Source organism: Hemiscyllium ocellatum (genome assembly GCF_020745735.1).
Source record: "Hemiscyllium ocellatum isolate sHemOce1 chromosome 40 unlocalized genomic scaffold, sHemOce1.pat.X.cur. SUPER_40_unloc_4, whole genome shotgun sequence".
In the NCBI taxonomy this organism is placed as follows: domain Eukaryota; kingdom Metazoa; phylum Chordata; class Chondrichthyes; order Orectolobiformes; family Hemiscylliidae; genus Hemiscyllium; species Hemiscyllium ocellatum.
This window is the reverse complement of record NW_026867532.1, coordinates 559,489-623,595: the sequence shown is the minus strand read 5'-3', so window position 1 is coordinate 623,595 and position 64,107 is coordinate 559,489. Positions and strand designations below refer to the sequence as shown.

Genomic DNA, 64,107 nt, shown 5'->3' with positions numbered 1-64,107 from the left:
GTGGGGCGTAGGGGGAGTGGGGCGTTGGGGGATGGGGCGTAGAGGGAGTGGGGCGTAGGGGGAGTGGGGCGTTTGGGGATGGGGCGTAGGGGGAGTGGGGTGTAGGGGGAGTGGGGTGTAGGGGGAGTGGGGCGTAGAGGGAGTGGGGTGTAGGGGGAGTGGGGTGTAGGGGGAGTGGGGTGTAGAGGGAATGGGGTGTAGGGGGAGTGGGGTGTAGAGGGAGTGGGGTGTAGGGGGAGTGGGGTGTAGAGGGAGTGGGGTGTAGAGGGAGTGGGGTGTAGGTGGAGTGGGGTGTAGGGGGAGTGGGGTGTAGGGGGAGTGGGGTGTAGGGGGAGTGGGGTGTAGAGGGAATGGGGTGTAGGGGGAGTGGGGTGTAGGGGGAGTGGGGTGTAGAGGGAGTGCGGTGTAGGGGGAGGGGGGTGTAGAGGGAGTGGGGTGTAGGGGGATGGGGGTGTAGAGGGAATGCGTTGTAGGGGGAGTGGGGTGTAGAGGGAGTCGGGTGTAGAGGGAGTGGCATGTAGGGGGAGTGGGGTGTAGAGGGAGTGGGGTGTAGGGTGAGTGGGGTGTAGAGGGAGTGGGGTGTAGGGGGAGTGGGGTGTAGGGGGAGTGGGGTGTAGAGGGAATGGGGTGTAGGGGGAGTGGGGTGTAGGGGGAGTGGGGTGTAGAGGGAGTGGGGTGTAGGGGGAGTGGGGTGTAGAGGGAGTGGGGTGTAGGAGGAGGGGGGTGTAGAGGGAATGGGGTGTAGGGGGAGTGGGGTGTAGAGGGAGTCGGGTGTAGAGGGAGTGGGATGTAGGGGGAGTGGGGTGTAGGGGGAGTGGGGTGTAGAGGGAGTCGGGTGTAGAGGGAGTGGGATGTAGGGGGAGTGGGGTGTAGGGGGAGTGGGGTGTAGAGGGAGTCGGGTGTAGAGGGAGTGGGATGTAGGGGGAGTGGGGTGTAGGGGGAGTGGGGTGTAGAGGGAGTGGGGTGTAGGGGGAGTGGGATGTAGAGGGAGTGGGGTGTAGAGGGAGTGGCGCGTAGGGGGAGTGGGGTGTAGGGGGAGTGGGCTGTAGAGGGAGTGGGGTGTAGGGGGAGTGGGGCGTAGGGGGAGTGGGGCGTTGGGGGATGGGGCGTAGAGGGAGTGGGGCGTAGGGGGAGTGGGGCGTTTGGGGATGGGGCGTAGGGGGAGTGGGGTGTAGGGGGAGTGGGGTGTAGGGGGAGTGGGGCGTAGGGGATGGGGCGTAGGGGGAGTGGGGTGTAGAGGGAGTGGGGTGTAGAGGGAGTGGGGTGTAGGGGGAGTGGGGCGTTGAGGGAGTGGGGTGTAGGGGGAGTGGGGCGTAGGGGGAGTGGGGTGTAGGGGGAGTGGGGTGTAGGGGGAGTGGGGCGTAGGGGGAGTGCGGTGCAGGGGGAGTGGGGTGTAGGGGGAGTGGGGTGTAGAGGGAGTGGGGCGTAGGGGGAGTGCGGTGTAGGGAGAGTGGGGCGTAGGGGGAGTGGGGCGTAGGGGGAGTGGGGCGTAGAGGGATTGGGCGTAGGGGGAGTGGGGTGTAGGGGGAGTGGGGCGTAGGGGGAGTGCGGTGCAGGGGGAGTGGGGTGTAGGGGGAGTGGGGTGTAGAGGGAGTGGGGCGTAGGGGGAGTGCGGTGTAGGGAGAGTGGGGCGTAGGGGGTGTGGGGTGTAGAGGGAGTGGGGTGTAGAGGGAGTGGCGCGTAGGGGGAGTGGGGCGTAGGGGGAGTGGGGTGTAGGGGGAGTGGGGTGTAGGGGGAGTGGGGTGTAGGGGAGTGGGGTGTAGAGGGAGTGGGGTGTAGAGGGAGTGGCGCGTAGGGGGAGTGGGGCGTTGGGGGAGTGGGGCGTAGGGGGAGTGGGGCGTAGTGGGAGTGGGGCGTAGGGGGAGTGGGGTGTAGGGGGAGTGGGGTGTAGGGGGTGTGGGGTGTAGAGGGAGTGGGGTGTAGAGGGAGTGGCGCGTAGGGGGAGTGGGGCATAGGGGGAGTGGGGTGTAGGGGGAGTGGGGTGTAGGGGGAGTGGGGTGTAGAGGGAGTGGGGTGTAGAGGGAGTGGGGTGTAAGGGGAGTGGGGTGTAGGGGGAGTGGGGCGTAGGGGGAGTGGGGTGTAGAGGGAGTGGGGTGTAGGGGGAGTGGGGTCTAGGGGGAGTGGGGCGTAGGGGGAGTGGGGTGTAGGGGGAGTGGGGTGTAGGGGGAGTGGGGTGTAGAGGGAGTGGCACGTAGGGGGAGTGGGGTGTAGGGGGAGTGGGGTGTAGGGGGAGTGGGGTGTAGAGGGAGTGGGGTGTAGGGGGAGTGGGGTGTAGGGGGAGTGGGGTGTAGAGGGAGTGGGGTGTAGAGGGAGTGGCGCGTAGGGGGAGTGGGGTGTAGGGGGAGTGGGGTGTAGAGAGAGTGGGGTGTAGGGGGAGTGGGGTGTAGGGGGAGTGGGGCGTAGGGGGAGTGGGGCGTAGAGGAAGTGGGGTGTAGGGGGAGTGGGGTGTAGGGGGAGTGGGGTGTAAGGGGAGTGGGGCGTTGGGGGAGTGGGGTGTAGAGGGAGTGGGGTGTAGGGGGAGTGGGGTGTAGGGGGAGTGGGGTGTAGAGGGAGTGGGGTGTAGAGGGAGTGGCGCGTAGGGGGAGTGGGGTGTAGGGAGAGTGGGGCGTAGGGGGAGTGGGGCGTAGGGGGAGTGGGGCGTAGAGGGATTGGGCGTAGGGGGAGTGGGGTGTAGGGGGAGTGGGGCGTAGGGGGAGTGGGGTGTAGAGAGAGTGGGGTGTAGGGGGAGTGGGGTGTAGGCGGAGTGGGGTGTAGGGGGAGTGGGGTGTAGAGGGAGTGGGGTGTAGAGGGAGTGGGGTGTAGGGGGAGTGGGGTGTAGAGGGAGTGGGGTGTAGAGGGAGTGGCGCGTAGGGGGAGTGGGGTGTAAGGGGAGTGGGGTGTAGGGGGAGTGGGGTGTAGGCGGAGTGGGGTGTAGGGGGAGTGGGGTGTAGAGGGAGTGGGGTGTAGAGGGAGTGGGGTGTAGGGGGAGTGGGGTGTAGAGGGAGTGGGGCGTAGAGGGAGTGGGGTGTAGGGGGAGTGGGGTGTAGGGGGAGTGGGGTGTAAGGGGAGTGGGGTGTAGGGGGAGTGGGGTGTAGGGGGAGTGGGGTGTAGGGGGAGTGGGGTGTAGAGGGAGTGGGGCGTAGAGGGAGTGGGGTGTAGGGGGAGTGGGGTGTAGGGGGAGTGGGGTGTAGGGGGAGTGGGGTGTAGAGGGAGTGGGGTGTAGGGGGAGTGGGGTGTAGGGGGAGTGGGGCGTAGGGGGAGTGGGGTGTAGGGGGAGTGGGGTGTAGGGGGAGTGGGGCGTAGGGGGAGTGGGGTGTAGGGGGAGTGGGGTGTAGGGGGAGTGGGGTGTAAGGGGAGTGGGGTGTAGGGGGAGTGGGGTGTAGAGGGAGTGGGGCGTAGGGGGAGTGGGGTGTAAGGGGAGTGGGGTGTAGGGGGAGTGGGGTGTAGGGGGAGTGGGGCGTAGGGGGAGTGGGGTGTAAGGGGAGTGGGGTGTAGAGGGAGTGGGGCGTAGGGGGAGTGGGGTGTAAGGGGAGTGGGGTGTAGGGGGAGTGGGGTGTAAGGGGAGTGGGGTGTAGAGGGAGTGGGGTGTAAGGGGAGTGGGGTGTAGAGGGAGTGGGGCGTAGGGGGAGTGGGGTGTAAGGGGAGTGGGGTGTAAGGGGAGTGGGGTGTAGGGGGAGTGGGGTGTAAGGGGAGTGGGGTGTAGGGGGAGTGGGGCGTAGGGGGAGTGGGGTGTAAGGGGAGTGGGGTGTAGAGGGAGTGGGGCGTAGGGGGAGTGGGGTGTAAGGGGAGTGGGGTGTAAGGGGAGTGGGGTGTAGGGGGAGTGGGGTGTAAGGGGAGTGGGGTGTAGAGGGAGTGGGGTGTAGAGGGAGTGGGGTGTAGGGGGAGTGGGGCGTAGGGGGAGTGGGGTGTAGGGGGAGTGGGGTGTAGAGGGAGTGGGGTGTAGGGGGAGTGGGGTGTAGGGGGAGTGGGGTGTAGAGGGAGTGGGGTGTAGAGGGAGTGGGGTGTAGGGGGGGGTTTGAGGGGCTGAATCTGTCAGCCGTGACCTTTAACCCCACGGCGACCCTCCCTGACTGACCTCTGCCCCCTCCATCCCCTCCAGGTCTTTGGCCAACTCCCCAAATTCCAAGATGGCGACTTCGAGCTGTTCCAGTCCAACGCCATTCTCCGGCACCTGGCCCGGCAACACGGTGAGTACCTCACTGCACACACACCGGGCCTACCGCCGGCCGGGCCTAACGCCGGCCGGGCCTACCGCCGGCCGGGCCTACCGCCGACCGGGCCTACCGCCGGCCAGGCCTACCGCTGGCCGTGCCTGGCCTTGACCTCCCGCCCCACGCTGCCCGCCAGTGGCGTGTTCCCCCCCCCACACACACAACTACCTGACTGGCCGCATCCTGAGGCCTACTTGTCTGGCCGGAGTTTGAGGCTTGGCGGCCTGGTTGAAATCCGTGGCGTTCTGAACTGACCTCGGCCTGAGGCCTCCACAACTTGCCAGAGTCTGTAGCCTTCCTGCCTGTCTGGACCCCGAAGTCGACCCGCTGGCAGGAACCGGTGATCCCCCTTTTGCCTGGCCTGACCTTCACACCCCACCCCCTGACTTACCTACCCACTGTCTGCAGCCTGAGGCCTACACTGTTTGCAGCCTGAGGCCTACCCACTGACTGCAGCCTCAGGCCTACACACTGTCTACAGCCTGAGGCCTACACTCTTTGCAGCCTGAGGCCTTCACTGTCTGCAGCCTGAGGTCTACCCACTGACTGCAGCCTCAGGCCTACACACTGTCTACAGCCTGAGGCCTACACTGTTTGCAGCCTGAGGCCTACACTGTCTGCAGCCTGAGGTCTACCCACTGACTGCAGCCTCAGGCCCACACACTGTCTACAGCCTGAGGCCTACACTGTCTACAGCCTGAGGACTACACACTGTCTACAGCCTGAGGCCTACACTGTTTGCAGCCTGAGGTCTACCCACTGACTGCAGCCTGAGGCCTACACTGTCTGCAGCCTGAGGTCTACCCACTTGTTAAAGCCTGCGGCTTTACACTTGGATGAAGCCAGAATGGAGCCTGTTCCCTGTTCCCTAACTGTTTGGAGCATGAGGCCTACCCGACATGGGGGAGGGGGAGGGGGTGTGGAGCATGCTGCTTTCGCCTGTGCTGTTATCGTGAACCCTGCCCACTCACTCAAACCTCCAACTTGCTCAGCTGCTCGAGCCTGAGGCCTACCTGACTTTCCGGGAAGGTGTGGTGGCCCAAAGCTCGGGTTTTAACCACTTGAGTTTCAAAAACTGAGGCCTACCCAACTGGGCTTGAGCTCACAGTCAACCTACCTTGCTGGAGATACAGGCCTGTCCAACTCCATGAAACCTGAGGCCTACCTAGCTGGCTACAGCCTGTGGTTCTTCCTGGTCTACTTTAGCCTGAGGCCTACCTGACTGCCTCAAAAATCCATGGCCAACCCATCAGCTGAGGCCTACTGCTTGGCTGGACTCTGTAACCCTCCCACCAACTGCAGCCTGAGGGTATGCAGACCGGCTGGAACCTGAATTCGACCAAACGGGCCGAAGCCTGAGGCCTACTGGAGCCTCAGGTTGACCAGTCGAGGCCGAATCCTGAGGCCCGTCGGCCCGGCTGAGCCTGAGGCCTCCCTGGTCGACCGATCCCGACGCCGCGGCCTTGCCGCTGGGTCAGGGCCTGAGCTGTGGGCCATCTGTGGCGGTCCCTGATCTGAGCTGGCACACCCCCTGGGGGTGGGCCCTGCAGGGGCAGGGGTGTCAACTAATTTAATCGCTCTCCACTTCAAGGCCTGTACGGGGTGGACAACAAGGAGGCCGCGCTGATCGACATGGCGAACGACGGAGTCGAGGATCTGCGCTTTAAATACGGAACACTCATCTACAAAGACTACGTGAGGCACTCCCGACGGCTGCGTCGACGTTTCCGCCGCGGTTCACTGCAGGCTGTGGGCGAGGCCTGTCAGGAAGGATAGAGCGGCCTTTGGGGGAGGGCGTTGGGGGAGGGGAGGGGCGATGCAGGGGGCCGGCTCCAGAGGGGGGGTCCGAGTTAAAGATGCTCCCCGGCGTCCCTTCCGCAGGCACAGGAGTCTCTGCCTCGGTTCCGAGCGGCTGCCCCACAAAGGCCGGGCCGAAGGGCCTGTGTCCACACGGTGTGAATCTGACAAGCCCCCCCCCCCCCCCCCCCACCTCGGAGTGGCGAGTGTCGCGCTGGAAGGGGGGGGGAGGGGGTCGTTGTGTGTGAGTGGAGTTCACTCCGGCAACAGGAAGGGAAACACACGGACTAAACCAATCCCACAGGCTGTAAAACCAGCAGCTAGGCCTCTGCTGTTCCTGCCAACATCCCCCCCCACCCACCCCGTCTCTCTCTCTCTCCCTCTCTCTCCCTGTCTCACTCTCTCACTCTCTCTGTCTCTCTCTCTCTCTCTCCCCCTGTCTCTCCCTGTCTCTCCCTGTCTCTCTCCCTCTCTCTCTCTCCCCCTCTCCCTGTCTGTCTCTCTCCCTCTCCCTGTCTCTCTCTCTCTCTCTCTCCCTCTCTCCCTGTCTGTCTCTCTCCCTCTCCCTGTCTCTCTCTCCCTCTCCCTGTCTCTCTCTCTCTCTCTCTCCCCCTCTCCCTGTCTGTCTCTCTCCCTCTCCCTGTCTCTCTCTCTCTCTCTCTCCCTCTCTCCCTGTCTCTCTCCCTCTCCCTGTCTCTCTCTCTCTCTCTCTGTCTCTCTCTGTCTGTCTGTCTCTCTCTCTCTCCCTCTGTCTCTCTCTCTCTCTCTCTCTCTCTCTGTCCCCCTCTCTCTCTCTCCCTGTCTCTCCCTCTCTCCCTCTCTCTCTCTCCCCCCCCTTGCTGAATCCGGGACACGGGTGATTAATTCCGTTTCCCCCTCCCCCTGGGCGGCTAGGCCTTTAACGCTGTGGTGACTGGCCGTTTAGATGTTGACTCCACCGTAGATCTCACCCAAGGACACGGGGAAAACATCCCACGTTTTGACCCCTCTCTGAGACAGCCCGAGTGAATTGTGAACAGCAGATTTCCCACCTTAGGGGCCGAGGTTTCTATAAAACATTGAGTTGAATTTATTGTCCCGAGACACAGTGAAAAGTTTTGCCTTGCGAGCGATCCCGGCCGCTCACAGAGTTAAGGAGCATAGCTCAGTAACTAACAGGGAAACAGCGGCTAAAACACACCCACAGGGACAGGCGGATGTGAGTCCGTTCAGTATTCTCACACCAGGAGGGTAGGAACTGCCCTGAAACCGGCTGGTGGCTGTGTCCAGGCCTCTGTCCCTTCTCCCCCGATGGTAGAGGTTGGAGAAAGGCCTTCCCAGGGAGGGATGGATCTGGGAGAACGCTGCCGGCCTGTCCCTGACAGCAGGGCCTGGGAGATGGATTCGATCGATGGGAATTTGGCCGTGCTAAATTGTCCCATTGTGTTCAGGGATGTGTAGGTTAGGGTGGATTAGCCATGCTAAATTGTCCCATAGTGTTCAGGGATGTGTAGGTTAGGGTGGATTGGCCGTGCTAAATTGTCCCATAGTGTTCAGGGATGTGTAGGTTAGGGTGGATTGGCCGTGCTAAATTGTCCCACAGTGTTCAGGGATGTGTAGGTTAGGGTGGATTGGCCGTGCTAAATTGTCCCACAGTGTTCAGGGATGTGTAGGTTAGGGTGGATTGGCCGTGCTAAATTGTCCCATAGTGTTCAGGGATGTGTAGGTTAGGGTGGATTGGCCGTGCCAAATTGTCCCACAGTGTTCAGAGATGTGTAGGTTAGGGTGGATTGGCCGTGCTAAATTGTCCCATAGTGCTCAGGGACGTGTAGGTTAGGGTGGATTGGCCGTGCTAAATTGTCCCATTGTGTTCAGGGATGTGCAGGTTAGGGTGGATTGGCCGTGCTAAATTGTCCCACAGTGTTCAGGGATGTGTAGCTTAGTGTGGATTGGCCGTGCTAAATTGTCCCATAGTGTTCAGGGATGTGCAGGTTAGGGTGGATTGGCCGTGCTAAATTGTCCCATAGTGTTCATGGATGTGTAGGTTAGGGTGGATTGGCCGTGCTAACTTGTCCCACAGTGTTCAGGGATGTGTAGGTTCGGGTGGATTAGTGAGGTGGAAATGTAGGATAATAGTGTCGGGGGAATGGATCTGGGTGGGTTAGTCTTCGGTGGGTCAGCGTGGGCCTGTTAGGCTGAAGGGCTTGTTTCCACACTGGAGGCATTCTATGTCCCCTCTCTGAAGCCCCCCACACCCTTCTGGTCGTGTGGTGGTCAGAAACCCCCACAGTATTGCAACTGACACCTCGAGAAAGTGAGGAGGGCGAATGCTGGAGATCAAGAGTCGCGAGTGTGGTGCTGGAAAAGCACAGCATCCGAGCAACAGGGGAATCGACCTGTGGGGCATGAGCCCTTCATCGGGGGGGGGAACTGAGAGATAAATGGGAGGGGTGTGGGAATCCGGGGGTGCGAGGTTAGCTGGGTAGGTAGGTGGAGGTGGTGGGTGAAGGGTCAGAGAGCAGATGGTTGGGGAGGAAGATGGTCAGTGATGAGGGGCTTTTGCCCGAAACGCCGATTCTCCTGCTCCTCGGATGCTGCCTGACCTGCTGTGCTTTTCCAGCGCCAACATGGTTTCACTCTCACTAAAGTTCCTGCAGCATAACTTGCCTATCCTAACACTCAGAGAGGCAAGCATGCCATAAGCCTTTTTTGACTAGGCCTCATGCTAAGCGCAGGAGGTCAGCTCACCCTGAAGTGTCATGGACGCTGCAGAAGGAGCAGGCCCAGTGAAGGGGTAATACAGAAATAAATACCCCTGGTCCTGACTGCAGGAGGGCCGAGTCAATTGGCCTGTGCGGTCAAGGGGTACCCCGCAGAGAGCGTCCCATTCAGGAGCTGAGGACTCCCAGGATGGGTCTGAACAGCTCAATGGGGTGAGGCCTGAAGGGAGGAGTGAGCAATGAATCCTGGGTCAGACCAAGGCCCGAAGCCTGGGACAGAGGAGGGGGAAGGGGGTAAAGAAGATTGAACAAGGAGGAAGAGAGGGACAACGTGAAGGTGCGCCTTCAGCACTGACCCTCCCACAGTGCGGCCCTCCCTCAGCACTGACCCTCCGACAGTGCGGCCCTCCCTCAGCACTGACCCTCCGACAGTGCGGCCCTCCCTCAGCGCTGACCCTCCGACAGTGCGGCGCTTCCTCAGCACTGACCCTCCCACAGTGCGGCCCTCCCTCAGCATTGACCCTCCCACAGTGCGGCCCTCCCTCAGCACTGACCCTCCGACAGTGCGGCCCTCCCTCAGCACTGACCCTCCGACAGTGCGGCCCTCCCTCAGCACTGACCCTCCGACAGTGCGGCCCTCCCTCAGCTTTGAGCCGCGTAGTTTTGAGGGACTGATGTAACTTTCTTCCTTGTCTGTCTGTCGCAGGAAACTGGTAAAGAAGCTTTTATCAAAAGTCTCCCGACGGAACTGAAATGCTTTGAGAATATTCTGAAGAAAAATAACGGAGGGAAGAACTTCCTCGTGGGGAACAAGGTCTGAATCTCCAAATAACACACTCACCTGAAGCTGGATCTAACCCCGTGCTGTCCCTGTCCCTGGGAGTGTTTGATGGGGGGACAGTGTAGAGGGAGTTTACTCTGTATCTAACCCCGTGCTGTCCCTGTCCTGGGAGTGTTTGATGGGGGACAGTGTAGAGGGAGCTTTACTCTGTATCTAACCCCGTGCTGTCACTGTCCTGGGAGTGTTTGATGGGGGAACAGTGTAGAGGGAGCTTTACTCTGTATCTAACCCCGTGCTGTCCCTGTCCCTGGGAGTGTTTGATGGGGGGACAGTGTAGAGGGAGTTTACTCTGTATCTAACCCCGTGCTGTCCCTGTCCTGGGAGTGTTTGATGGGGGACAGTGTAGAGGGAGCTTTACTCTGTATCTAACCCCGTGCTGTCACTGTCCTGGGAGTGTTTGATGGGGGAACAGTGTAGAGGGAGCTTTACTCTGTATCTAACCCCGTGCTGTCCCTGTCCCTGGGAGTGTTTGATGGGGGGACAGTGTAGAGAGAGTTTACTCTGTATCTAACCCGTGCTGTCCCTGTCCTGGGAGTGTTTGATGGGGGACAGTGTAGAGGGAGCTTTACTCTGTATCTAACCCCGTGCTGTCACTGTCCTGGGAGTGTTTGATGGGGGGACAGTGTAGAGGGAGCTTTACTCTGTATCTAACCCCATGCTGTCCCTGTCTCTGAGAGTGTTTGATGGGGGACAGTGTAGAGGGAGCTTTACTCTGTATCTAACCCCATGCTGTCCCTGTCCCTGAGAGTGTTTGATGGGGGACAGTGTAGAGGGAGCTTTACTCTGTATCTAACCCCGTGCTGTCCCTGTCCTGGGAGTGTTTGATGAGGACAGTGTAGAGGGAGCTTTACTCTGTATCTAACCCCGTGCTGTCCCTGTCCTGGGAGTGTTTGATGAGGACAGTGTAGAGGGAGCTTTACTCTGTATCTAACCCCGTGCTGTCCCTGTCCCTGGGAGTGTTTGATGCTGTGTCTAACTCTCTCTCTCTCTCTCTCTCTCCCTCTCCGTGTAGATCTCCTTTGCTGACTACAACCTGGTCGATGTGCTGTCTAACCTCGAGGTGCTCTCTCCGGGTTGTCTGGAGGGTACTCCCGTACTCAAGGCCTACCATGACCGGGTGATCTCCAGGCCTAAACTCAAGGCTTTCCTGGAATCCGACGCCCACAAGAAGCTTCCCATCAATGGGAACGGGAAGCAGTGAGTCTGGGTGGAGCGATTCTCCCCTGGAGAGTGCTGTGGCCCTTCGGAGTTAGGCTTGGCTCGGCCTACCACGGCCTAGCTGCCTCTCGCCCACTTCCTGCTTCTCAGTTCGCAATGTTGTCATCTCCCTGATTGTTCTGGCAACGGAATAAATTACTGGAAACCTTTCTCCCCTTTCCTGTGTCATTTTTAATATTTTTCTCCCGGCTACCATTATCAATTTCCCTTCCCCACCCCAACCCCTCGCAATGTTCCTCCTCCATCTCTCCTCAGTGTCACTGGGGTCTCGACGTCATAGCAACCTGCTCCATGGTTACTGTTACACCATCTATCTGTGTGTGTGTGTGTGTGTCGGGGGGTGTGTGGGTCTGTGTGAGTGGGTGTGTCTGAGTCTGTGTGTGTGTGTGTGTGTGAGAGTGTAGGGTGTCTGAGTCTGAGTCTGTGTGGGTGTGTGTGTGTGTGTAGGGTGTCTGAGTCTGTGTGTGTGTGTGTGTAGGGTGTCTGAGTCTGTGTGTGTGTGTGTCTGTGTGTGTGTAGGGTGTCTGAGTGTGTGTGTGTGTGTGAGAGTCAGTGTGTGTGAGTGAGTCAGTGTGTGTCTGTATGTGTGAGTCAGTGTGTGTGTGTGTATGTGTGTGTGTGAGTCAGTGTGTGTGTGTGTGTGTGTGTCAGTGTGTGTGTGTGAGTCCGTGTGTGTGTGTGTGAGTCCGTGTGTGTCTGTGAGTGTGTGTGTGTGTGTGTGTGTCAGTGTGTGTGAGTCAGTGTGTCTGTGAGTGTGTGTGAGTCTGTGTGTGTGTGTCTGTGAGTCTGTGTGTGTGTGTGTGTGTGTGTGAGTCAGTGTGTGTGAGTGTGTGTGTGAGTGTGTGTCTGACCATTCTCTCTGACTGGCCCGCTCTGGTGTAGGGGGGCAGGGGCTGAGTTAAGAAGCATTGATCTTCCGGCTGGAGGGGAGCGGGAAAGCGGGGAGAGACACGATCCCACAGCACCAGGGCACGCTGAAACATTCCATCACCTCACCAAAGACTTTCCCCTTTCCAGCCTCTGTGCTCCACAAACTTCCCAGGAGGCACAGGACACTTGGCACAGAGGTGACCAAGTCTCTCTGCGACCAGTTAAGAGCAACTGTGAGGGGACACAGCGTTAAACTGAGGGGTGATAGATACAGGGCAGATGTCAGAGGGGGTTTCTTCACTCAGAGAGTAGGAGGGGCTGAGGATCGCACTGCCCGGAATGGACTCGCCAACTTTAAGGGCACTTAAATGGGCATTGGGTAGGCACAGGACGAGAATGGAATAGTGTAGGTTAGATGGGCTTCATTTTGGATTCACAGACGCATCAGACCTAGGAGTGGAAGTAAGGCCATTCGGCCCAGCGAGCCCACTCCGCCATTCAATCACGGCTAATGGGCATTCAACTCCACTTACCCGCATTCTCCCCGTAGCCCTTAATGCCTCATGACATCAACACTATGTCAATAGTGGCTGGCCAATCCACCCTAACCTACACATCCCTGAACACTGTGGGACAATTTAGCACGGCCAATCCACCCTAACCTGCACATCCCTGAACACTGTGGGACAATTTAGCACGGCCAATCCACCCTAACCTACACATCCCTGAACACTGTGGGACAATTTAGCACGGGCAATCCACCCTAACCTACACATCCCTGAACACTGTGGGACAATTTAGCACGGCCAATCCACCCTAACCTACACATCCCTGAACACTGTGGGACAATTTAGCACGGCCAATCCACCCGAACCTACACATCCCTGAACACTTTGGGACAATTTAGCACGGCCAATCCACCCAAACCTACACATCCCTGAACACTGTGGGACAATTTAGCGCGGTCAATCCACCCAAACCTACACATCCCTGAACACTATGGGACAATTTAGCACGGCCAATCCACCCTAACCTACACATCCCTGAACACTATGGGACAATTTAGCACGGCCAATCCACCCTAACCTACACATCCCTGAACACTATGGGACAATTTAGCACGGCCAATCCACCCTAACCTACACATCCCTGAACACTATGGGACAGTTTAGCACGGCCAATCCCCCCTAACCTACACACCCCTGAACACTATGGGACAGTTTAGCACGGCCAATCCCCCCTAACCTACACACCCCTGAACACTGTGGGACAATTTAGCACGGCCAATCCACACTAACCTATACATCCCTGAACACTGTGGGACAATTTAGCACGGCCAATCCACTCTAACCTACACATCCCTGAACACTGTGGGACAATTTAGCACGGCCAATCCACCCTAACCTACACATCCCTGAACACTGTGGGACAATTTAGCACGGCCAATCCACCCTAACCTACACATCCCTGAACACTGTGGGACAATTTAGCACGGCCAATCCACCCTAACCTACACATCCCTGAAAACTATGGGACAATTTAGCACGGCCAATCCACCCTAACCTGCACATCCCTGAACACTGTGGGACGATTTAGCACGGCCAATCCACCCTAACCTACACATCCCTGAACACTATGGGACAATTTAGCACGGCCAATCCACCCTAACCTACATATCCCTGAACACTGTGGGACAATTTAGCACGTCCAATCCACCCTAACCTGCACATCCCTGAACACTGTGGGACGATTTAGCACGGCCAATCCACCCTAACCTACACATCCCTGAACGCTATGGGACAATTTAGCACGGCCAATCCACCCTAACCTGCACATCCCTGAACACTGTGGGACGATTTAGCACGGCCAATCCACCCTAACCTACACATCCCTGAACACTATGGGACAATTTAGCACGGCCAATCCACCCTAACCTACATATCCCTGAACACTGTGGGACAATTTAGCACGTCCAATCCACCCTAACCTGCACATCCCTGAACACTGTGGGACGATTTAGCACGGCCAATCCACCCTAACCTACACATCCCTGAACGCTATGGGACAATTTAGCACGGCCAATCCACCCTAACCTACACATCCCTGAACGCTATGGGACAATTTAGCACGTCCAATCCACCCTAACCTACACATCCCTGAACACTGTGGGACAATTTAGCACGACCAATCCACCCTGACCTACACATCCCTGAACGCTATGGGACAATTTAGCACGGCCAATCCACCCTAACCTACACATCCCTGAACGCTATGGGACAATTTAGCACGGCCAATCCACCCTAACCTACACATCCCTGAACACTATGGGACAATTTAGCACGGCCAATCCCCCCTAACCTACACATCCCTGAACACTATGGGACAATTTAGCACGGCCAATCCACCCTAACCTACACATCCCTGAACGCTATGGGACAATTTAGCACGGCCAATCCACCCTGACCTACACATCCCTGAACACTGTGGGACAATTTAGCACGGCCAATCCACCCTAACCTACACATCCCTGAACGCTATGGGACAATTTAGCACGGCCAATCCACCCTAACCTACACATCCCTGAACGCTATGGGACAATTTAGCACGGCCAATCCACCCTAACCTGCACATCCCTGAACACTATGGGACAATTTAGCACGGCCAATCCACCCTAACCTACATATCCCTGAACACTGTGGGACAATTTAGCACGTCCAATCCACCCTAACCTGCACATCCCTGAACACTGTGGGACGATTTAGCACGGCCAATCCACCCTAACCTACACATCCCTGAACGCTATGGGACAATTTAGCACGGCCAATCCACCCTAACCTACACATCCCTGAACGCTATGGGACAATTTAGCACGTCCAATCCACCCTAACCTACACATCCCTGAACACTGTGGGACAATTTAGCACGACCAATCCACCCTGACCTACACATCCCTGAACGCTATGGGACAATTTAGCACGGCCAATCCACCCTAACCTACACATCCCTGAACGCTATGGGACAATTTAGCACGGCCAATCCACCCTAACCTACACATCCCTGAACACTATGGGACAATTTAGCACGGCCAATCCACCCTAACCTACACATCCCTGAACACTATGGGACAATTTAGCACGGCCAGTCCACCCTAACCTACACATCCCTGAACGCTATGGGACAATTTAGCACGGCCAATCCACCCTAACCTACACATCCCTGAACACTGTGGGACAATTTAGCACGGCCAATCCACCCTAACCTACACATCCCTGAACACGATGGGACAATTTAGCACGGCCAATCCACCCTAACCTGCACATCCTGAACACTATGGGACAATTTAGCACGGCCATTCCCCCCTAACCTACACATGCATGAACACTGTGGGACAATTTATCACGGCCAATCCACCCTAACCTACACATCCCTGAACACTGTGGGACAATTTAGCACGGCCAATCCACCCTAACCTACACATCCCTGAACACTATGGGACAATTTAGCACGGCCAATCCACCCAAACCTACACATCCCTGAACACTGTGGGACAATTTAGCACGGCCAATCCACCCTAACCTACACATCCCTGAACACTGTGGGACAATTTAGCACGGCCAATCCACCCTAACCTGCACATCCCTGAACACTGTGGGACAACTTAGCACGGCCAATCCACCCTAACCTGCACATCCCTGAACACTGTGGGACAATTTATCACGGCCAATCCACCCTAACCTACACATCCCTGAACACTGTGGGACAATTTAGCACGGCCAATCCACCCTAACCTACACATCCCTGAACACTATGGGACAATTTAGCACGGCCAATCCACCCTAACCTACACATCCCTGAACACTATGGGACAATTTAGCACGGCCAATCCACCCTAACCTGCACATCCCTGAACACTGTGGGACGATTTAGCACGGCCAATCCACCCTAACCTACACATCCCTGAACACTATGGGACAATTTAGCACGGCCAATCCACCCTAACCTACATATCCCTGAACGCTATGGGACAATTTAGCACGTCCAATCCACCCTAACCTACACATCCCTGAACACTGTGGGACAATTTAGCACGACCAATCCACCCTGACCTACACATCCCTGAACGCTATGGGACAATTTAGCACGGCCAATCCACCCTAACCTACACATCCCTGAACGCTATGGGACAATTTAGCACGGCCAATCCACCCTAACCTACACATCCCTGAACGCTATGGGACAATTTAGCACGGCCAATCCACCCTGACCTACACATCCCTGAACACTGTGGGACAATTTAGCACGGCCAATCCACCCTAACCTACACATCCCTGAACGCTATGGGACAATTTAGCACGGCCAATCCACCCTAACCTACACATCCCTGAACGCTATGGGACAATTTAGCACGGCCAATCCACCCTAACCTACACATCCCTGAACACTATGGGACAATTTAGCACGGCCAATCCACCCTAACCTACATATCCCTGAACACTGTGGGACAATTTAGCACGTCCAATCCACCCTAACCTGCACATCCCTGAACACTGTGGGACGATTTAGCACGGCCAATCCACCCTAACCTACACATCCCTGAACGCTATGGGACAATTTAGCACGGCCAATCCACCCTAACCTACACATCCCTGAACGCTATGGGACAATTTAGCACGTCCAATCCACCCTAACCTACACATCCCTGAACACTGTGGGACAATTTAGCACGACCAATCCACCCTGACCTACACATCCCTGAACGCTATGGGACAATTTAGCACGGCCAATCCACCCTAACCTACACATCCCTGAACGCTATGGGACAATTTAGCACGGCCAATCCACCCTAACCTACACATCCCTGAACACTATGGGACAATTTAGCACGGCCAATCCCCCCTAACCTACACATCCCTGAACACTATGGGACAATTTAGCACGGCCAATCCACCCTAACCTACACATCCCTGAACGCTATGGGACAATTTAGCACGGCCAATCCACCCTAACCTACACATCCCTGAACACTGTGGGACAATTTAGCACGGCCAATCCACCCTAACCTACACATCCCTGAACGCTATGGGACAATTTAGCACGGCCAATCCACCCTAACCTGCACATCCCTGAACACTATGGGACAATTTAGCACGGCCAATCCACCCTAACCTACACACCTTTGGACTGTGGGAGGAATCCGGAGCACCCGGAGGAAACTCACGCAGACACGGGGAGAATGTGCAAAGTCTACACGGACAGTCTCCCCCGAGGCTGGGATCGAACCCGGGTCCCTGGCGCCGTGAGGCAGCAACGCTAACCCCTGAGCCACCCTAATTCGGAGACACCCCTGTATCTGCGACATGACGATCCGGGAGTCTGTTCCTCGGATGCAGAAACACTCCTGTCTCACTGCCCGAACCCTCCCAGCCCAACCCGCGAGTCGCTGCCATCCTGCTGTTCTCCGTCCTCTCCTGTGGGTGCGATGAGGTTGACTCCCTCTGCCAGCCTGGCCCTGTGGAGGGACACTCCGAGAGGGAGGAGGGCGCGGTGCCAGTCTCTCGCACGGTCACCCGGGGAGGTCGGAGGGACCCGGTCACTCTCCGCGTTGTGCACGCCGCAGAATTCCATGAGTTCGAGCCGAGCTGAGCTGCCGTGACTTCCAGTTCCGGTCTCCCCCCCGATCCGATGGGGGGAGGCATGGAGGAGAAAGGTTCCATCGCTCAGCCTGGGTCGGCAGGGACGTCCCTGGTGTAGTCATTATGTCGATCGAGAATTTGAAAAAACTGTGCCAAATAACTTCGGTCGTGGTCAACTACGAAAAGCACGTCGTCAATGCAGAAAATGGACCAAATTAACACCAACACCAGGGGGAGCTTTACTCTGTATCTAACCCCGTGCTGTCCCTGTCCCTGGGAGTGTTTGATGGGGGAGTGTGTGTTTGTCTCTGTCAGTGTCTCTGAACCCTCCCAGATGACCTGTAGGCGCTGTCTCAGAGTATCTCAGCTGGGATTGCGTGTGAAGAACAGACTGGATGTTGTCTCTCTCTCGGGTAATATTTATTTTGAAAGCACAGGGCGGGGGTGGAATAACAGCAGATAAACATCGATATTATCCAGCGTGCAGAGAGAGTTAAACTTGACAAATTAACACCTCCATCTGTCCAGAGACAGTGCTCAGAGGGTTAATGTCGTCCGACTGGAGAGGGAGGGAGGGGAGCGACAGAGGGAGGGAGAGACAGACAGACAGACAGAGTGAGAAAGGGAGATTGGAGAGAGAGAGAGAGAGGAGAGAGGGACAGTGAAGAGAGGAAGCGTAGATATGAGAGGGAGATTGAAGAGATGGGAAGAGAGAGAGAGAGAAGGGGATTGTAGAGGGGGAGATGGAGAGAGAGAGAGAGAGAGAGGGAAATTGGAGAGGGGGAGATTGGAGGGAAACACAGGCAGTCAGAGAAGAAAGAGAGAGGGAGAGATGGACATAGGAGTGAGGAAGATGGAGAGAGGGATATTGGAGAGAGAGAGAGAGGGAGAGAGGGATATTGGAGAGAGAGAGAGAGGGAGAGAGGGATATTGGAGAGAGAGAGAGAGGGAGAGGGGGATATTGGAGAGAGAGAGAGAGGGAGAGGGGGATATTGGAGTGAGAGAGAGAGGGAGAGAGGGATATTGGAGAGAGAGAGAGAGGGAGAGAGGGATATTGGAGAGAGAGAGAGAGAGGGAGAGGGGGATATTGGAGTGAGAGAGAGAGGGAGAGGGGGATATTGGAGAGAGAGAGAGAGGGAGAGAGGGATATTGGAGAGAGAGAGAGAGGGAGAGAGGGATATTGGAGTGAGAGAGAGAGAGGGAGAGGGGGATATTGGAGTGAGAGAGAGAGGGAGAGGGAGATATTGGAGAGAGAGAGAGAGGGAGAGAGGGATATTGGAGAGAGAGAGAGAGGGAGAGAGGGATATTGGAGAGAGAGAGAGAGGGAGAGAGGGATATTGGAGAGAGAGAGAGAGAGGGAGAGGGGGATATTGGAGAGAGAGAGAGAGGGAGAGGGATATTGGAGAGAGAGAGAGAGAGGGAGAGGGGGATATTGGAGAGAGAGAGAGAGGGAGAGGGGGATATTGGAGAGAGAGAGAGAGAGAGAGAGGGATATTGGAGAGAGAGAGAGAGGGAGAGGGGGATATTGGAGAGAGAGAGAGAGGGAGAGAGGGATATTGGAGAGAGAGAGAGAGGGAGAGAGGGATATTGGAGAGAGAGAGAGGGAGAGAGGGATATTGGAGTGAGAGAGAGAGGGAGAGGGGGATATTGGAGAGAGAGAGAGAGGGAGAGAGGGATATTGGAGAGAGAGAGAGAGGGAGAGAGGGATATTGGAGAGAGAGAGAGAGGGAGAGGGGGATATTGGAGAGAGAGAGAGAGGGAGAGAGGGATATTGGAGTGAGAGAGAGAGAGGGAGGGGGGATATTGGAGTGAGAGAGAGAGGGAGAGGGGGATATTGGAGAGAGAGAGAGAGGGAGAGAGGGATATTGGAGAGAGAGAGAGGGAGAGAGGGATATTGGAGTGAGAGAGAGAGGGAGAGGGGGATATTGGAGAGAGAGAGAGAGGGAGAGAGGGATATTGGAGAGAGAGAGAGAGGGAGAGAGGGATATTGGAGAGAGAGAGAGAGAGAGAGAGGGGGATATTGGAGAGAGAGAGAGAGGGAGAGAGGGATATTGGAGAGAGAGAGAGAGGGAGAGAGGGATATTGGAGAGAGAGAGAGGGAGAGGGGGATATTGGAGAGAGAGAGAGAGGGAGAGGGGGATATTGGAGAGAGAGAGAGAGGGAGAGAGGGATATTGGAGAGAGAGAGAGAGAGAGAGAGGGATATTGGAGAGAGAGAGAGAGGGAGAGGGGGATATTGGAGAGAGAGAGAGAGGGAGAGAGGGATATTGGAGAGAGAGAGAGAGGGAGAGGGGGATATTGGAGAGAGAGAGAGAGGGAGAGAGGGATATTGGAGAGAGAGAGAGAGGGAGAGAGGGATATTGGAGTGAGAGAGAGAGGGAGAGGGGGATATTGGAGAGAGAGAGAGAGGGAGAGAGGGATATTGGAGAGAGAGAGAGAGAGAGGGATATTGGAGAGAGAGAGAGAGGGAGAGGGGGATATTGGAGAGAGAGAGAGAGGGAGAGAGGGATATTGGAGAGAGAGAGAGAGGGAGAGGGGGATATTGGAGAGAGAGAGAGAGGGAGAGAGGGATATTGGAGAGAGAGAGAGAGGGAGAGAGGGATATTGGAGAGAGAGAGAGAGGGAGAGAGGGATATTGGAGAGAGAGAGAGAGAGGGAGAGAGGGATATTGGAGTGAGAGAGAGAGGGATATTGGAGAGAGAGAGAGAGGGAGAGAGGGATATTGGAGAGAGAGAGAGAGAGAGAGGGATATTGGAGAGAGAGAGAGAGGGAGAGGGGGATATTGGAGAGAGAGAGAGAGAGAGAGGGATATTGGAGAGAGAGAGAGAGGGAGAGGGGGATATTGGAGAGAGAGAGAGAGGGAGAGAGGGATATTGGAGAGAGAGAGAGAGGGAGAGGGGGATATTGGAGAGAGAGAGAGAGGGAGAGAGAGAGAGAGAGGGAGAGAGGGAGTGAGAGAGAGAGGGAGAGGGGGATATTGGAGAGAGAGAGAGAGGGAGAGAGGGATATTGGAGAGAGAGAGAGAGAGAGAGAGGGATATTGGAGAGAGAGAGAGAGGGAGAGGGGGATATTGGAGAGAGAGAGAGAGGGAGAGAGGGATATTGGAGAGAGAGAGAGAGGGAGAGGGGGATATTGGAGAGAGAGAGAGAGGGAGAGAGGGATATTGGAGAGAGAGAGAGAGGGAGAGAGGGATATTGGAGAGAGAGAGAGAGAGGGAGAGAGGGATATTGGAGTGAGAGAGAGAGGGATATTGGAGAGAGAGAGAGAGGGAGAGAGGGATATTGGAGAGAGAGAGAGAGGGAGAGAGGGATATTGGAGAGAGAGAGAAGGAGAGGAGTAGAGGGGGTGTGGGGAGAGAGTGACCGGGACAGATTAAAGGGGAGGCGTCAGAGAGTGAGGGGGGAGAGTGGGTGGGGAGTGAGGTAGTGAGGGGGAGAGTGTGTGAGGGGGAGAGTGAGTGAGGGGGAGAGTGAGTGAGTGAAGAGAGAGAGAGAGTGCGGAGTTGGGAGGAAGGTGAGTGAAGAGTGAGAGAGAGTGAGGGGTCACTGTGAGGGGTCCGTGGAGAGTGAGGTGGAAATGACAAGGGAGCAGGTCTCACGGGGGGAGGGGAGAGAGCGAGGATGACGAGGGGGAGGGAAGACACCTCATCAGGGGCTGTAACCATAGCAACCGGCTCCGTACGGGTTGGCCAACACCACGCCTGGGGCGGAATGTTCTGGGAAAGGCCCAGGATCGGGATCTGTGGAGTAGGCCGAGAGGGAGTAGGGCAGGAGTGACGAGGACTGCCCGTGCTGGTCCAGCCGAGGGGTCGAGTGGCTGAAGGAGCCCAGTGGGAGGGCGAAGGAACGGGTCTGGGCCTGGGCAGCTCCGAGACGCCGGGCGGTGAGTTCCCGCGGGATGTGAGAGCCGGACTGGGAGCCTGAGGAGAGAGAACAGGCATCAGAGAGACACGTACACAGCTCATCCTGAAATAACACACACAGTCAGGGAACGCCAGCACTGTCACAGGGTCAGTGCTGAGGGAGGGCCGCACTGTCGGAGGGTCAGTGCTGAGGGAGGGCCGCACTGTCGGAGGGTCAGTGCTGAGGGAGGGCCGCACTGTCGGAGGGTCAGTGCTGAGGGGAGGGCCGCACTGTCGGAGGGTCAGTGCTGAGGGAGGGCCGCACTGTCGGAGGGCCAGTGCTGAGGGAGGGCCGCACTGTCGGAGGGTCAGTGCTGAGGGAGGGCCGCACTGTCGGAGGGTCAGTGCTGAGGGGAGGGCCGCACTGTCGGAGGGTCAGTGCTGAGGGAGGGCCGCACTGTCGGAGGGCCAGTGCTGAGGGAGGGCCGCACTGTCGGAGGGTCAGTGCTGAGGGAGGGCCGCACTGTCGGAGGGTCAGTGCTGAGGGAGGGCCGCACTGTCGGAGGGTCAGTGCTGAGGTAGCGCCGCACTGTCGGAGGGTCAGTGCTGAGGGAGTGCAGCACTGTGGGAGGGTCAGTGCTGAGGGAGGGCCGCACTGTGGGAGGGTCAGTGCTGAGGGAGTGTTATCCCTGTGAGCTGGGAGGTTGAGGGAGAGCTGTCCTCACTGTGCTGATTCCCAGTCGGTTTGCAATCAGTTGAAGTCCTGTCAGTGCGGTGTGGGTCACCCCCGCTCGCATTTACCTTCCCTTCGGTGAAGTGGCGCCGATGGTGGTTGTTTGGATCTGGTGATCAGTCCCAGCGTCGGCAGGGAGCCCGGTCTGACATTGCGGGCCCTGGAAAAATCCAACAGACCGTGAGGCGCGTTCGTTGCCGCTCCTGCTGTGTTTCTAACTCAGGACCCCTGCTTTCCCCTGAGCCCCCACCAGCCCCCACCCTCCCAGCTCTGTCTATCGGTCATCTCCAGGGACCGCCGTGGTTCCTCTGGGAGTGTCGCTGAGTCACTCAGCTCCGAAACAGACCCTTCGGCCCAACACTCCATGCCGACCCCCACTTTCAAACTTTCGTCCCCCTCTCCTTCAAGATATGCCCCCTGGTTTCGAAACGCTCCCCCACCCCAGGGATAAGGCCTGTTCCGTTCACCCTCTCCGCGCCCCGCGCGGTTTTGCAAACCTCTGTAAGGTCACCCCCTCAGCCTCCGACGCTCCGGGGACAAAAGTTGCTGAGTTCTGCCAAACCTGTCCACGTTTCGGCTTTGCGGCTCTGAACTGTGGGCAGTGAGCTGAAGGTGAGTTTGGGACCGGTGGGAAGAGGTTGTGTCGGAAAGCGAAGGACAAAACAAGCTGCTATTTTTTCGTGAGTCGGTTAACTGGAATTTTTACGCAGGTCGGTTATAGAGATGTGCAGCAGGGAAACAGACCCTTCGGCCCAACCCGTCCATGCTGACCCAGATATCCCAACTCAATCTAGTCCCACCTGCCAGCACTCACCCTCCAAACCCTTCCTATCCATATCCCCATCCAAATGCCTCTTAAATGTTGTAGCAGCCTCCACCACATCCTCTGGCAGCTCATTCCATACATGTACCACCCTCTGGGGGAAAACGTTGCTCCTTAGGTCCCTTTTATATCTTTCCCCTCTCACCCTAAACCTATGCCCCTCTAGTTCTGGACTCCCCCACCCCAGGGAAAAGACTTTGCCTATTTATCCTATCCATGTCCCTCATGATTTTATAAACCTCTATAAGGTCACCCCTCAGCCTCCGACGCTCCAGGGAAAACAGCCCCAGCCTGTTCAGCCCCTCCCTGTAGCTCAGACCCTCCAACCCTGGCAACATCCTTGTAAATCTTTTCTGATCCCTTTCAAGTTTCACAACATCTTTCCGATAGGAAGGAGACCAGAATTGCACCCAATATTCCAACAGGGGCCTAACCAATGTCCTGTACAACCGCAACATGACCTCCCAACTCCTGTACTCAATACTCTGACCAATAAAGGAAAGCATACCAAACGCTGCCTTCACTATCCTATCTACCTGCGACTCCACTTTCAAGGAGCTATGAACCTGCTCTCCAAGGTCTCTTTGTTCAGCAACACTCCCCAGGACCTTACCATTAAGTGTATAAGTCCTGCTAAGATTTGCTTTCCAAAAATGCAGCACCTCGCATTTATCTGAATTAAACTCCATCTGCCACTTCTCAGCCCATTGGCCCATCTGGTCCAGATCCTGTTGTAATCTGAGGGAACCCTCTTCGCTGTCCACTACACCTCCAATTTTGGGATCTGATCAAAGGTTTCTATCAAGGCTTTGTCACTGGGGTAGAGTGTTCTGTTCTAAACAGAAAGGGCAGGAGTTGGCTCCAAGTGAGTTCATAGAATATAGAACATTCCAGCGCGGTACAGGCCCTTTGGCCCCTCAATGTTGTACCGACCTGTGGATCCAATCTGAAGCCCATCTAACCTACACTATTTCATTCTTGTCCCTGTGCTTATCCAATGCCCTTAAAGCTGGCAAGTCTACTCCTGTTGCGGGCAATGCGATCCACACCCCCTCCTACTCTCTGAGTAAAGAACCTACCTCTAACATCTGTCCTGTATCTATCATCCCTCAGTTTAAAGCTGTGTCCCCTCGTGCTAGCCATCACCATCTGAGGAAAGAGGCTCTCCCTGTCCACCCTATCTAACCCTCTGATTATCTTATATGTCTCGATTAAGTCACCTCTCAACCTTCTCTCTAACGAAAACAGTCTCAAGTCCCTCAGCCTTTCCTCGTAAGACCTTCCCTCCATACCAGGCAACATCCCGGGAAATCTCCTCTGCACCCTTTCCAAAGCTCCCACATCCTTCCTATAATGTGACCAGAACTGTACACAATACCCCAAGTGTGGCCGCACCAGAGTTTTGTACAGCCGCAACGTGACCTCGTGGATCCAAAACTCAATCCCTCTCCCAATAAAAGCTAACACACCGTTTGCCTTCTTAACAACCCTATCAACCTGGGTGGCAATTTTCAGGGATTATGTCTATGGACGCCGAGATCTCTCTGCTCATCTACACAGACAAGAACCTTACCATTAGCCCAGCACCGGTCACTTGGTTCCAGCAAGTCTGGAAGAGTCCTTACCATTAGCCCAGCACCGGTCACTTGGTTCCAGCAAGTCTGGAAGAGTCCCTACCATTAGCCCAGCACCAGTCAATTGGTTTCAGCAAGTCTAGAAGAGTCCTTACCATTAGCCCAGCACCAGTCAATTGGTTTCAGCAAGTCTGGAAGAGTCCTTACCATTAATCCAGCACCAGTCAATTGGTTCCAGCAAGTCTGGAAGAGTCCCTACCATTAGCCCAGCACCAGTCAATTGGTTTCAGCAAGTCTGGAAGAGTCCTTACCATTAATCCAGCACCAGTCAATTGGTTCCAGCAAGTCTGGAAGAGTCCCTACCATTAGCCCAGCACCAGTCAATTGGTTTCAGCAAGTCTAGAAGAGTCCTTACCATTAGCCCAGCACCAGTCAATTGGTTTCAGCAAGTCTGGAAGAGTCCCTACCATTAGCCCAGCACCAGTCAATTGGTTTCAGCAAGTCTGGAAGAGTCCTTACCATTAATCCAGCACCAGTCAATTGGTTCCAGCAAGTCTGGAAGAGTCCCTACCATTAGCCCAGCACCAGTCAATTGGTTTCAGCAAGTCTGGAAGAGTCCTTACCATTAGTCCAGCACCAGTCAATTGGCTCCAGCAAGTCTGGAAGAGTCTGAATGCTCAAGTCAATGGTGGATGGTAACTGGGAGGAGACAGTCAGAGCTTGAATCAGGTTTATGGACTGGGATAAGGGGTTTGGCTGTCGGTGGTGCATCACAAAGGTGTGAAAGCCCCCGCCCAACTTCCCGTGAGGTGCTCTTGGACGCTCGGGTAATGGGAAGTTAGGTTTGAAATATTGCCGCCTTTATCTGACCCTGAGTGACATCTTCAGAGACCGTCACCATATCCCCATGGCACAGATCCACCTGCTTCAATAAGTCGGCTGGTGATTTTTATTATTTTCTCTTACTCTGTGTTTGCCTCTCACTTTTCTTGAAGGTAAATGGAGCTGAAAACCAGTAACGTTGGGGCTTAAATTAGAGATAGTAGTTAAATTACTTTATTGTTACTGTATTGGTAATATATTCACTCAATCTTTAATATAAGATGCAAACCCAGTGTTTCAAATTGATTATTTGTAAAGATCTAGGGACTAGTTTTTCAAAACGAACCACAGCGATCAATTTTAAGGGATTTATGTTTTTTTGGGGGGGCGCGGTGGTTATTTTACTGTGATATGGAGGGACATTGGAAAGGCCCATCCTTCTAGGCTGTCTGTCTCAACGTTTATCTTCACGTGATGTGGTTTTTCACTTGTCTCACACTCTGTCCTCAAACTCAGAACAAAGACGTGGGGCATTAAACAAAAGGGAGAGGCCCAGGCTCTGACTCAGGCCTAGTGCTGAGTTAACCTGATCCCACACCAAGCAGGAATGCCTCAGGCTCTGACTCAGGCCTAGTGCTAAGTTAACCTGATCCCACACCAAGCAGGAATGCCTCAGGCTCTGACTCAGGCCTAGTGTTGAGTTAACCTGATCCCACACCAACCAGGAAAGCCTCAGGCTCCAACCCAGGCCTAGTGTTAAGTTAACCTGATCCCACACCAAGCAGGAGAGCCTCAGGCTCTGACTCAGGCCTAGTGCTAAGTTAACCTGATCTCACACCAAGTAGGAAAGCCTCAAGCTCCAATCCCGGCCTAGTGCTGGGTTAACATTATCCCACAGCAAGCAGGAGAGCCTCAGGCTCCAATCCCGGCCTAGTGCTGGGTTAACATTATCCCACACCAAGCAGGAGAGCCTCAGGCTCCAACCCAGGCCTAGTGCTAAGTTAACCTGATCCCACACCAAGCAGGAAAGCATCAGGCTCCAATCCCGGCCTAGTGCTGGGTTAACCTGATCCTACACCAAGCAAGAAAGGCTCAGGACCTGACTCAGGCCTAGTGCTGAGTTAACCTGATCCTACATCAAGCAGGAAAGCCTCAGGCTCCAATCCCGGCCTAGTGCTTCTCATATGCTGTTGCTGAACTTAGTTCCACACAGACACACGCACACACATACAAATAAACTCACACACACACTTATAAATACACTCACAAACACACACAAATACATTCACATTCACAAACACACACACTTACAAATACACTCACAAACACACTTACAAATACACTCACACACATATATAAATGCACTCACAAACAAATAAACTCACACTCACACACACTTACAAAACACACACAAATAAACTCACACACACACTTACAAATACACTCACACTCACAAACACACACACATACACTCACACTCACACACATTTACAAACACACACACACACACTCAAATACACACACTCACGAACACTTACAAACACACTCACAAACACACACTTACAAATACACTCACTCACAAACACACATAAATAAACTCACACACACACTCACAAATACACTCACTCACACACACTTACAAACACACTCACACTCACTCACATACACACACTCACGAACACTTACAAACACACTCACAAACACACACACTTACAAATACACTCACTCACAAACACACCCAAATACACTCACACTCACACACACTTACAAATACACACACTCATGAACACTTACAAACACACTCACACACACACACAAATACACTCACATTCACAAACACACACTTACAAACACACTCACAAACACACTTACAAATACATTCACACTCACAAACACACACTCACACACACACAGAAAAGCCTCGCACTCACAACAGACCAGTCCAGTGGGTCCCTTCCTTCCCTGCTCCCATCCACAGACCGAGCTGAGTACAGCCAGCTCCTGATAAACACCTAATGCTCAACTCCCAGAGCCAGGGAATAGCTGTCTCTGGGGGGGTGGGGAGGGGGACGAAGCCCCCTGCCCAGGTCAGGATTGCTCCGACCACCCGATAGGACCAGACTGACCGGGGAGGAAGGGGCGGTGCCTCACCAATCATCCGTGTCTCCGTCCCGGAATCCTTTCGCAAACGGATTGCTGGCAATCTTCAACTGGGTAATCTGAAAAACATTCACAAACACATGGCCATCAGAACGGAGTGTAGGGCTCCCTCTACATCCCCCTGACAGTGTGTCCCCCCTCCCACTTTATACCCAGTGTCAGCATCCAGCGCTCCCAGGGACAGGGACAGCACGGGGTTAGATACAGTGTAGGGCTCCCTCTACATCCCCCTGACAGTGTGTCCCCCCTCCCACTGTATACCCAGTGTCAGCATCCAGCCCTCCCAGGGACAGGGACAGCACGGGGAGGTTAGATACAGTGTAGGGCTCCCTCTACATCCCCCTGACAGTGTGGGAAAGGGGGTGGGGTGGCCATCGGACTCTGGGATCTTCCCTCACGCTCTCTCCTTCCTGAAACCGGGCCTCTCTCCTGCTCTGCGAGGGAGGGGGTGGGGGAACGTCTCCCCCTTCTAACAATGCAGCTGACCAGCACAGACCAGACGGGCCGAAGGGACACCACCCCCACCACCTGCCCCCCACCTCGTCACGAAGGATGCGCTGAACGGGAGCAGGAGGAGGCCATCGGCCTGTCCCACCCGTTTGGTGCGATCGGGGACCACCGTTGACCTCAAGTCTGCTCCGCCCCCCTCCTCCTCCCTCCGTTTCCCTTGATCCCCTCAGAGTCCGACAATCCCTCGACTCCTCTCTCTTGCTCTCTGCGGGGGGGGGGGTGAGGGGAGGGGGCAGAGGGAGACTTCCACACTCCGAGGGAAGCAGGCTGCCCCTGCGGCCTAGTCCCAAAATGGCCGACTGCTGCACCCTTACCCTGTGGTTCTGGTAGGCCGTGACGGCGGTAAATTGAGTCTCAGCGAACAGGAAGGTTTTGAAGTTCTCCGAGGCGCGGCTGACCCCGTCTTTGCGAGGGTCAACGTACACAACGTGGAACCGGGGCTGGTAGCGGTGCATGGAGTTCAGAATGATCTGGAGAGGCGTGGGGTGTGGGGGGAATGGGGGTGGGGAGTGAGTGAGAGAGAGAGACACACACAGGTTCAGTCAGAACTGGAGCTGAGCGAGAGACAGAGAGGGTGAGGCAAGAGGGAGGCAGGCAGACAGAGAGAGAGAGAGAGAGAGAGATGATAGAGAGAGCAACAGTTAGGGGGAGAGAGAGAGAGCGAGACGCAAAGTCAGAAATATGGACAGTGAGAGAAATGGACGAGAGAGAGAGACAGAGAGATGGAGAGAGACAGCAAGCCATAAATCGTCAATGTAAGACAGAGAGACAGACAAACAAACTCTCAGACGCTCAGACAGACAGACTCTCTCACACACAGACTCTCACTCAGATAGACACTCAACCAGAAAGGCAGACACTCAGACACACTGACAGGCACACACACACACACACACACACACACACACACACACAGACACACACACACACACACACACAGAAACACAGACAGACAGACACACACACACACACACACACACACACACACAGAAACACAGACAGACACACACATATACAGACAGACAGACTCTCAGACAGACAGACAGACAGACATGGGGAAGGGTCAGGGGCGGTGACCCAGACTAACACTGACATGGCCGTGAGAATCCAGCAGGTTATTGGTCAGTTTCAGTTTGTCAAAGGAGACCATCTGCTTCATCCACTGGGCCCCCTTGGCGGGAGAGTCCGGGTGGAAATGCATCCTTCCGGGGGTGCTGGGGTCAGCTTTCCCAGCAACCAGCCAGGAGGAACTGTGGAAGGCATACCTGGGCAGGAACAAGGAGACAGAGAGACAGGGTCAGAGAGTCAGATATACACTGACTGGGGTCTCTCAGGGAGATACCTGTACACTGACTGGGGTCTCTCAGGGAGATATCTGTACACTGACTGGTGTCTCTCAGTCCCCTCTCTCTCTCTCTCTCAGGGAGATACCTGTACACTGACTGGTGTCTCTCAGTCCTCTCTCTCAGGGAGATATCTGTACACTGACTGGTGTCTCTCAGTCCCCTCTCTCTCTCTCTCAGGGAGATATCTGTACACTGACTGGTGTCTCTCAGTCCTCTCTCTCTCTCTCAGGGAGATATCTGTACACTGACTGGTGTCTCTCAGTCCCCCCTCTCTCTCTCTCTCTCTCAGGGAGATATCTGTACACTGACTGGTGTCTCTCAGTCCCCTCTCTCTCTCAGGGAGATATCTGTACACTGACTGGTGTCTCTCAGTCCCCTCTCTCTCTCAGGGAGATATCTGTACACTGACTGGTGTCTCTCAGTCCCCTCTCTCTCTCAGGGAGATACCTGTACACTGACTGGTGTCTCTCAGTCCCCTCTCTCTCTCTCTCAGGGAGATATCTGTACACTGACTGGTGTCTCTCAGTCCCCTCTCTCTCTCTCAGGGAGATATCTGTACACTGACTGGTGTCTCTCAGTCCCCTCTCTCTCAGGGAGATATCTGTACACTGACTGGTGTCTCTCAGTCCCCTTTCTCTCTCAGGGAGATATCTGTACACTGACTGGTGTCTCTCAGTCCCCTCTCTCTCTCAGGGAGGTATCTGTACACTGACTGGTGTCTCTCAGTCCCCTCTCTCTCTCTCAGGGAGATACCTGTACACTGACCGGTGTCTCTCAGTCCCCTCTCTCTCTCAGGGAGATACCTGTACATTGACTGGTGTCTCTCAGTCCCCTCTCTCTCTCAGGGAGGTATCTGTACACTGACTGGTGTCTCTCAGTCCCCTCTCTCTCTCAGGGAGATATCTGTACACTGACCGGTGTCTCTCAATCCCCTCTCTCTCTCAGGGAGATATCTGTACACTGACCGGTGTCTCTCAATCCCCTCTCTCTCTCAGGGAGATATCTGTACACTGACCGGTGTCTCTCAGTCCCCTCTCTCTCTCAGGGAGATATCTGTACCCTGACTGGTGTCTCTCAGTCCCCTCTCTCTCTCAGGGAGGTATCTGTACACTGACTGGTGTCTCTCAGTCCCCTCTCTCTCTCAGGGAGATATCTGTACACTGACCGGTGTCTCTCAATCCCCTCTCTCTCTCAGGGAGATATCTGTACACTGACCGGTGTCTCTCAGTCCCCTCTCTCTCTCAGGGAGATATCTGTACCCTGACTGGTGTCTCTCAGTCCCCTCTCTCTCTCAGGGAGATATCTGTACCCTGACTGGTGTCTCTCAGTCCCCTCTCTCTCTCAGGGAGATACCTGTACACTGACTGGTGTCTCTCAGTCCCCTCTCTCTCTCAGGGAGATACCTGTACACTGACTGGTGTCTCTCAGTCCTCTCTCTCAGGGAGATATCTGTACACTGACTGGTGTCTCTCAGTCCCTCTGTCTCTCTCAGGGAGCTGTCTGTACCCTGACTGGTGTCTCTCAGTCCCCTCTCTCTCTCAGGGAGATATCTGTACACTGACCGGTGTCTCTCAGTCCCCTCTCTCTCTCTCTGGGAGATACCTGTACACTGACTGGTGTCTCTCAGTCCTCTCTCTCAGGGAGATATCTGTACACTGACTGGTGTCTCTCAGTCCCTCTGTCTCTCTCAGGGAGCTGTCTGTACCCTGACTGGTGTCTCTCAGTCCCCTCTCTCTCTCAGGGAGATATCTGTACACTGACCGGTGTCTCTCAGTCCCCTCTCTCTCTCAGGGAGATATCTGTACACTGACTGGTGTCTCTCAGTCCCCTCTCTCTCTCAGGGAGATATCTATACCCTGACTGACCTGTCCATTTTCCCAGCACGCACCCACCTGTATCGCTTGTCGTCCACAGCGGTGAAGTCCATGAGGAGTACGTAATCAGCTGTCGGGTCCATTCCGATGATTTTGACTTGATAAGTGGGGAACATTCTCCTGGGGATCAGGATGACGTTCGCGTGTGAGTGTGCCAGGCAGGAACACCGACCTCCCCTCCCCAAGTGTCGTAGCACAAACCGGCCCCATTCTTCTGCCCCCATTCCATCTCCAGATTCCTGCCCGTTGCCTCTTCCCAGTTTCGTTCCTCTCTTTCCACCATCCTTTCAACTCCCCTCCTGACCCTCCCACCCCCGAAGCCTGTCCCACCATCTACACGGGGTCAGGAGGGGGGAAGGGAATACTCCCCACTCTGCCCCTGGGTGGGGGCAGCTCCAACAACACTCGAGAAGCTCCACCCCATCCAGGGACAAAGCAGCCCCCCCTCACCCCCCACCCGCTGGATTGGCCCCCCACCCACAAACACCCCCTCCCTCCCTCCCCCCACCGACGCTCAGTAGCAGCAGGGGGGGACCATCTACAAGGGGCACTGCAGAAACTCCCCAAAGACCCTCAGGCAGCACCTTCCCCCAAACCCACAGCCCCCTCCCATCCAGAAGGACAAGGGGGCAGCAGGTACATGGGAACACCACCCCCCCTCCCTGCAAGTTCCCCTCCGAGACACTCCCCATCCCGACTCGGAAACATATCGCCGTTCCCTTCAGGGTCAGAATCCCGGAATTCCCTCCCTCAGGGGCATTGTGGGTCTGCCCACAGCACATGGGCTGCAGCGGGTCAAGATGGCCGCTCACTCCCTCCAACCTTCTCAAAGGAGACGCTCTGTGGGAGGAAATAGATGGAGACAGAAAACTGTGGCACTTATATAAATGTAGGTTTTAGTGATCTCTGGGACCCCTTTTGGGTCGGTTTCTGGGTTCCGAACCGTTGCATGTTTTCTGTAACGTTGTGAGTCACTCTGTAACCGAGGTAATGTCTTCCCCGAACATTTCGGGCTGTAGAGGGAATGGATTGACGCCCCAACCGGCCGATCCGTGACCCAGAGGTGGGAATAACTGGGCCTCAGTCGTGAATACTGGACTCTGGGGACTATTCTGAACACTCATAGAGGTGTACAGCACGGAAACAGGCCCTTCGGCCCAACCCGTCCATGCTGACCAGGTGTCCCAACCTAATCCAGTCCCATTTGCCAGCACTTGGCCTCCCACCCACCGAATGGGCCTCCTCCTGTTACTGTGAGACAGACTGGAGAAGGGGCTGAATGGCCCCGTGTTCTGTGAGACAGACTGGAGAAGGGGCTGAATGGCCCCATGTTCTGTGGGACAGGCTGGGGAAGGGGCTGAATGTGCCCCCTCCTGTTGCTGAATCCCAGCCCACGGCACCCCACCTTCCCCCAACCCCAGACCTACCTTCCTGCTTTTGTGACAATCATCTCAGTCCCGAGTTGGTTGAACTCGTCCCAGAGACCTTTCATCTCCAGCTGGACTGTCACTCCTGCCACTTTGGGGCTTTTCCTCGTCACTCTGCCCCCAGCAGGGACGCGCTCGGGCTCCCGTGTGGGCCCGAAACCTCCGGCCTGCTCCCGCAGTACAAGTGGGCAGGCCTCGTAGTCCTGATAGGCCTCAGGGCCTAGCGAGAGGCGAAAGCCTGCTGAGGAGTTCATGGCAGGTCTGAGATCGCTGAGTAGGCCAAGATCGCTGAGTAGGCCTGAGCTCGCTGGGTAAGCCGAGATTGCTGAGTAGGCCAAGATCACTGAGTAGCTCTGAGATCGTTGAGTAGGCTGAGATCACAGAGTAGGCCCGAGATCGTTGAGTAGGCCGAGATCACTGAGTAGGCCTGAGATCGTTGAGTAGGCCTAGATCACTGAGTAGGCCCGAGATCGTTGAGTAGGCCGAGATCGCTGAGTAGGCCTGAGATCGTTGAGTAGGCCGAGATCGCTGAGTAGGCCCGAGATCGTTGAGTAGGCCGAGCTCACTGAGTAGGCCCGATATCGCTGAGTAGACCGAGATCACTGAGTAGGCCTGAGCTCACTGAGTAGGCCGAGATCACTGAGTAGGCCCGAGATCGTTTAGTAGGCCAAGATAACTGAGTAGGCCGAGATCACTGAGGAGGCCTGAGATCACTGAGTAGGCCTGAGATTGCTGAGTAGGCCTGAGATCGCTGAGTAGGCCCAAGATCGTTGAGTAGGCCTGAGATCGTTGAGTAGGCCGAGATCTCTGAGTAGGCCCGAGATCGTTGAGTAGGCCTGAGATCGCTGAGTGGCCTGAGATCGCTGAGTAGGCCTGAGATCACTGAGTAGGCCTGAGATCACTGAGTAGGCCCGAGATCGTTGAGTAGGCCGAGATCACTGAGGAGGCCTGAGATTGCTGAGTGGCCTGAGATCGCTGAGTAGGCCTGAGATCGCTGAAGAGGGTGTTTCTCCTGTCAGTCGGTCACAGGGAGTGCTTGCCCTTAATTCCTGCACACCCCTGTGCTTTCCTCCAGCTGTTCCTTCCTGTTTCCTGTGGAGAAACATTGGCCAGAAACACTTTAGAAAGCTCAAGGTGAGGGTGAGGCCTACTGTCCGGGTAAAAGTTTCCCTCTGGCGTCCATCCCTCACTGGATTAAGGAGGGGGGGGGAGGATGGTTGGGTCAGAACACAGTGACATCATCGACCTGGGATTCACAGCCAGCGGGGATGCCATTCCCTCGCACAGGAAGATCCCACCAGTGGAGAGGGTGGCAGTTACAACCGTTCACAATCCCAGGGAGATGGAGCCAACACCAGATGTCAAATATCTAACCACTGCTCCTTGACAGTCAATGGTGTCACCGTCACTGAGTCCGCTCTGAGTATCCACACCCTGGGGGCGGGTTATTGTGGAGTCAGAGAGATGTACAGCACAGAAACAGACCCTTCGGCCCAACCCGACCCAGATATCCCAACCCAATCTAGTCCCACCTGCCAGCACCCGGCCCATATCCCCCCAAACCCTTCCTATCCATATCCCCATCCAAATGCCTCTTAAATGTTGTCATTGTACCAGCCTCCACCACATCCTCTGGCAGCTCATTCCACACACGTACCACCCGCTGGGGGAAAAAGTTGCCCCTTAGGTCCCTTTTATATCTTTCCCCCCTCACCCTAAACCCATGCCCCTCTAGTTCTGGACTCCCCCACCCCAGGGAAAAGACTTTGCCTATTTACCCTATCCATGCCCCTCATGATTTTATAAACTTCTATAAGGTCACCCCTCAGCCTCCGACGCTCCAGGGAAAACAGCCCCAGCCTGTTCAGCCTCTCCCTGTAGCTCAGACCCTCCAACCCTGGCAACATCCTTGTAAATCTTTCCTGAACCCTTTCAAGTTTCACAACATCTTTCCGATAGGAAGGAGACCAGAATTGCACCCAATATTAATCCCTCAGCCTCCGATGCTCCAGGGAAAACAGCCCCGACCTGTTCAGCCTCTCCCTGTACCTCAGACCCTCCAACCCTGGCAACATCCTCGTAAATCTTTCCTGAACCCTTTCAAGTTTCACAACTTCTTGAATGGGGTAGGTTGGATGGGCTTCAGATTGGTTTCACAGGTCAGCACGACTTATGAGGGCCGAAGGGCCTGTCCCGCGCTAGAACCTTCATGTTCCAGGTACAGCCAGCACAGATCCCTGTGGGACACCACTGACTGAAGACGGCTGTGAATGTTTCAGCCTTATCTTTCGCTCCGATGTGCTGGCCCCTCCGTCGTTGAGGGTGGGGATTATCTGGGGAGCCTCCTCCCCCTCCCAGCGAGTTGTTTAATCGTCCGGCAACACCTCCCCTTATTCCCGACTGGATGAGGCAGGGCCACGGAGGTCAGATCTGATCCATTGGCTCTGGGATCGCTCAGCTCTGTCTGCCACTTGCCGTTTGGCGGGTAGTGCGGTTTGGGGGCTACACCAGGTTGACCCCTCACCTTCAGGTGGGCCTGGTCCTGCCCCTGGCCTCCCTCTCCTGCCCTCTCCATTGACCCAGGGTTGACCCCCCCCGCTCTGGCTGGATGAGATTAGATTGGATTGCCTACACAGTGTGGAAACAGGCCCTTCGGCCCAACCAGCCCACACTGACCCTCCGAGAGTAACCCACAGAAACTCATTTCCCTCTGACCAAATCGCCGAGCATTATGGGACAATTTAGGACCGCCAATCCACCCTAACCTACACATCCCTGAACACTGTGGGACAATTTAGCACGGCCAATCCACCCTAACCTACACATCCCTGAACACTGTGGGTTAATTTACCACGGCCAATCCACCCTAACCTACACATCCCTGAACACTATGGGACAATTTAGCACGGCCAATCCACCCTAAACTACACAGCCCTGAACACTGTGGGACAATTTAGCACGGCCAATCCACCCTAACCTACACATCCCTGAACACTGTGGGTTAATTTAGCACGGCCAATCCACCCTAACCTACACAGCCCTGAACACTGTGGGACAATTTAGCACGGCCAATCCACCCTAACCTACACATCCCTGAACACTATGGGACAATTTAGCACGGCCAATCCACACTAACCTGCACATCCCTGAACACTATGGGACAATTTAGCACGGCCAATCCACCCTAACCTACACATCCCTGAACACTGTGGGTTAATTTAGCACGGCCAATCCACCCTAACCTACACATCCCTGAACACTATGGGACAATTTAGCACGGCCAATCCACCCTAACCTACACATCCCTGAACACTGTGGGACAAGTTAGAACGGCCAATCCACCCTAACCTGCACATCCCTGAACACAATGGGACAATTTAGCACGGCCAATGCACCCTAACCTACACATCCCTGAACACTATGGGACAATTTAGCACGGCCAATCCACCCTAACCTGCTCATCCCTGAACACTGTGGGACAATTTAGCACGGCCAATCCACCCTAACCTACACTTCCCTGAACACTATGGGACAATTTAGCACGTCCATTTCCAATGTAGCCATCTCCAGTAACAGCCATAATGAACTCCTGCCCCACTCCCTCCTTGGGAAGTGTATCCTGTCTCAGATAGAAAACTGCTGCAATACTCCGGGTGTGGTCTCACTGAGGCCTTGTGTAACTGCAGGAAGACTTTGGAATTCCAATCTTCTCACAATGAAAGCAGATCAACACGTTCCCTTCAAACTGCTTGCTGGGGCTACTTGTCTAGTGTCATTTACTGGTGTTTAAGGACCTTTGTACATCCAGTTTCTCAATATCTCATCATTTAAATTATACTGGTCCTGTACCGACACTCACAGGCTCACACTCCCTTCCACACACAGCCCTGTACACACTGATAACACTCTCCTTGCTCTCATAGTCACACACTCACACACACACACTCTCACACACACTTTCACACTCACACACTCACATGCTAGTACATTCACACACACACACACACTCACAAACACACACGCACACACTCTCCCTCACACACACTCTCCCTCACACACACTCTCACACACACTTTCACACTCACACACTCACATGCGAGTACATTCACACACACACACACACACACACACACTCACAAACACACACACACACACACTCACAAACACACACACTCTCCTTCACACACGCTCTCACAAACACTTTCACACTCACACACTCCATTGTGTGTACATTCACACACACACACACACACACATGCACACACAGGCATGCACATATACACACTTGCAGCACATTCACACATACACGCACACACACACAGGCACATATACACACTTGCATGCACATTTGCACACATTCACACACAAGCATGCACACGCGTACACATGTACATTCATACACATGCATGCAAGTACACACAAGTACACATGCATGCACATTCACTTACATGCACACGCATGCATGCACATCTACGCATACACGCACAGTCACACTCACACACACACATGCACACGCACATACATGCACATTGACAATTTAGTACGGCCAATCCACCCTAACCTACACATCCCTGAACACTGTGGGACAATTTAGCACGGCCAATCCACCCTAACGTACACATACCTGAACACTATGGGACAATTTAGCACGGCCAATCCACCCTAACCTACACATCCCTGAACACTATGGGACAATATAGCACGGCCAATCCACCCTAACCTACACATCCCTGAACACTATGGGACAATTTAGCACGGCCAATCCACCCTAACCTACACATCCCTGAACACTATGGGACAATTTAGCACGGCCAATCCACCCTAACCTACACATCCCTGAACACTATTGGACAATTTATCACGGACAGTCCACCCTAACATGCACATTCCTGAACACTATGGGACAATTTAGCACGGACAATCCACCCTAACCTACACATCCCTGAACACTATGGGACAATTTAGCACGGCCAATCCACCCTAACCTACACATCCCTGAACACTATGGGACAATTTAGCACGTCCATTTCCAATGTAGCCATCTCCAGTAACAGCCCTAATGAACTCCTGCCCCACTCCCTCCTTGGGAAGTGTATCCTGTCTCAGATAGAAAACTGCTGCAATACTCTGGGTGTGGTCTCACTGAGGCCTTGTGTAACTGCAGGAAGACTTTGGAATTCCAATCTTCTCACAATGAAAGCAGATCAACACGTTCCCTTCAAACTGCTTGCTGGGGCTACTTGTCTAGTGTCATTTACTGGTGTTTAAGGACCTTTGTACATCCAGTTTCTCAATATCTCATCATTTAAATTATACTGGTCCTGTACCGACACTCACAGGCTCACACTCCCTTCCACACACAGCCCTGTACACACTGATAACACTCTCCTTGCTCTCATAGTCACACACTCACACACACACACACACACACACACACATACTCACACACACTTTCACACTCACACACTCACATGCGAGTACATTCACACACACACACACAAGCACAAACACACACGCGCACACTCTCCCTGACACACACTCTCCCTCACACACACTCTCACACACACTTTCACACTCACACACTCACATGCGAGTACATTCACACACACACACACACTCACAAACACACACACACACACTCACAAACACACACACTCTCCTTCACACACACTCTCACAAACACTTTCACACTCACACACTCCATTGTGTGCACATTCACACACACACACACACACACACACACACACGTGTGTACATTCACACACACACACACATACATGCACACACAGGCATGCACATATACACACTTGCAGCACATTCACACATACACGCACACACACACTGGTACATATACACACTTGCATGCTCATTCACACATACACGCACACACACACAGGCACATATACACACTTGCATGCACATTTGCACACATTCACACACAAGCATGCACACGCGTACACATGTACATTCATACACATGCATGCACGTACACACAAGTACACACGCATGCACATTCACTGACATGCACACGCATGCATGCACATCTACGCATGCACATCTACGCATGCATGCACAGTCGCACTCAAACACACACATGCACATGCACATACATGCACGTTGACAATTTAGTACGGCCAATCCACCCTAACCTACACATTCCTGAACACTGTGGGACAATTTAGCACGGCCAATCCACCCTAACCTACACATCCCTGAACACTATGGGACAATTTAGCACGGCCAATCCACCCTAACCTGCACATCCCTGAACACTCTGGGACAATTTAACACGGCCAATCCACCCTAACCTACACACCCCTGAACACTATGGGACAATTTAGCACGGCCAATCCACCCTAACCTACTCATCCCTGAACACTGTGGGACAATTTAGCACGGCCAATCCACCCTAACCTACACATCCCTGAATAGTATGGGACAATTTAGCACGGCCTATCCATCCTAACCGACACATCCCTGAACACTGTGGGACAATTTAGCACGGCCAATCCACCCTAACCTGCACATCCCCGAACACTATGGGACAATTTAGCAGGGCCAATCCACCCTAACCTACACATCCCTGAACACTATGGGACAATTTAGCACGGCCAATCCACACTAAGCTACACATCCCTGAACACTATGGGACAATTTAGCACGGCCAATCCACCCTAACCTGCACATCCCTGAACACTGTGGGACAATTTCGCACGGCCAATCCACCCTAACCTACACATCCCTGAATACTATGGGACAATTTAGCACGGCCAATTTCACCCTAACCAACACATCCCTGAACACTATGGGACAATTTAGCACGGCCAATCCACCCTAACCTACACATCCCTGAACACTATGGGACAATTTCGCACGGCCAATCCACCCTAACCTACACATCCCTGAATACTATGGGACAATTTAGCACGGCCAATTACACCCTAAACTACACATCCATGAACACAATGGGACAATTTAGCACGGCCAATTTCACCCTAACCTACACATCCCTGAACACTATGGGACAATTTAGCACGGCCAATCCACACTAAACTGCACATCCCTGAACACTATGGGACAATTTAGCACGGCCAATCCACCCTAACCTGCACATTCCTGAACACTGTGGGACAATTTAGCACGGCCAATCCACCCTAACCTACACATCCCTGAACACTGTGGGACAATTTAGCACGGCCAATCCACCCTAACCTACACATACCCTGAACACTGTGGGACAATTTAGCACGGCCAATCCACCCGAACCGACACATCCCTGAACACTGTGGGACAATTTAGCACGGCCAATCCACCATAACCTACACATCCCTGAACACTGTGGGACAATTTAGCACGGCCAATCCACCCTAACCTACACATCCCTGAACACTGTGGGACAATTTAGCACGGTCAATCCACCCTAACCTACACATCCCTGAACACTGTGGGACAATTTAGCACGGCCAATCCACCCTAACCTGCACATCCCTGAACACTATGGGACAATTTAGCACGGACAATTTCACCCTAACCTACACATCCCTGAACACTATGGAACAATTTAGCACGGCCAATCCACCCTAACCTACACATCCCTGAACACAATGGGACAATTTAGCACGGCCAATCCACCCTAACCTACACTTCCCTGAACACTATGGGACAATTTAGCACGTCCATTTCCAATGTAGCCATCTCCAGTAACAGCCCTAATGAACTCCTGCCCCACTCCCTCCTTGGGAAGTGTATCCTGTCTCAGATAGAAAACTGCTGCAATACTCCGGGTGTGGTCTCACTGAGGCCTTGTGTAACTGCAGGAAGACTTTGGAATTCCAATCTTCTCACAATGAAAGCAGATCAACACGTTCCCTTCAAACTGCTTGCTGGGGCTACTTGTCTAGTGTCATTTACTGGTGCTTAAGGACCTTTGTACATCCAGTTTCTCAATATCTCATCATTTAAATTATACTGGTCCTGTACCGACACTCACAGGCTCACACTCCCTTCCACACACAGCCCTGTACACACTGATAACACTCTCCTTGCTCTCATAGTCACACACTCACACACACACACTCTCACACACACTCTCACACACACTTTCACACTCACACTCACATGTGAGTACATTCACACACACACACACACTCACAAACACACACACACACACACTCTCCCTCACACACACTCTCCCTCACACACACTCTCACAAACACTTTCACACTCACACACTCACACAATCACATGTGTGTACATTCACACACACAGACTCACATGTGTGTACATTCACACGCACACACACACATTCACACATACACGCACACACACAGAGGCACATATACACACTTGCATGCACATTCACACACATTCACACTCACACACACATGCACATTTGCACACATTCACACACAAGCATGCACACGCGTACACATGCACATTCATACACATGCATGCACGTACACACAAGTACATACGCATGCACATTCACTTACATGCACACGCATGCATGCACATCTACGCATACACGCACAGTCGCACTCACACACACACATGCACATGCACATACATGCACATTGACAATTTAGTACGGCCAATACAACCTAACCTGCACATCCCTGAACACTATGGGACAATTTAGCACGGCCAATCCCCAATAACCTGCACATCCCTGAACACTGTGGGACAATTTAGCACGGCCAATCCACCCTAACCTGCACATCCCTGAACACTGTGGGACAATTTAGCACGGCCAATCCACCCTAACCTACACATCCCTGAACACTATGGGACAATTTAGCACGGCCAATCCACCCTAACCTACACATCCCTGAACACTGTGGGACAATTTAGCATGGCCAATCCACCCTAACCTACACATCCCTGAACACTGTGGGACAATTTAGCATGGCCAATCCACCCTAACCTACACATCCCTGAACACTGTGGGACAATTTAGCACGGCCAATCCACCCTAACCTACACATCCCTGAACACTGTGGGACAATTTAGCACGGCCAATCCACCCTAACCTACACATCCCTGAACACTGTGGGACAATTTAGCACGGCCAATTACACCCTAAACTACACATCCATGAACACAATGGGACAATTTAGCACGGCCAATTTCACCCTAACCTACACATCCCTGAACACTATGGGACAATTTAGCACGGCCAATCCACACTAAACTGCACATCCCTGAACACTATGGGACAATTTAGCACGGCCAATCCACCCTAACCTGCACATTCCTGAACACTGTGGGACAATTTAGCACGGCCAATCCACCCTAACCTACACATCCCTGAACACTGTGGGACAATTTAGCACGGCCAATCCACCCTAACCTACACATACCCTGAACACTGTGGGACAATTTAGCACGGCCAATCCACCCGAACCGACACATCCCTGAACACTGTGGGACAATTTAGCACGGCCAATCCACCATAACCTACACATCCCTGAACACTGTGGGACAATTTAGCACGGCCAATCCACCCTAACCTACACATCCCTGAACACTGTGGGACAATTTAGCACGGTCAATCCACCCTAACCTACACATCCCTGAACACTGTGGGACAATTTAGCACGGCCAATCCACCCTAACCTGCACATCCCTGAACACTATGGGACAATTTAGCACGGACAATTTCACCCTAACCTACACATCCCTGAACACTGTGGGACAATTTAGCACGGCCAATCCACCCTAACCTACACATCCCTGAACACTGTGGGACAATTTAGCACGGCCAATCCACCCTAACCTAAACATCCCTGAACACTGTGGGACAATTTAGCACGGCCAATCCACCCTAACCTACACATCCCTGAACACTGTGGGACAATTTAGCACGGCCAATCCACCCTAACCTACACATCCCTGAACACTGTGGGACAATTTAGCACGGCCAATCCACCCTAACCTAAACATCCCTGAACACTGTGGGACAATTTAGCACGGCCAATCCACCCTAACCTACACATCCCTGAACACTGTGGGACAATTTAGCACGGCCAATCCACCCTAACCTACACATCCCTGAACACTCTGGGACAATTTAGCATGGCCAATCCACCCTAACCTATACATCCCTGAACACTATGGGACAATTTAGCACGGCCAATCCACACTAACCTACACATCCCTGAACACTGTGGGACAATTTAGCACGGCCAATCCACCCTAACCTACACATCCCTGAACACTGTGGGACAATTTAGCACGGCCAATCCACCCTAACCTCCACATCCCTGAACACTGTGGGACAATTTAGCACGGCCAATCCACCATAACCTACACATCCCTGAACACTGTGGGACAATTTAGCACGGCCAATCCACCCTAACCTACACATCCCTGAACACTATGGGACAATTTAGCACGGCCAATTCCCCCCTAACCTGCACATCCCTAAACACTATGGGACAATTTAGCACGGTCAATCCTCCCGAACCGACACATCCCTGAACACTGTGGGACAATTTAGCACGGCCAATCCACACTAAACTGCACATCCCTGAACATTATGGGACAATTTAGCACGTCCAATCCACCCTAACATGCACATTCCTGAACACTATGGGACAATTTAGCACGGACAATCCACCCTAACCTACACATCCCTGAACACTATGGGACAATTTAGCACGGCCAATCCACCCTAACCTACACATCCCTGAACACTATGGGACAATTTAGCACGTCCATTTCCAATGTAGCCATCTCCAGTAACAGCCCTAATGAACTCCTGCCCCACTCCCTCCTTGGGAAGTGTATCCTGTCTCAGATAGAAAACTGCTGCAATACTCCGGGTGTGGTCTCACTGAGGCCTTGTGTAACTGCAGGAAGACTTTGGAATTCCAATCTTCTCACAATGAAAGCAGATCAACACGTTCCCTTCAAACTGCTTGCTGGGCCTACTTGTCTAGTGTCATTTACTGGTGTTTAAGGACCTTTGTACATCCAGTTTCTCAATATCTCATCATTTAAATTATACTGGTCCTGTACCGACACTCACAGGCTCACACTCCCTTCCACACACAGCCCTGTACACACTGATAACACTCTCCTTGCTCTCATAGTCACACACTCACACACACACACACACACACACACACTCTCACACACACTTTCACACTCACACACTCACATGCGAGTACATTCTCACACACACACACTCACAAACACACACGCACACACTCTCCCTCACACACACTCTCCCTCACACACACTCTCACACACACTTTCACACTCACACACTCACATGCGAGTACATTCACACACACACACACTCACAAACACACACGCACACACTCTCCCTCACACACACTCTCCCTCACACACACTCTCACACACTTTCACACTCACACACTCACATGCGAGTACATTCTCACACACACACTCAAAAACACACACACACACACTCACAAACACACTCTCCTTCACACACACTCTCCCAAACACTTTCACACTCACACACTCCATTGTGTGTACATACACACACACACACATACATGCACACACGGGCATGCACATATACACACTTGCAGCACATTCACACATACACGCACACACACACTGGTACGTATACACACTTGAAGCACATTCACACAGACACGCACACACACACAGGCACATATACACACTTGCATGCACATTTGCACACATTCACACACAAGCATGCACACGCGTACACATGTACATTCATACACATGCATGCACGTACACACAAGTACACACGCATGCACATTCACTTACATGCACACGCATGCATGCACATCTACGCATACACGCACAGTCGCACTCACACACACACATGCACATGCACATACATGCACGTTGACAATTTAGCACGGCCAATCCACCCTAACCTAGACTTCCCTGAACACTGTGGGACAATTTAGCCCGGCCAATCCACCCTAACCTACACATCCCTGAACACTGTGGGACAATTTAGCACGGCCAATCCCCCCTAACCTACACATCCCTGAATACTGTGGGACAATTTAGCACGGCCAATCCACCGTAACCTACACATTCCTGAGAAGTATGGGACAATTTAGCACGGCTAATCCAACCTAACCTGCACATCCCTGAACACTATGGGACAATTTTGCACGGCCAATGCACCCTAACCTGCACATCCCTGAAGACTATGGGACAATTTAGCACGGCCAATCCACCCTAACCTACATATCCCTGAACACTGTGGAACAATTTAGCACGGCCTATCCACCCTAACCTACACATCCCTGAACACTGTGGGACAATTTAGCACAGCCAATCCACCCTAACCTACACATCCCTGAACACAATGGGACAATTTAGCACGGCCAATCCACCCTAACCTACACATCCCTGAACACAATGGGACAATTTAGCACGGCCAATTACACCCTAACCTACACATCCCTGAACACTGTCCGATAATTTAGCACAGCCAATCCACCCTAACCTGCACATCCCTGAACACTATGGGACACTTTAGCATGGCCAATCCACGCTAACCTACACATCCCTGAACACTGTTGGACAATTTAGCACGGCCAATCCACCGTAACCTACACATTCCTGAGTAGTATGGGACAATTTAGCACGGCTAATCCAACCTAACCTGCACATCCCTGAACACTATGGGACAATTTTGCACGGCCAATACACCCTAACCTGCACATCCCTGAAGACTATGGGACAATTTAGCACGGCCAATCCACCCTAACCTACATATCCCTGAACACTGTGGAACAATTTAGCACGGCCTATCCACCCTAACCTACACACCCCTGAACACTATGGGACAATTTAGCACGGCCAATCCACCCTAACCTGCACATCCCCGAACACAATGGGACAATTTAGCACGGCCAATCCACCCTAACCTGCACATCCCTGAACACTATGGGGCAACTTAGCACGGCCAATCCACCCTAACCTACACATCCCTGAACACTATGGGACAATTTAGCACGGCCAATCCACAGTAACCTACACATCCCTGAACACTGTGGGACAATTTAGCACAGACAATCCGCCCTAACCTGCACATTCCCAAACACTATGCGACAACTTAGCACGGCCAATCCACCCTAACCTACACTTCCCTGAACACAATGGGACAATTTAGCACGGCCAATCCACCCTAACCTGCACATTCCCAAACACTTTGCGACAACTTAGCACGGCCAATCCACACTAAACTACACATCCCTGAACACTATGGAACAACTTAGCACGGCCAATCCACCCTAACCTATACATCCCTGAACACTGTGGGACAATTTGCGCGGCCAATCCACCCTAACCTATACATTCCTGAACACTGTGGGACAATTTAGCACTGCCAATCCCCGCTAACCTACAGATCCCTGGACACTGTGAGACAATTTAGCACGGCCAATCCACCCAAACCTGCACATCCCTGAACACTGTGGGACAATTTAGCACGGCCAATCCACCCTAACCTAAACATCCATGAACACTGTGGGACAATTTAGCACGGCCAATCCACCCTAACCTACACATCCATGAACACTATGGGACAATTTAGCACGGCCAATCCACCCTAACCTACACATCCCTGAACACTGTGGGACAATTTAGCACGGCCTATCCATCCTAACCGACACATCCCTGAACACTATGGGACAATTTAGCACGGCCAATCCACCCTAACCTACACATCCCTGAACACTGTGGGACAATTTAGCACGGCCAATCCACCCTAACCTACACATCCCTGAACACTGTGGGACAATTTAGCACGGCCTATCCATCCTAACCGACACATCCCTGAACGCTATGGGACAATTTAGCACGGCCAATCCACCCTAACCTACACATCCCTGAACACTGTGGGACAATTTAGCACGGCCTATCCATCCTAACCTACACATCCCTGAACACTATGGGACAATTTAGCACGGCCAATCCACCCTAACCTACACATCCCTGAACACGATGGGACAATTTAGCACGGCCAATCCAATCTAACCTATACATCCCTGAACACTATGAGACAATTTAGCACGGCCAATCCTCCCCAAACTACACATCCCTGAACACAATGGAACAATTTAACACGGCCAATTACACCATAACCTACCCATCCCAGAACACTGTCGGACAATTTAGCACGGCCAATCCACCCTAACCTACAAATCCCGGAACACAATGGGACAATTTAGCACGGCCAATCCACCGTAACGTACACATCCCTGAACACTGTGGGACAATTTAGCACGGCCAATCCACCCTAACCTACACATCCCTGGACACTGTGAGACAATTTAGCACGGCCAATCCACCCTAACCTACACATCCATGAACACTGTGGGACAATTTAGCACGGCCAATCCACCATAACCTTCACATCCCTGAACACTATGGGACAATTTAGCACGGCCAATCCACCCTAACCTACACATCCCTGAACACTGTGGGACAATTTAGCACGGCCAATCCACCCTAACCTACACATCTCTGAACACTGTGGGACAATTTAGCACGGCCAATCCACCCTAACCTACGCATCGCTGAACACTATGGGACAATTTAGCACGGCCAATCCACGCTAACCGACACATCCCTGAACACTGTGGGACAATTTAGCACGGCCAATCCACCCTAACCTGCACATCCCTGAACACCATGGGACAATTTAACACGGCCAATCCACCCTAACCTACACATCCCGGAACACTGTGGGACAATTTTGCACGGCGGTCCACCCTAACCTGCACATCCCTGAACACAATGGGACAACTTAGCACGGCCAATCCACCCTAACCTACACATCCCTGAACACTATGGGACAATTTAGCACGGCCAATTACACCCTAAACTACACATTCCAGAACACTATGGGACAATTTAGCACGGCCAATCCACCCTAAACTACACATCCCTGAACACTATGCGACAACTTAGCACGGCCAATCCACACTAAACTACACATCCCTGAACACTATGGAACAACTTAGCACGGCCAATCCACCCTAACCTACACATCCCTGAACACTATGGGACAATTTAGCACGGCCAATTACACCCTAAACTACACATTCCAGAACACTATGGGACAATTTAGCACGGCCAATCCACCCTAAACTACACATCCCTGAACACTATGCGACAACTTAGCACGGCCAATCCACACTAAACTACACATCCCTGAACACTATGGAACAACTTAGCACGGCCAATCCACCCTAACCTACACATCTCTGAACACTGTGGGACAATTTAGCACGGCCAATCCACCCTAACCTACGCATCCCTGAACACTATGGGACAATTTAGCACGGCCAATCCACGCTAACCGACACATCCCTGAACACTGTGGGACAATTTAGCACGGCCAATCCAACCTAACCTGCACATCCCTGAACACCATGGGACAATTTAACACGGCCAATCCACCCTAACCTACACATCCCGGAACACTGTGGGACAATTTTGCACGGCGGTCCACCCTAACCTGCACATCCCTGAACACAATGGGACAACTTAGCACGGCCAATCCACCCTAACCTACACATCCCTGAACACTATGGGACAATTTAGCACGGCCAATTACACCCTAAACTACACATTCCAGAACACTATGGGACAATTTAGCACGGCCAATCCACCCTAAACTACACATCCCTGAACACTATGCGACAACTTAGCACGGCCAATCCACACTAAACTACACATCCCTGAACACTATGGAACAACTTAGCACGGCCAATCCACCCTAACCTACACATCCCTGAACACTATGGGACAATTTAGCACGGCCAATTACACCCTAAACTACACATTCCAGAACACTATGGGACAATTTAGCACGGCCAATCCACCCTAAACTACACATCCCTGAACACTATGCGACAACTTAGCACGGCCAATCCACACTAAACTACACATCCCTGAACACTATGGAACAACTTAGCACGGCCAATCCACCCTAACCTACGCATCCCTGAACACTATGGGACAATTTAGCACGGCCAATCCACCCTAACCGACACATCCCTGAATACTGTGGGACAATTTGGCACGGCCAATCCACCCTAACCTACACATCCCTGAACACTGTGGGACAATTTAGCACGGCCAATCCACCCGAACCGACACATCCCTGAACACTGTGGGACAATTTAGCACGGCCAATCCACCATAACCTACACATCCCTGAACACTGTGGGACAATTTAGCATGTCCAATCCACACTAACCTACACATCCATGAACACTGTGGGACAATTTAGCACGGCCAATCCACCCTAACCTACACATACCTGAACCCTATGGGACAATTTAGCATGTCCAATCCACACTAACCTATACATCCCTGAACACTGTGGGACAATTTAGCACGGCCAATCCCCGCTAACCTACAGATCCCTGGACACTGTGAGACAATTTAGCACGGCCAATCCACCCTAACCTACACATCCATGAACACTGTGGGACAATTTAGCACGGCCAATCCACCCTAACCCACACATCCCTGAACACGATGGTACAATTTAGCACGGCCTATCCATCCTAACCGACACATCCCTGAACACTATGGGACAATTTAGCATGTCCAATCCACACTAACCTACACATCCATGAACACTGTGGGACAATTTAGCACGGCCAATCCCCGCTAACCTACAGATCCCTGGACACTGTGAGACAATTTAGCACGGCCAATCCACCCTAACCTGCATATCCCCGAACACTATGGGACAATTTAGCACGGCCAATCCACACTAACGTACACATCCCTGAACACTATGGGACAATTTAGCATGGCCAATCCACCCTAACCTACACATCCCTGAACACTGTGGGACAATTTAGCACGGCCTATCCACCCTAACCTACACACCCCTGAACACTATGGGACAATTTAGCACGGCTAATGCACCCTAACCTACCCATCCCTGAACACTGTGGGACAATTTTGCACGGCCAATCCACCCTAACCTGCACATCCCTGAACACAATGGGACAATTTAGCACGGCCAATCCACCCTAACCTGCACATCCCTGAACACTATGGGGCAACTTAGCACGGCCAATCCACCCTAACCTACACATCCCTGAACACTATGTGACAATTTAGCACGGCCAATCCACCCTAACCTACACATCCCTGAACACTGTGGGACAATTTAGCACGACCAATCCACCCTAACCTGCACATCCCTGAACACTATGGGACAATTTAGCACGGCCAATTACACCCTAACCTGCACATTCCCAAACACTATGCGACAACTTAGCACGGCCAATCCACACTAAACTACACATCCCTGAACACTATGGAACAATTTAGCACGGCCAATCCACCCTAACCTATACATTCCTGAACACTGTGGGACAATTCAGCACGGCCAATCCCCGCTAACCTACAGATCCCTGGACACTGTGAGACAATTTAGCACCGCCAATCCACCCTAACCTACACATCCATGAACACTGTGGGACAATTTAGCACAGCCAATCCCCCCTAACCTACACATCCCTGAACACTATGGGACAATTTAGCACGGCCAATCCCCCCTAACCTACACATCCCTGAACACTGTGGGACAATTTAGCATGGCCAATCCACCCTAACCTACGCATCCCTGAACACTGTGGGACAATTTAGCACGGCCAATCCACCCTAACCTACACATCCCTGAACACTGTGGGACAATTTAGCACGGCCAATCCACCCTAACCTACACATCCCTGAACACTATGGGACAATTTAGCACGGCCAATCCACCCTAACCTGTACATCCCTGAACACTGTGGGACAATTTAGCACGGCCAATCCACCCTAAACTACACAGCCCTGAACACAACGGGACAATTTAGCACGGCCAATCCACCCTAACCTGCACATCCCTGAACACAATGGGACAATTTAGCACGGCCAATGCACCCTAACCTACACATCCCTGAACACTATGGGACAATTTAGCACGGACAATCCACCCTAACATGCACATTCCTGAACACTATGGGACAATTTAGCACGGACAATCCACCCTAACCTACACATCCCTGAACACTGTGGGACAATTTAGCACGGCCAATCCACCCTAACCTACACATCCCTGAACACTATGGGACAATTTAGCACGTCCATTTCCAATGTAGCCATCTCCAGTAACAGCCATAATGAACTCCTGCCCCACTCCCTCCTTGGGAAGTGTATCCTGTCTCAGATAGAAAACTGCTGCAATACTCCGGGTGTGGTCTCACTGAGGCCTTGTGTAACTGCAGGAAGACTTTGGAATTCCAATCTTCTCACAATGAAAGCAGATCAACACGTTCCCTTCAAACTGCTTGCTGGGGCTACTTGTCTAGTGTCATTTACTGGTGTTTAAGGACCTTTGTACATCCAGTTTCTCAATATCTCATCATTTAAATTATACTGGTCCTGTACCGACACTCACAGGCTCACACTCCCTTCCACACACAGCCCTGTACACACTGATAACACTCTCCTTGCTCTCATAGTCACACACTCACACACACACTCTCACACACACACTCACACACACTTTCACACTCACACACTCACATGCGAGTACATTCACACACACACACACACACTCACAAACACACACGCACACTCTCCCTCACACACACTCTCCCTCACACACACTCTCACACACACTTTCACACTCACACACTCACATGCGAGTACATTCACACACACACACACACTCACAAACACACACGCACACACTCCCTCACACACACTCTCCTTCACACACACTCTCACAAACACTTTTACACTCACACACTCCATTGTGTGTACATTCACACACACACACACACACACACACACGTGTGTACATTCACACACATACATGCACACACAGGCATGCACATATACACACTTGCAGCACATTCACACATACACGCACACACACAGGCACATATACACACTTGCATGCACATTTGCACACATTCACACACAAGCATGCACACGCGTACACATGTACATTCATACACATGCATGCACGTACACACAAGTACACACGCATGCACATTCACTGACATGCACATGCATGCATGCACATCTATGCATACACGCACAGTCGCACTCACACACACACATGCACATGCACATACATGCACGTTGACAATTTAGTACGGCTAATCCACCCGAACCCACACATCCCTGAACACTATGGGACAATTTAACACGGCCAATCCACCCTAACCTACACATCCCTGAACACTATGGGACAATTTAGCACGGCCAATCCACCCTAACCTACACATCCCTGAACACTGTGGGACAATTTAGCACGGCCAATCCACCCTAACCTACACATCCCTGAATAGTATGGGGCAATTTAGCACGGCCAATCCACCCTAACCTACACATCCCTGAACACTATGGGACAATTTAGCACGGCCAATCCACCCTAACCTACACATCCCTGAATACTATGGGACAATTTAGCACGGCCAATCCACCCTAACCTACACATCCCTGAACACTATGGGGCAATTTAGCACGGCCAATCCACCCTAACCTACACATCCCTGAACACTATGGGACAATTTAGCACGGCCAATCCACCCTAACCCACACATCCCTGAACACGATGGGACAATTTAGCACGGCCTATCCATCCTAACCGACACATCCCTGAACACTATGGGACAATTTAGCAAGGCCAATCCACCCTAACCTGCACATCCCTGAACACTATGGGACAATTTAGCACGGCCAATCCACCCTAACGTACACATCCCTGAACACTATGGGACAATTTAGCATGTCCAATCCACCCTAACCTACACATCCCTGAACACTATGGGACAATTTAGCACGGCCAATCCACACTAACCTGCACATCCCTGAACACTATGGGACAATTTAGCACGGCCTATCCATCCTAACCGACACATCCCTGAACACTATGGGACAACTTAGCACGGCCAATCCACCCTAACCTGCACATCCCTGAACACTATGGGACAATTTAGCACGGCCAATCCACCCTAACGTACACATACCTGAACACTATGGGACAATTTAGCACGGCCAATCCACCCTAACCTACACATCCCTGAACACTATGGGACAATATAGCACGGCCAATCCACCCTAACCTACACATCCCTGAACACTATGGGACAATTTAGCACGGCAAATCCACCCTAACCTACACATCCCTGAACACTATGGGACAATTTAGCACGGCCAATCCACCCTAACCTACACATCCCTGAACACTATTGGACAATTTATCACGGACAGTCCACCCTAACATGCACATTCCTGAACACTATGGGACAATTTAGCACGGCCAATCCACCCTAACCTACACATCCCTGAACACTATGGGACAATTTAGCACGGCCAATCCACCCTAACCTACACATCCCTGAACACTATGGGACAATTTAGCACGTCCATTTCCAATGTAGCCATCTCCAGTAACAGCCCTAATGAACTCCTGCCCCACTCCCTCCTTGGGAAGTGTATCCTGTCTCAGATAGAAAACTGCTGCAATACTCCGGGTGTGGTCTCACTGAGGCCTTGTGTAACTGCAGGAAGACTTTGGAATTCCAATCTTCTCACAATGAAAGCAGATCAACACGTTCCCTTCAAACTGCTTGCTGGGGCTACTTGTCTAGTGTCATTTACTGGTGTTTAAGGACCTTTGTACATCCAGTTTCTCAATATTTCATCATTTAAATTATACTGGTCCTGTACCGACACTCACAGGCTCACACTCCCTTCCACACACAGCCCTGTACACACTGATAACACTCTCCTTGCTCTCATAGTCACACACTCACACACACACACACACACACACACATACTCTCACACACACTTTCACACTCACACACTCACATGCGAGTACATTCACACACACACACACAAGCACAAACACACACGCGCACACTCTCCCTGACACACACTCTCCCTCACACACACTCTCACACACACTTTCACACTCACACACTCACATGCGAGTACATTCACACACACACACACACTCACAAACACACACACACACACACTCACAAACACACACACTCTCCTTCACACACACTCTCACAAACACTTTCACACTCACACACTCCATTGTGTGCACATTCACACACACACACACACACACGTGTGTACATTCACACACACACACACATACATGCACACACAGGCATGCACATATACACACTTGCAGCACATTCACACATACACGCACACACACACTGGTACATATACACACTTGCATGCTCATTCACACATACACGCACACACACAGGCACATATACACACTTGCATGCACATTTGCACACATTCACACACAAGCATGCACACGCGTACACATGTACATTCATACACATGCATGCACGTACACACAAGTACACACGCATGCACATTCACTGACATGCACACGCATGCATGCACATCTACGCATGCACATCTACGCATGCATGCACAGTCGCACTCAAACACACACATGCACATGCACATACATGCACGTTGACAATTTAGTACGGCCAATCCACCCTAACCTACACATTCCTGAACACTGTGGGACAATTTAGCACGGCCAATCCACCCTAACCTACACATCCCTGAACACTATGGGACAATTTAGCACGGCCAATCCACCCTAACCTGCACATCCCTGAACACTCTGGGACAATTTAACACGGCCAATCCACCCTAACCTACACACCCCTGAACACTATGGGACAATTTAGCACGGCCAATCCACCCTAACCTACTCATCCCTGAACACTGTGGGACAATTTAGCACGACCAATCCACCCTAACCTGCACATCCCTGAACACTATGGGACAATTTAGCACGGCCAATTACACCCTAACCTGCACATTCCCAAACACTATGCGACAACTTAGCACGGCCAATCCACACTAAACTACACATCCCTGAACACTATGGAACAATTTAGCACGGCCAATCCACCCTAACCTATACATTCCTGAACACTGTGGGACAATTCAGCACGGCCAATCCCCGCTAACCTACAGATCCCTGGACACTGTGAGACAATTTAGCACCGCCAATCCACCCTAACCTACACATCCATGAACACTGTGGGACAATTTAGCACAGCCAATCCCCCCTAACCTACACATCCCTGAACACTATGGGACAATTTAGCACGGCCAATCCCCCCTAACCTACACATCCCTGAACACTGTGGGACAATTTAGCATGGCCAATCCACCCTAACCTACGCATCCCTGAACACTGTGGGACAATTTAGCACGGCCAATCCACCCTAACCTACACATCCCTGAACACTGTGGGACAATTTAGCACGGCCAATCCACCCTAACCTACACATCCCTGAACACTATGGGACAATTTAGCACGGCCAATCCACCCTAACCTGTACATCCCTGAACACTGTGGGACAATTTAGCACGGCCAATCCACCCTAAACTACACAGCCCTGAACACAACGGGACAATTTAGCACGGCCAATCCACCCTAACCTGCACATCCCTGAACACAATGGGACAATTTAGCACGGCCAATGCACCCTAACCTACACATCCCTGAACACTATGGGACAATTTAGCACGGACAATCCACCCTAACATGCACATTCCTGAACACTATGGGACAATTTAGCACGGACAATCCACCCTAACCTACACATCCCTGAACACTGTGGGACAATTTAGCACGGCCAATCCACCCTAACCTACACATCCCTGAACACTATGGGACAATTTAGCACGTCCATTTCCAATGTAGCCATCTCCAGTAACAGCCATAATGAACTCCTGCCCCACTCCCTCCTTGGGAAGTGTATCCTGTCTCAGATAGAAAACTGCTGCAATACTCCGGGTGTGGTCTCACTGAGGCCTTGTGTAACTGCAGGAAGACTTTGGAATTCCAATCTTCTCACAATGAAAGCAGATCAACACGTTCCCTTCAAACTGCTTGCTGGGCCTACTTGTCTAGTGTCATTTACTGGTGTTTAAGGACCTTTGTACATCCAGTTTCTCAATATCTCATCATTTAAATTATACTGGTCCTGTACCGACACTCACAAGCTCACACTCCCTTCCACACACAGCCCTGTACACACTGATAACACTCTCCTTGCTCTCATAGTCACACACTCACACACACACTCTCACACACACACTCACACACACTTTCACACTCACACACTCACATGCGAGTACATTCACACACACACACACACACTCACAAACACACACGCACACTCTCCCTCACACACACTCTCCCTCACACACACTCTCACACACACTTTCACACTCACACACTCACATGCGAGTACATTCACACACACACACACACTCACAAACACACACGCACACACTCACAAACACACACACTCTCCTTCACACACACTCTCACAAACACTTTTACACTCACACACTCCATTGTGTGTACATTCACACACACACACACACACACACACACGTGTGTACATTCACACACATACATGCACACACAGGCATGCACATATACACACTTGCAGCACATTCACACATACACGCACACACACACAGGCACATATACACACTTGCATGCACATTTGCACACATTCACACACAAGCATGCACACGCGTACACATGTACATTCATACACATGCATGCACGTACACACAAGTACACACGCATGCACATTCACTGACATGCACATGCATGCATGCACATCTATGCATACACGCACAGTCGCACTCACACACACACATGCACATGCACATACATGCACGTTGACAATTTAGTACGGCTAATCCACCCGAACCCACACATCCCTGAACACTATGGGACAATTTAACACGGCCAATCCACCCTAACCTACACATCCCTGAACACTATGGGACAATTTAGCACGGCCAATCCACCCTAACCTACACATCCCTGAACACTGTGGGACAATTTAGCACGGCCAATCCACCCTAACCTACACATCCCTGAATAGTATGGGGCAATTTAGCACGGCCAATCCACCCTAACCTACACATCCCTGAACACTATGGGACAATTTAGCACGGCCAATCCACCCTAACCTACACATCCCTGAATACTATGGGACAATTTAGCACGGCCAATCCACCCTAACCTACACATCCCTGAACACTATGGGGCAATTTAGCACGGCCAATCCACCCTAACCTACACATCCCTGAACACTATGGGACAATTTAGCACGGCCAATCCACCCTAACCCACACATCCCTGAACACGATGGGACAATTTAGCACGGCCTATCCATCCTAACCGACACATCCCTGAACACTATGGGACAATTTAGCAAGGCCAATCCACCCTAACCTGCACATCCCTGAACACTATGGGACAATTTAGCACGGCCAATCCACCCTAACGTACACATCCCTGAACACTATGGGACAATTTAGCATGTCCAATCCACCCTAACCTACACATCCCTGAACACTATGGGACAATTTAGCACGGCCAATCCACACTAACCTGCACATCCCTGAACACTATGGGACAATTTAGCACGGCCTATCCATCCTAACCGACACATCCCTGAACACTATGGGACAACTTAGCACGGCCAATCCACCCTAACCTGCACATCCCTGAACACTATGGGACAATTTAGCACGGCCAATCCACCCTAACCTACACATACCTGAACACTATGGGACAATTTAGCACGGCCAATCCACCCTAACCTACACATCCCTGAACACTATGGGACAATTTAGCACGGCCAATCCACCCTAACCTACACATCCCTGAACACTATGGGACAATTTAGCACGGCAAATCCACCCTAACCTACACATCCCTGAACACTATGGGACAATTTAGCACGGCCAATCCACCCTAACCTACACATCCCTGAACACTATTGGACAATTTATCACGGACAGTCCACCCTAACATGCACATTCCTGAACACTATGGGACAATTTAGCACGGCCAATCCACCCTAACCTACACATCCCTGAACACTATGGGACAATTTAGCACGGCCAATCCACCCTAACCTACACATCCCTGAACACTATGGGACAATTTAGTACGTCCATTTCCAATGTAGCCATCTCCAGTAACAGCCCTAATGAACTCCTGCCCCACTCCCTCCTTGGGAAGTGTATCCTGTCTCAGATAGAAAACTGCTGCAATACTCCGGGTGTGGTCTCACTGAGGCCTTGTGTAACTGCAGGAAGACTTTGGAATTCCAATCTTCTCACAATGAAAGCAGATCAACACGTTCCCTTCAAACTGCTTGCTGGGGCTACTTGTCTAGTGTCATTTACTGGTGTTTAAGGACCTTTGTACATCCAGTTTCTCAATATTTCATCATTTAAATTATACTGGTCCTGTACCGACACTCACAGGCTCACACTCCCTTCCACACACAGCCCTGTACACACTGATAACACTCTCCTTGCTCTCATAGTCACACACTCACACACACACACACACACACACACATACTCTCACACACACTTTCACACTCACACACTCACATGCGAGTACATTCACACACACACACACAAGCACAAACACACACGCGCACACTCTCCCTGACACACACTCTCCCTCACACACACTCTCACACACACTTTCACACTCACACACTCACATGCGAGTACATTCACACACACACACACACTCACAAACACACACACACACACTCACAAACACACACACTCTCCTTCACACACACTCTCACAAACACTTTCACACTCACACACTCCATTGTGTGCACATTCACACACACACACACACACACACGTGTGTACATTCACACACACACACACATACATGCACACACAGGCATGCACATATACACACTTGCAGCACATTCACACATACACGCACACACACACTGGTACATATACACACTTGCATGCTCATTCACACATACACGCACACACACACAGGCACATATACACACTTGCATGCACATTTGCACACATTCACACACAAGCATGCACACGCGTACACATGTACATTCATACACATGCATGCACGTACACACAAGTACACACGCATGCACATTCACTGACATGCACACGCATGCATGCACATCTACGCATGCACATCTACGCATGCATGCACAGTCGCACTCAAACACACACATGCACATGCACATACATGCACGTTGACAATTTAGTACGGCCAATCCACCCTAACCTACACATTCCTGAACACTGTGGGACAATTTAGCACGGCCAATCCACCCTAACCTACACATCCCTGAACACTATGGGACAATTTAGCACGGCCAATCCACCCTAACCTGCACATCCCTGAACACTCTGGGACAATTTAACACGGCCAATCCACCCTAACCTACACACCCCTGAACACTATGGGACAATTTAGCACGGCCAATCCACCCTAACCTACTCATCCCTGAACACTGTGGGACAATTTAGCACGGCCAATCCACCCTAACCCGCACATCCCTGAACACTGTGGGACAATTTAGCACGGCCAATCCACCCTAACCTACACATCCCTGAATAGTATGGGACAATTTAGCACGGCCTATCCATCCTAACCGACACATCCCTGAACACTGTGGGACAATTTAGCACGGCCAATCCACCCTAACCTGCACATCCCCGAACACTATGGGACAATTTAGCAGGGCCAATCCACCCTAACCTACACATCCCTGAACACTATGGGACAATTTAGCACGGCCAATCCACACTAAGCTACACATCCCTGAACACTATGGGACAATTTAGCACGGCCAATCCACCCTAACCTGCACATCCCTGAACACTGTGGGACAATTTAGCACGGCCAATCCACCCTAACCTACACATCCCTGAACACTGTGGGACAATTTCGCACGGCCAATCCACCCTAACCTACACATCCCTGAATACTATGGGACAATTTAGCACGGCCAATTTCACCCTAACCAACACATCCCTGAACACTATGGGACAATTTAGTACGGCCAATCCACCCTAACCTACACATCCCTGAACACTATGGGACAATTTCGCACGGCCAATCCACCCTAACCTACACATCCCTGAACACTATGGGACAATTTAGCACGGCCAATCCACCCTAACCTGCACATTCCTGAACACTGTGGGACAATTTAGCACGGCCAATCCACCCTAACCTACACATCCCTGAACACTGTGGGACAATTTAGCACGGCCAATCCACCCTAACCTACACATCCCTGAACACTGTGGGACAATTTAGCACGGCCAATCCACCCGAACCGACACATCCCTGAACACTGTGGGACAATTTAGCACGGCCAATCCACCATAACCTACACATCCCTGAACACTGTGGGACAATTTAGCACGGCCAATCCACCCTAACCTACACATCCCTGAACACTGTGGGACAATTTAGCACGGTCAATCCACCCTAACCTACACATCCCTGAACACTGTGGGACAATTTAGCACGGCCAATCCACCCTAACCTGCACATCCCTGAACACTATGGGACAATTTAGCACGGACAATTTCACCCTAACCTACACATCCCTGAACACTATGGAACAATTTAGCACGGCCAATCCACCCTAACCTACACATCCCTGAACACAATGGGACAATTTAGCACGGCCAATCCACCCTAACCTACACTTCCCTGAACACTATGGGACAATTTAGCACGTCCATTTCCAATGTAGCCATCTCCAGTAACAGCCCTAATGAACTCCTGCCCCACTCCCTCCTTGGGAAGTGTATCCTGTCTCAGATAGAAAACTGCTGCAATACTCCGGGTGTGGTCTCACTGAGGCCTTGTGTAACTGCAGGAAGACTTTGGAATTCCAATCTTCTCACAATGAAAGCAGATCAACACGTTCCCTTCAAACTGCTTGCTGGGGCTACTTGTCTAGTGTCATTTACTGGTGTTTAAGGACCTTTGTACATCCAGTTTCTCAATATCTCATCATTTAAATTATACTGGTCCTGTACCGACACTCACAGGCTCACACTCCCTTCCACACACAGCCCTGTACACACTGATAACACTCTCCTTGCTCTCATAGTCACACACTCACACACACACACTCTCACACACACTCTCACACACACTTTCACACTCACACTCACATGTGAGTACATTCACACACACACACACACTCACAAACACACACACACGCACACTCTCCCTCACACACACTCTCCCTCACACACACTCTCACAAACACTTTCACACTCACACACTCACACAATCACATGTGTGTACATTCACACACACAGACTCACATGTGTGTACATTCACACGCACACACACACATTCACACATACACGCACACACACAGAGGCACATATACACACTTGCATGCACATTCACACACATTCACACTCACACACACATGCACATTTGCACACATTCACACACAAGCATGCACACGCGTACACATGCACATTCATACACATGCATGCACGTACACACAAGTACATACGCATGCACATTCACTTACATGCACACGCATGCATGCACATCTACGCATACACGCACAGTCGCACTCACACACACACATGCACATGCACATACATGCACATTGACAATTTAGTACGGCCAATACAACCTAACCTGCACATCCCTGAACACTATGGGACAATTTAGCACGGCCAATCCCCAATAACCTGCACATCCCTGAACACTGTGGGACAATTTAGCACGGCCAATCCACCCTAACCTACACATCCCTGAACACTGTGGGACAATTTAGCACGGCCAATCCACCCTAACCTGCACATCCCTGAACACTGTGGGACAATTTAGCACGGCCAATCCACCCTAACCTACACATCCCTGAACACTGTGGGACAATTTAGCACGGCCAATCCACCCTAACCTGCACATCCCTGAACACTGTGGGACAATTTAGCACGGCCAATCCACCCTAACCTACACATCCCTGAACACTGTGGGACAATTTAGCACGGCCAATCCACCCTAACCTACACATCCCTGAACACTATGGGACAATTTAGCACGGCCAATCCACCCTAACCTACACATCCCTGAACACTATGGGACAATTTAGCACGTCCATTTCCAATGTAGCCATCTCCAGTAACAGCCCTAATGAACTCCTGCCCCACTCCCTCCTTGGGAAGTGTATCCTGTCTCAGATAGAAAACTGCTGCAATACTCTGGGTGTGGTCTCACTGAGGCCTTGTGTAACTGCAGGAAGACTTTGGAATTCCAATCTTCTCACAATGAAAGCAGATCAACACGTTCCCTTCAAACTGCTTGCTGGGGCTACTTGTCTAGTGTCATTTACTGGTGTTTAAGGACCTTTGTACATCCAGTTTCTCAATATCTCATCATTTAAATTATACTGGTCCTGTACCGACACTCACAGGCTCACACTCCCTTCCACACACAGCCCTGTACACACTGATAACACTCTCCTTGCTCTCATAGTCACACACTCACACACACACACACACACACACACACATACTCTCACACACACTTTCACACTCACACACTCACATGCGAGTACATTCACACACACACACACAAGCACAAACACACACGCGCACACTCTCCCTGACACACACTCTCCCTCACACACACTCTCACACACACTTTCACACTCACACACTCACATGCGAGTACATTCACACACACACACACACTCACAAACACACACACACACACACTCACAAACACACACACTCTCCTTCACACACACTCTCACAAACACTTTCACACTCACACACTCCATTGTGTGCACATTCACACACACACACACACACACACGTGTGTACATTCACACACACACACACATACATGCACACACAGGCATGCACATATACACACTTGCAGCACATTCACACATACACGCACACACACACTGGTACATATACACACTTGCATGCTCATTCACACATACACGCACACACACACAGGCACATATACACACTTGCATGCACATTTGCACACATTCACACACAAGCATGCACACGCGTACACATGTACATTCATACACATGCATGCACGTACACACAAGTACACACGCATGCACATTCACTGACATGCACACGCATGCATGCACATCTACGCATGCACATCTACGCATGCATGCACAGTCGCACTCAAACACACACATGCACATGCACATACATGCACGTTGACAATTTAGTACGGCCAATCCACCCTAACCTACACATTCCTGAACACTGTGGGACAATTTAGCACGGCCAATCCACCCTAACCTACACATCCCTGAACACTATGGGACAATTTAGCACGGCCAATCCACCCTAACCTGCACATCCCTGAACACTCTGGGACAATTTAGCACGGCCAATCCACCCTAACCTACACACCCCTGAACACTATGGGACAATTTAGCACGGCCAATCCACCCTAACCTACTCATCCCTGAACACTGTGGGACAATTTAGCACGGCCAATCCACCCTAACCTACACATCCCTGAATAGTATGGGACAATTTAGCACGGCCTATCCATCCTAACCGACACATCCCTGAACACTGTGGGACAATTTAGCACGGCCAATCCACCCTAACCTGCACATCCCCGAACACTATGGGACAATTTAGCAGGGCCAATCCACCCTAACCTACACATCCCTGAACACTATGGGACAATTTAGCACGGCCAATCCACACTAAGCTACACATCCCTGAACACTATGGGACAATTTAGCACGGCCAATCCACCCTAACCTGCACATCCCTGAACACTGTGGGACAATTTAGCACGGCCAATCCACCCTAACCTACACATCCCTGAACACTGTGGGACAATTTCGCACGGCCAATCCACCCTAACCTACACATCCCTGAATACTATGGGACAATTTAGCACGGCCAATTTCACCCTAACCAACACATCCCTGAACACTATGGGACAATTTAGCACGGCCAATCCACCCTAACCTACACATCCCTGAACACTATGGACAATTTCGCACGGCCAATCCACCCTAACCTACACATCCCTGAATACTATGGGACAATTTAGCACGGCCAATTACACCCTAAACTACACATCCATGAACACAATGGGACAATTTAGCACGGCCAATTTCACCCTAACCTACACATCCCTGAACACTATGGGACAATTTAGCACGGCCAATCCACACTAAACTGCACATCCCTGAACACTATGGGACAATTTAGCACGGCCAATCCACCCTAACCTGCACATTCCTGAACACTGTGGGACAATTTAGCACGGCCAATCCACCCTAACCTACACATCCCTGAACACTGTGGGACAATTTAGCACGGCCAATCCACCCGAACCGACACATCCCTGAACACTGTGGGACAATTTAGCACGGCCAATCCACCATAACCTACACATCCCTGAACACTGTGGGACAATTTAGCACGGCCAATCCACCCTAACCTACACATCCCTGAACACTGTGGGACAATTTAGCACGGTCAATCCACCCTAACCTACACATCCCTGAACACTGTGGGACAATTTAGCACGGCCAATCCACCCTAACCTGCACATCCCTGAACACTATGGGACAATTTAGCACGGACAATTTCACCCTAACCTACACATCCCTGAACACTATGGAACAATTTAGCACGGCCAATCCACCCTAACCTACACATCCCTGAACACAATGGGACAATTTAGCACGGCCAATCCACCCTAACCTACACATCCCTGAACACTATGGAACAATTTAGCACGGCCAATCCACCCTAACCTACACATCCCTGAACACTATGGGACAATTTAGCACGTCCATTTCCAATGTAGCCATCTCCAGTAACA

The 64,107-nt window shown here is 52.4% G+C and overlaps 2 protein-coding genes across 2 annotated transcripts; one reads left to right on the top strand and one right to left on the bottom strand.

Annotated features, from left to right (window-relative positions):
* Window positions 1-4,078: 4,078 nt before the first annotated feature.
* LOC132808840 (glutathione S-transferase P-like) lies at window positions 4,079-10,895 on the top strand (the record flags this gene model as incomplete). Its single annotated transcript, XM_060822282.1, has 4 exons — window positions 4,079-4,166; window positions 5,782-5,885; window positions 9,393-9,500; window positions 10,540-10,895. Coding segments are annotated over 4 exons (489 nt in total), but the record flags the coding sequence as incomplete, so codon positions are not given.
* Window positions 10,896-20,894: 9,999 nt separating this feature from the next.
* Window positions 20,895-34,272, bottom strand: LOC132808839 (T-box transcription factor TBX1-like; the record flags this gene model as incomplete). Its single annotated transcript, XM_060822281.1, has 9 exons — window positions 20,895-21,166; window positions 21,890-21,981; window positions 27,192-27,259; window positions 28,025-28,180; window positions 28,804-28,975; window positions 30,949-31,050; window positions 32,358-32,710; window positions 33,732-33,832; window positions 34,257-34,272. Coding segments are annotated over 9 exons (1,332 nt in total), but the record flags the coding sequence as incomplete, so codon positions are not given.
* Window positions 34,273-64,107: the final 29,835 nt, after the last annotated feature.